This window comes from Malus sylvestris, chromosome 13, assembly GCF_916048215.2.
Source record: "Malus sylvestris chromosome 13, drMalSylv7.2, whole genome shotgun sequence".
Classification (NCBI taxonomy): Eukaryota; Viridiplantae; Streptophyta; class Magnoliopsida; order Rosales; family Rosaceae; genus Malus; species Malus sylvestris.
Window position 1 is genome coordinate 13,915,088 of NC_062272.1, and position 68,941 is coordinate 13,984,028.

A 68,941-nucleotide genomic window follows, 5' to 3' on the forward strand; every position below is an offset into this window, starting at 1 on the left:
ATGGCTCGTTTTAGCCATCTGGCCCTCCAATAAATTAATATTTTAATGAACAATAAAGGGCCATATTTCTTACCATCTCCAATTGAGGGCCAAAGGGCACGTTTTAGCCCTGTCACAAAAAAACCATATCCAACCGAGGGCCAAACATAATTTATTATTTAAAACTACAAAAATTCAAATCCAACGGCTAAGTGACATCAGCTAGTCGTTGGATTTGAATTTTTTTGGACTATAAATAGGGTGGATATTGGGCTATAATTCACACAACTTTGAATTCAATCTATTTCAATTCAATCTCTCTTTTAATTCAAGTTTGCAATGAATTCCAACTTTGGATCCTCTTCGGATTCTAACTGAGGGTCCTCATCCAATTCCAAATTGGAAGAAAAATAGGCGCAGATGAGACAAGAAGATGAGGAGTCTGATGAAGAAGATGAAGCATGGCGTAACGCACAAAACAGAGCAGCAACCATGGCTGCGGCCATGGTGTGTCAGCCAACTGTGTAACAACCTCAATGGGGTAGCTCTGTTGCTGGTCGCTCTTACAAACCACGAAACAGAACGATGACTCGTGCTAATATGATGAACAACTACTTTAACCCCAACTCTATGTACACAGAAGAGGATTTCAAACGTCGCTTCTTGATAATGCATCATGTCTTCGAGTGTGTACTTCGTGATGTCCAGCAGGTCAATCCATACTTTCGACAGAAGCGGGACAAAGCAGGCCGCCCTAGTTTCTCACCTCATCAGAAGGTTACAGTTGTAATCCGAATGATGGCCTATGGCTCCCCAGCTAATTCGATGGATGAAACCCATGATATGTCTGAGTCTACATGCCTTGATACTTTTGAACAATTATGTGTCATAATTGTTCAGGTTTACAAAGATGAGTACCTCTGTGAGCTAAATCAATAAAATCTGGATCGGCTCATTCACAAAGCTGAAGACCGTGGATTTTTGGGCATGATAGGGTCATTAGACTACTTGCATTGGGATTGGAAGAATTGTCCCACTGGATGGAAATGAGGCTTATGCAGAAGGTCGAGAAAGGCAACTATTGTGTTAGAAGCGGTTGCCTCGTATGACACATGGATCTGGCATGCTTTCTTTAGAGTCCTTGGATCCCAAAATGACATGACAGTTCTTGGGCGTTCACCCCTATTCAATAGCTTGAAGGAAGGTAAATCACCTCAACTTGACTACATGAACGGCAGTCGGTACAATATGGGGTATTACTTGGCAGATGACATCTACCCAAAGTGGGCGACACTTGTCCAAGCAATTCCAAACCCTAGGAATAACGTCGAAAAGTTTTTTACCTTACACCAAGAGGCATACCGGAAAGATGTTGAGAGAACTTTTGGTATTCTATAAGCACGGTGGAAGATCATCAGCGAATTGGCAAGATGGTGGAGTTGAGAAAATTTGGACTCCATCATGATGTCTTGCATCATATTACACAATATGATTGTTGAGGATAAGCGAGATGGGTATATTGATGGAGAGTCCGTTGACGATCAAGATGATCCAAATAGGTCAAGAAAGGCTTGTGCAAAAATATATGATAGGCCTAATTTACCTTTCAATTCAAGAACTGGTAGTATATCTATAAATGCGTACATGAGGTGCTATAGAATGATACATTCCCGTGCCACAAACAAGTACCTACGACAAAATCTTGTTGCACATCTTTGGGCCAAAAATAACATGGAGTAGGCGTTGAAGTTTTATATTGTTAAATGTTTTTAAAAATGTTTTTTAAGTTTCATGTTGTTAAATGTTTTTTTTATGTTGTTTAATGTTATTTAATGTTGTTTGATATTGTTTAATGTTGTTTCATGTTACTTAATGTTATGTAATGTTTAATGGTTTAAAAGTTATAAAAGAAAAAAAAGAATTTTTACAATTTTTAAAACAAATTTTGTATTTTAAAAAAAAAAAACTGTAAATAAATAAAATAACAGCTAACTGACGTCAGCAGCTAGCCGTTGCAAATTCAAATTTCTGCCCCGCCCGAGGCCGGCTGTCTGGCTGGTTTGGGCCAGCGGGTTGACCCTTTGGCCCTTTTTTGTTTAGTAGGCCCATGAGCCCTCTACCCTGGCCATCAATTGGAGATCATTTTCGGGCCATTTTCGACCATCTGGCCCCTGGACCCTTTGGTTGGAGATGGCCTTAGTGGTTGGGGAAGACTTTGAAAAAGAAAATGACACTTGCGTAATAAAATTCGATATGTTTAGTAAAGTGTAACTAGCCATTCATGTGCTTTTTTTTTTTTTTTTATTTGGTGTTGGATTGGACGGCAGAAGGAGAAAGTAAGGCCATCTCCAACCGAAATAGGGTGACACACCCCGACCCGGAATGTCCACTAGGACTCCGAATCTAGTCGTGCTGGCCGACACCTGGAAGGTGATGAAGCTATAAAGTGTAGTGATGTGAAAAATGTGCATATAATTAAACCTAAAAGTGCCTAATCAAAAGAGTGCGCTGGTGTGCGGGATTGAACCTATTTCACACGTGACGTCAAAGCATAAGAATAGTACAGTAAATAGGGTAAGAGTTATACCATTGAAGATAACCACTTATACCGAGATTTGGCATGAGTCCTCGTCGATAAGTAAGCTCAGCTACCAAAACCTGGAGAGGCGAAAAATAGAAGGGTGAATGGGCACAAAAACATAGGTTTTCAAAATCCATTTATTTTCGGAACATACTAAGCCCTCATTGTAAAAGATGTATAGCTTCCAGAAAATCATACTACGTATAAGTATGAAATCAAATTCATGCCAATAGTAAAATACAGAAGTATGCCACAGCACAATAAGTCAATAGCAAATAAATGTAGGCATGTGCTCCACAATCTAAGAGAGTATGTCAGTCGAAGTCACCTAATGTGACATGTACGACTGCACCTATTGCTCATCAATCTATGCTAACACATGAGTCGAAGTCACCTAATGTGACCTGTACGATTTGTACAATAGGGCTACTTGGATCCAAGGCGAGCGTGCAATGCGGAGGTGAACATCACATGAAGGACTGACCCCAACCTGGGGCGGGAACACTAACACTGGGTGCATCAATGATGAGCACTACATGAATATACGCATGCCATAATGATTCTATGATTGTAACAATATAATAACTTACTTGAAATTATCTGCGTATCCCGTAGGATTGTTTTAGCATCTCATAATAATGAACATAAATGAGCAAGTAAAATTCATATGAATATGCCATGACAATATGTAAATCTCAACCACATAACAACATTTTTGAAATTAAATAAATCATGGCATAAAATGCTTAAATCGATTTAAAGGCATTTGTGGAAACTATAAGGTGTGTGTGTATATATATATACATACACACAAAAACAAAGTGCCCACTCACAGATACGCAGTAGGAACAAAGCCTCTGAGCCTTATTTGACCTCATACGTCCTTGGAATACGTTTCCCCTATACGTGAAATTATTAATTCAATTAGTTTAATAACACATATACGGAAACTTAAATAAAACCCTCATAGTTTGCTCAAACATAGGTTTAAATATATGAAATCGATATACTCAATGTCATGGACCTACATAAATTGACAGAAAGCCAATCGGAGGCCGGACGCGCCGCCTAAGGCAAAACCCTACGCGCTACCACGTGCGGGGAGAGACTGATGGAGGCCCTAACGGTCGTTAAAAATATTCCGTTAAAGTGCCGCGATATTTCGTTAAATGGTAACGGTGTTACCTGACGCCGTTAGGATGTTCCTTCAGAGTTGACGGAATATTCAGTCGTCTTCTCCGATGGTCCTTTCCGGTCGTTACTGTCTGAACTAGCCGAATATCTGTAAATCTTCGTCGGTTTCTGGGTAAAATTTCAAAGCTTCATAACTTGCTCATTTCTCAACCATTTTTCACAAAATTTAAATGGAAATGAAGCTTATGATGAGTAGAACACGATTGTACCTTTTGGAAGTCCAAAAAGTGGACGAAGGTGGCCTGAAAATGGCTCAAAAGGTTCGGGTTAAACTCTGTCTTCTCCAAACCTTGTGTTTCGAGGTTGTCTTTTCTTCAACCCTTCACTAAAGACCTCAGGGAGTTGAATGGAGGCCCTTTAGACTTCCTAAAAACTTGTAACTTGCTCGTAACTCTTCGAGGAAAATTTGAGCCAAGTCAAACCTTCTGAGTTGGCAAGTCAAAACTCGTCCAAATCATGATCTAGGGGTACGGCTATGTTTGTGGAGGTGAGACGAGTTCGAAGGTGTGGTTTTCAAGCCACGTTTGTGTGTTTTGGTGCATGTTTGAGAGAGTTGTAGAGTGAGAATGTGAAAGAGGGTCTTCGGGGAGAGAGAGAGGTTTGCTCAATTTCTGATTGGTGGAACAAAAATGGAACTTGTTTTCTGATTGGGCGTGAGTGAGAGAGGGAAAAAATTGATTGGTGAAGAAGAAAATTAGGGAAAAAGGAATGGTGTGAAGGATTGGTGGAAAAAATCAAATTGAATAATTTGATTGGTTGTTGAAGATAGAGGGACTGGATCACCAATTAGGGAAGGGATGGATTTTGTACAATTTTTAATGTACAATATCTACATCTTTGATAGTGTTTCCGACATTGTAAATTTGTGCGCGCGTGTACAAAATTACCCGTGATTAATGTACTTTAACGGTGCGTAACTTTTTTGTTACAAATCCGATTCGAGTCTAACATGCTCTCACGCATTCGTAACGACGAGTACTTTTTAAAAATGTTGTTAAATATGGTTACTATGGTTACTTAAATTATTATAGGGTCATACATAATTTATTATTTTAATTGAATTACTATGGTTACTTAAATTAAATTATCTCAATAATTTTCATGTTGTTAAATATTTTTAAAAATGTTGTTTAAGTTTCATGTTGTTAAATCTTTTTTATGTTGTTTCATGTTACTTAATGTTATTTAATGCTGTTTAATGACTTAGGAAGTTATAGGAAAAAAAATTTGTTAAAAAAAAAATCAAATATGACATCAGCATGTGGCCCGGCCCGGGGTTGGCTAGTTGGCCCTTTGGCCTTTTTTGTCCAGTGGGGTCCAAGAGCCATTTGGTCTAGTCCTCGGTTGTAGACGGTTTTCGAGCTATTTTCGACCATCTGGCCCTCTGAACCCTTCAGTTAGAGATAACCTAAGAACCCTAGTACATGAGAAAATCTAGACGAGTGATACTATGTATAGATATGATTATTTTTTCTAATTCATGCAAAATATTATAATACATATAAGGTTACATAAAATCAGTAAGAAATTTAATTCGTGCAAAATATTATAATACATATAGGGTTACATAAAATCAGTAAGAATCTTATACTAATTATAATAAGAAATTATATTTTGATAATACATACAATAATTACGAAGACGATTCCAAATTAATTAAAGACTATTCTAACACTTCTCGTTCGTCACGTGCCTCCGGCGTGTGTGACGTGTGTTCCATCCCATACATATATACTTTCATCATTAATATTTCTAAAACTCTCTCGACCAGTATCTCTCTGATTCTGTAAATCTCTTCCCATAGTTAAGTTGCAGGATTAGCTCCAACCAGTATTAAAGTATCATATCTTTGTAGTTTGGAGGGAAAAATATTTCTGGGTTTGGTTTGAAATTAAGAAACAGAAATGTTGTTGCAGAAGCAGAAACGTTTTGATTGGTTAGTGCAGATGCTAGTTGTTGTGGGATCAGTATTAGTTGTGATTGGAGCTACCAATTTGCGGACTGTGGAAGGCAGGCCTCACCGGATTCTTTTCGATACAGATGTTGATACCGATGATTTATTCGGTCTCTTGTACATCTTGAAGCTTAACAGATCAGAGTTTGAGTTGGAGGTGAGTTCATCATCCAATATCCATGATCATCAATTGTTTTTGTTCATTCATGCTCCAAATTTTTTTGGCCAAAAAGTACTCAAGGCTATAAGTTGGGTTTGTCAAAGCTAAGCTTTCCAAATCTGCAAATGCTTAGAGCTCTCTACACGTCTCTTCGATGTATCCAGAGAATAATTAACTGTATATGTATGCATATATGCATGCATGCATGCAGGCATGCATGTATATATATATATGAATGATATTATATAAGCAATAAAATATATATACATATATAATATTATATTCATTTCTTGCCTTATAAATCTAAGCAAGTGATGATCACCAGCTTAACTAGTCGAACTAATGTTGTTGATTTAATTCATATAATTGGCTTTGAAGATGCAGAACTTGTTTTTTTCTTTTTAATGGCTTTAGCAAAAGTTATAGTTGATTCCATTATGAGTCCTTGAGGACCGAGTCAAATGATTCATATAGTTGAATGGATTCTGTGTTTGAAAATATGTGTAATTAATTAAAAAAATAATATTTTTGGTCAAACGACATGTAACAACTTTTATTATTTCCTTTATGTAAAAGTGAATCACTAAAAATATATTCCTACAGTTTCCACTCCTTGCACCTAAATTAGTGTCTCTTTCTACACAAATCAGAAAAGTTTTTTATTGAACAAAGTAAAAATAAATAAATAAATCATTGTTGTTTCCTGTAACTTTGGTAGTTATAGCACTGTAGATTTGTTTTACCACAGGCAGTGACTGTAAATGCAAATGCTTGGACCAATCCTGGGCATGCTGTGCATCAAATCTATGACATTTTATACATGATGGGGCGTGATGACGTGGCAGTTGGAGTGGGTGGTGAAGGTGGGATCAAAGAAGATGGTACAATTTTGCCAAATGTCGGTGGATATCTTCCAATTATTGAACAGGCATGAACAAATTATATATATCTAAATTCATATATAAATCATAATTATGCTTAATTAATCATGTAAAATTCATGTTTATTGACACCAATTTATATTACTTTTAAAAATAATTAACTTCAGGGGACTACGACAGCAGGAGGATGCAGATATAGACAAGCCATTCCTGTAGGTGCTAGAGGTCGGTTGGATATTGATTCTAATTTTGGCCTCAGAAAATCTTTCCTCCCCCAGGTAAAAATAATGTAAAGACAGTAATTTTAAGCTGTATTTTTCTTATATATTTCTCTGCTTCTTTTTTCTTCACTTTGAGTCTGTCTTGTAGAACTTGTTGCGAAGTGGTGTTACTCCTTGTTTCTTAAACCATTTTTCTTCTTCTGCATATACCTATTTAAAATTATTTTTCTAATATAGAATGAAGTGAATGAGCTAAAAAAATGGCGCTTAACAATCATTTCTCAAAGTTAAATATTTGGCTTGAAATATAGTGACCCAAGTGGCTTCACGTTGAAAATAAAAACAGTTCTACATTTAAGCTAATAGGGAGAAATTCTGATGAGCATTATATTACTGTACTAAATCAACAATATCAACAACATACCGATACTTTATTTATATCACATAAAGACTCTCTGAGGCTCTTAACATACTGATATTTATCGTCAACATATAAAGGATATAGATATATATCAACAACATATAAAGATAGTATCGATATAATATGACTAGTTGATAACAATTATAGTGTTATGGTTATGGAAGAACAGTACTATAGTAATGGTGTTACATGATAGCTTGTCTGACAAATTCATACATGAACAAGTGAAGAACTGTTTCCTTTGTTCATTTTTGGTGTTACATTAATTCTATATTTTGCTCAGGAATTTTTCTTTTTTTCTTTTCTTTTTCGTAAATGAAATTAGGGGAGCAGGAGATATACTCCCTTTCGACAACCTACTGCTCAGCAAGTGATGATTGACAACATATCTGCAGGTCCCATTACTGTATTTCTGATAGGAGCACACACAAACTTTGCCCTTTTCCTTATGAACAATCCACACCTAAAGAAGAATATTGAGCACATTTATGTCATGGGTGGTGGTGTGAGATCGAAAAACCCTACTGGTTGTTGCCCGGAAAATTCTACGTCGTGTGTTCCTCGGCAGTGTGGTGATCCTGGCAATGTCTTCACAGACTACACAAGTAATCCTTATGCTGAGTTCAATTTCCTTGGTGATCCCTTTGCTGCATACCAGGTTGTACTACAGTTCAATATATTTTTTCGGCCGCAAAATCATTGTCAGACGGTGAATTTGGACCTCACATTTTAGCAAATGGCCGTCAACATAACCAATGGTTCAAATTCATAGTCTAACAACATAAACATCTTATGTTGCCGAGCCGTTTGACAAGAGAACATTTATATAGTATGTATAGTAGACGAATTATTGTGATCAGATTCACACATTCGGGCAATAACTAACTTGGTTAATGGTTCAGATTCACACTCTAGTCTAATACTTATGTTGTTTGACACTTTGAGAAGAGAACATTTTCCAGATTTGTAAGTGGTCGCATTTTTTGACAACGAAATTAATATATATTTCAGGTAATACATTCTGGGATTCCAGTCACCCTTGTTCCTCTGGATGCAACAAACACCATTCCCATTAGTCAAAACTTCTTTGAGGCCCTTGAGAAGAGCCAGAACACATATGAGGCACAATATGTCTTCCAGTCCTTGAAAATGGCTTGTGATACTTGGTTTGACAAACAATTCTACACGGTACATCCACGATTATTAGATTTTTCTGTGTTTAACACAATTTGTATCTATTTTTAATGAATCAAATGATCTGATATGATACAATGTGACTATTTTCAGAGCTATTTCATGTGGGATTCATTTACAGCTGGTGTGGCGGTATCAATCATGCGAAACAACTTGAATAACCCTAATGGAGAAAATGAATTTGCGGAAATGGAGTATATGAATATAACTGTGATTACTTCAAATGAACCTTATGGAGTAACTGATGGCTCTAATCCTTGCTTTGATGGCCTCAAAGTTCCAAAGTTCAACTTAGACAAAAATGGTGTGCATAGTGGTCATGTTCAAAAGGGACTAAGAGATCCATTTTGCATTGGGGAGAATGGCAAAGGGAAATGCAGGGTAACTTGCCTTCCAGTTTACAGCTTCCAAAATATAATCTCCTATTCCTCATTTGGCGTATGGGATTGAATTGGATTGGATAAATTCACTAGATTTAATGTTTGTTGAATGAAGAAATGGGTGCCAACTTCTAAGTTTTTGTCCAAGGTAGAAGATAGAGATTAGCCATGAAGGAAACTATCCTTCTGAGACCAATCATTTTGTGAGGATTCGAAGAAATTTGTTATTTTCATGACTAATCCATCTTCTTTATAACTTGGACAAGATTTGGAATTTGGCGTCGATTTCTTCATTCAATCCAATTATAGAAACTAAATGAGGCCTTACAGCATCTCCAAGAGAAACTCTAATTTTTTGTTAGACTAGTAAGTGAATAGTGTCAAAACACTATTTTAACTACTCAGTTTAACTTTTTATCTCAACCAACACTCTCTATTTTAACAGACTTTGAATAATTTATTATTAACAATTCAAACCCAGCCCATTCGTTTTCTAGAAAAACCTTCTCTCTCTTCTTTTTATGCTCCAGGGTCCACCCTTGAGTTTTATTACTTATGTAATATGTAGAAAGTGAATAATTGCTCTCTAAATTTGAAGAGTGACTAGTTATTTTTATATAATAGTGACTCTTTTACAAAATCTCTTAGAGATGAATTTTTTAGTTTGGCTATTTAAAAAAGAGTTTTGGTTTGTTTTACTGCATCTCTTGGAGATGCTTAGTGGTTATAAGTTTAACTAACACAATTCTCATTTAAGGTAAAGTGCAGTGAAGTTTATTGATGATATATCCACGTTCTAAAAAAATGCAGATAACTGCACTAGAGAAAAATTTGCTTGCCTATGTTATAATCTTTATAAACTTGATTTTGTTTTAAAATCTTAAGAGTGTTTAGATTAAGGGTAAGCTATAATTTTCTTTCCTATATTCATTTAATTAACAACAACTCTCATGTTCACATATGATTTTCGTGAAATGGTGATTAACTTCCAATTTCGACACAATCCAACAGGATGGTTATACAGATGAAGTAACAGGATCAGAGGCTGTGTCTGTGCTTGTTGCTACAAAAGCCAAACCAAATCAGGACCCTCAAAGCCCACTTAACAGAGAATTCTTCGTAAGCTTCCTGGAGGTAATTAACCCCAGTAAAAGTTCCTTTTCTCAATCATTTTTTTTTTTTTTTTTGGTTGAAAGTTTTCGACAAAATGTCAACTCTTTTCCAATTGGTTTTGCAGGTTCTGAACAACCCCAAACAGAAAGGGAGATTCAATTTAACTACACAATTTCCATTTTACAAGGAAGTGACATATAAACCAGAATTTGGAAACAAAAAACTTGGTAAACCTGTTGTCTTTGACATGGATATGAGCGCTGGAGACTTTGCAGCTCTCTTCTACCTCCTCAAAGTACCTATTCAAGTGATTAATCTCAAGGTAGTTTTTTGCTTCTTCTCTTTTTGTAACTTAACTAGTTTAGTCGCCAGCAACTACTAATGTTTAAAGCGTGAATAAAGGGGCTTATTTTCGAAAAACCCCCCACTTTTTCGGAACATTATATTGGCCCAAAAAAAACTTAAAAGAGCAGCTTAATTTGTCATTGATTTCCATACTATGAGCAAAACCTGTTTGTGTGTGGTTCCAGGCAATAATAGTGAGCCCAACAGGCTGGGCAAATGCTGCAACAATAGATGTGATTTATGACTTGCTGCATATGATGGGCCGTGATGACATCCCTGTAGGTCTTGGAGATGTATTTGCTACGAACCAGTCTGATCCAATTTTCCCTGCTGTTGGAGGCTGCAAATACCAACAGGCCATCCCTCATGGCAACGGTGGATTGCTGGACTCAGACACTCTCTACGGCCTTGCTCGTGATTTGCCACGAAGCCTACGAAGGTATTACTTTTCGGTCATTCATCAAATATTGTGTCAGTATACATGTCAGTATCTAATGAGGTTAAAAGTGGACCCAAATTTGGGTAGTGAACAGAACTTGGTAAGCGAATTTGGTGAGTGTAGCGATACTCTAGGAAAAATCGTGTGTTTCTTTAGATAGACCGAGACTGAAATCATAAGTACTTTTTACCAGGTATACAACAGAAAATTCTTTAGAACACGGAGCCCCGAAGGATACAGATCACCCTGAGCTCAGACAACCACTGGCATTGGAGGTTTGTGAGACTCTGGTGAAAACACTGGAACCCGGATCCAAGATTACCATATTGACCAATGGACCCTTGACCAATTTAGCTAAGATGATCTCGTCCAAAAAGAACACCGTCTCTTTAATACAGGTAAGTTCCTTGAACTTTGTCATATTTACCATCGTTCTTCCCTTCCCACAATCATCAACACGTGTGCATCAAGATTAGCGGCAGTTATGTAAATAAGTTGAAATTCACCCCAAATCACTATTTATTTGAACAGTGCAATTGATAATCATTCTTTAGACTAAAGTAATTTTATCACGTCAATATTTGCAGCAATGATGCCAATGTTTGCTAATTGCAGGATGTGTATATTGTTGGAGGGCATATCAGCAGCAATGACAAGGACAAAGGAAATGTGTTTACTATTCCTTCCAATGAATATGCGGAGTTCAATATGTTTCTTGACCCTTTGGCTGCAAAGGCAGTGTTTGAGTCCTCACTTAACATCACACTCATTCCCCTCGGCATCCAACGCGAAGTTGGTTCGTTTTCCAAAATCTTAGAACGGATGCGCCGGAAGAAGAAGACACCCGAGGCCCTTTTTGTCCGGCGGTTGCTGTCAAGGCTCTACCGGTTGCAGCAATTGCACCATAGATATCATCACATGGTAACTAAGCTTCTTGTCTAAGACCATATATGCCTGACTCATGCATTGTTTTTCTATATGTCTGTACTGGTTTAATGGGTAATGTTCTTTTGCCGGACTTGTACTGCCAGACTTGCACATTCGGGCAACAATCCACCTGATTAACGGTCTAGATTTACAGTCTGACAACTTACTTTCTCACTTCTCATATGTTATATTCTGCTGCAGCAAACTTTCTTGGGGGAAATTCTTGGTGCAGTTCTCCTAGCTGGTGATTCCCGTCTGAATCAAACCTTCCAAGCGAAGCCCATCAAGGTTTATGCCGAAGGTGTTGAATCCAGAGATGGACAGCTTTTGATTGACGAAAATCAACGGAAACTGGTCAGGGTATTGGACAGTGTAAATCCTCAGGCCTATTACAATCTTTTTGTAGACCGGCTTAGCGATTCAAACCAGTCAGCTATACTGGGTAGTTTTGAAGAACAAGTAAAATTCTGGCGTAAACCGCCGAATCAAACCGAGACCGCAGCGTAAGACGTAGAAATTTGTATGAGTTATATTGTACGAAAAAAAGTAGAGTAGAGCGCCTAGACACTCACTTATCTCGCAACTCTCACCTAGATAGAAAATAGATACTTTAATTTTGCATTTTATTTATTTTAATAACTTGTAAGATAATTATTGAATACTTGAATGAACACTCATTATATATGATTCCCCATGTTTCAATATGTTCTAAAACTTTCTAATCTATATATCATTCTATTTTTCAATTTATGTATCTCAATTTTGCATGTGGTCCAATATCCTAGTGGATAGGGTGTTGGGTTTCTACCCAACATTACAGTTCGAAACTCCCCTCTTCCCTATATTATTGTAATAGTTTCAAATTCTTCCCGTCCCCTTAATAATAATAAAATTAAAATAAAAAAGGTTTATGTATCCCAATACACTTATATATTTTTAAGTATAAATATGCACTTATTTATACTTTATAAAATGAGTTTGCTTAAGCCACTTAGTTCTACGGTTTTGTGATATTCCTTTTCACTGGTAAGTGAGATGTTTTGAATTCGATTCTCGCCAAAAGAGAATTTGAACCACATTATTACTAGCTCATTATGAAGCTTAGCCCATTCCCACACCTTTCCTTAGTATAAATAATATTGTTTGTTAAAAAAAATAAAATAGTTTGCTTAAATCCGTCTAGGTGATAGACCCCATTCCGTCGCTCAACTAGCACCTAGCGTCTTTTAGGACTTTGGTAAAAAACATTGAATACAAAATCGGAAAATGCCATTGGAATTGTTCTTGGCCTTATTTGTGTAACAAGGTAAATTGTTCTTTGATTTATTATACCTGCACAGGGGCTAACCTGCTAGATCATATTTGATAGTAACTACAATATCACCATCTCAAGCCTGCAAACGTTGGAAGTTTTATCCCTTTTTGCGTCAAAGCTCAATTTAACCGCCCGCTACAAGGAGTGATAATTCTCTGCAATGGGGGTCCATCGCTTCTCTTCCTTTCTCACACATCACGCAACATGTGAGAAAAGAAGAAAATGGTGTATATCAATGTGAGAAAGGAAGAGAAACGTTATATCCCGGTTTCACGTAAGTTATAATGCATAACCAAAAAAAACTTAATATGGATATAATCTTCCCTTTTCTTCTTTATTCTGAGAAAACAAACAAGGATAATTTTGTTAAAAGGAACAAATTGTTATTGTCCAGCAGCGGTGATCATTGACCCTTTCTCATAGATTCTCCTTTCCTTAAAGAAAGAATTTGAAGAGAGAAGCACGTTTTACAAGCAAACAAATGGCCAGCAAAGCAGATCAAGATTGACAATTAAAGCTTCAAAGAACCAAATCTTTCACATCTATTTTATAATATGGATTTACTAAACAAGACTGCATGATCATTTGTTTAATCTCTGCTAGCATGGATGACAACTAAGGAGTGATACCCACGGTAGCCATGAAATCCTACTAATAATAGTACAAAGGAAATTATTTCCGCGCGCCCTTTCTCCTAACGTACTTCCCAGCTTGTTTATGTCCTCGATTCACCTCGATTTATTCAATCGCATGGCCAGAAATAAGAAGGGGAGTGCAAGAGAATAAAGAGAGTGTAAAAATCATTTCCCTAATACGAGACCAGCCAACACAAACTTGAGTCATTGCAAAGGTTCCACAAAGCAGAAACTGCAGGCTGGAGATTTCTAATGATCAAAACCCTAGTCCGGTACAAAACTTGGGATCCATTTGCACAGCCGCAGTTCAATCACAACGACCCATGTATATGAACAGGGTAAAGTAATTAATCAATGAAGCATGTCGCCAGATAAAACTGGATGGGAAACACCTTTTCATAAATAAAAAGGTTAAAGGTTCATCAAGAAGTGGCACCAGATGGAAAAACTACTCCTCATAATATTCATACAAGCACAAATTCATTAGTGAAGAGAATTTTCAATCAATTAAGAGAGGTGTTATACAATACTTGTGCGACGAGATCTCTCCAACCACCCCAACCTTCTTGTTTTCTTTTCACAATTGTAGGCTTAGAAATTCAATTCCAACATAGGAATCGACCCACCAGCTGCCATAATTTGTTGCTCCAACTGCAATCATCAACAATATTTAATTTTGGAAAAAAAAAATTAAGTAAATGGAAAAATTATAAGTTATATTAATAAGCAACATCAAGTGTCTATACAATTCTACTCACCGCGAAGAGAGTTTCAAGCTTGCTCTTCACGAGGTAGTACTCATGCTTTACTTGTTGAACACATCTAACACACCTGCTAACAAGAAGTCTTTCAGTTTTCATGGTTCAAGACCTCACAGCTTCGGGAGCTGATTAAGAAAGAATTAAATGAAAAAATAATAGTATAGAGTAAAGTAAAATCACCCTTCAGTGTTCTTTTCCTCGCAGAAATTGCGGAAAGCAATGCAGGCATTTTTAACTCTCTGAGCACCAATACTGTCAACCACAAAAACTCTCATCAAACAACATTCAGCTAAACATGAAGAGCAATTAGCTCTCAAACCTATGTCCCTATATCTAAACTAGATTAAGTTTACGGTAATGAATAATGATCACACCCCCGTTTTCTCCTTCTGTCCTTTCTTCTGTCCCTTGATTCTCTTTCAATTATTCAATCGAAAGGAAGGAGTCCAGAGGGAGAAGAGGGAAGTGCGAAATTCTCTTCCTGAAGTTTAACCTATCCAAGGGTGTATAAATTGGATTTATCTCAGTTTGAAGAAAATGCAAATTGTCCAAGTAGCTACAAAAATAGGGGTTCTAAATCGTAAAACCAGGAGTTCAAACTATGAAATCAACTGAGAAACTAAAAATAAATAACCAACTTTTGCTACTTTATTTCATGTTTTTTTTCATAGTAGGCAAAAAGAGAAGCAACATTTAAGTGTACCTGGAGCTACTACCCTTGAACTGGTGAACGTGGGCATCAACCCTTTTGAAGTCTACAGTTGGTTGTTCTCTGTGCAAACAAAAAAAGGGAAATCATGCACTCCTAAAAAGTATCCATAGCAAAGTATGAGCACCACACAAATCAATCCAGTCCAGTCCAGTCCAATCCAATCCCAGAGACAAAAAGATAGTGAAAAGAAAGATCCTGGATTCTTACAGAGCTCTGGTGAGATCATTGAGAAGCTTCTCAGAATCTTCAAAGAAAAGAGACACCACTTCAACAACAAAATCTGGGTTGCTCTCATCCTGCAGCTGTTGGAGCTGCAAAAACTGACCATCCAGAAACCCCTTCTCTCACCCAACCAATAAAAAAAATTCCAAAATATAAAAACATCAGGAACAAAACAAGCAAAAACAACAAAATCAAAACAACCCCATCTGTGATTTATGCTTAAATTTCACATTTTTTTTCTGTTGCTTCTACCTCCAGGAACAAGGATTTTGTGTAGTCAACCCACTGTCTCTGCATCTGCCCCACCTCCATGTCTTTTCTTTTGTTCCTCTCCACACAGACAGAGTAAGAGAAAGAGAGCCAGCAGAGAAAAGCTTGTGCCTTGAATTGCAGATCTTGAGGAATTATTTCACAAATCAGAGACTATAAAGTTATAAAATTTTGGGAAAGCCAGAAAAAGGGTTTGTGAATTCAATGTGAAAAAACAAAATCCAAAAGCTGCTTGCTTTGGGGTATTTGACCCCCTTTCTGGTTTCTATCTCTATCTGGATGTGTGCTCTGGTTTTTAGTATTTTTCTCATAGAATCACAAACCCCACCAGTTGCCCTCCATTATATATTTAAATTTATTATTATCACACACGTCCTCCCTCTTTCTTTGATTTTCTTGTAATTTTGTTCTTCATTTTTCAAAGTGGTGGATGTGAGAATCCACAGCTGATAATGTCTTTCAAGTCCCACGTTGCTTTTTGCCACATCGTTTTAAAGTATTTGGGTTTTATTAGGTAAATAAACCCTAGGGTTGTTTAAAAAAAATGACCTTAAAATGGAGAAGGATTTGTGTGGATCGAGACTTCACAATGACGATTGATTTATTTCATGTCTAAGTTGTTTTTAGTTGAAAACGATGTGGTTCAGTTCAAATTACGCTTAAAAAGTGTAAACTGAATCAAATTTTTTAAACAGGCCTTAACCCATTTGATCTTTTGGGCTTTAAGAACCTCAGCCCTAGTAAACAAAAATAAAATTGGTTATAATCTTTTAATTGAAAAATGAAATCACGAGATTATAAAGTGTAGGGTGCAACACAGACGAGTTGGAAGGTCAATCGAGTTTAGGATCATTTAGGTTTATTAGGGCTTGAGTTCATTCGAGTTAGATTTGTTTGTGTATAATTTTTGCAGTCAATCGACTTCATCGAGTTTGGCTCTACCAACAGGTCCAATTTTATTCGAATTTTACAAAAAAAAAAAAAAAAAATATTCATTAAGATTTGATTTCCACATCTCATTAAATCTTTTGTTTTCAATTTCAATCATTTATTTTGTATCACTCAATATTACATACTATTTTTAATAAAAAAAATTGCGAGAACAAAAAATATTCAACACAACACTAAGCGGAGGAGGTGAACTTAACCTCACAATGGAGATACAATAATATGATTCAAATTCTCATTTGGCGAGAATTGAACCTAAAACATATTACTTACAAATAAAAATAAATACTAATAAACCATATTACTAAGTGGCAGTATTACATACTATTACAAATAAAAAGTTAGCGGTTGTGCTGGTTGGAAGTAAACAAGAGCCAAATTGTTAAGGATTTTCCCTTGTTTGTTTACCCACTTCGAGCAAAGATAATTATTAGAATAATCCCCAACTAAACAAATGACCATCCCAATATCTCACGTGGCAGAATTATCATTTGCCAAAATGGTTAAGTAGGTTTTGGCAACATCACCTCATCTTCAAGACTTGAAGTTGTTAAATGTACCATCCAAACTTCATGTCATAAGCTCTCCAATAAACCAAAAAAAAAAAAAAAAAAAAGAGCTTTAATGAAAAGGGTTTGGGCCAACAAATATTTAACCAAAAACCATCTCAAAATGTTATTTAACCAAAATGGCTCAAAGTTTAATAAAAAATCATTCAAAACTATTGTCCACAAGTAAAACTTACAAGCCAAACCCGCTACAAATCTACATTTTCGTAAATACGCCTAAATGATTTGATATTGTCCTGATTCTTCACCAACTTCAACCCAGCACGAAACCGCCATAATAACTTCCTGTCTTCTTATCAAATCGAATTCCCCCATTTCAAAAACAACCAAATCAAAGTTGAAAAAATGAAGCATTCATTAGAACAAAGCCGCCTAAACAAGTTCAAAGAAGTTTAATGGCAGAAACTGGCGAAAAAATGTCTGGAAAAAAAAAAGAACAAAAACATAAAACTGTTTCTAGAGAGCCCAAAACATAATACTGTTTCTGGAAAAAAATTCTGACACAGTGTTTGTTTTGTCTGTGCACAAACAAACACTGTATATGGAAAGACAAGAACCAAAATCCAAATACGGTGACTTAAATTTCAGCAACAATGACTTAAATTTAAGAAACAATGACTTAGATTTTAGAAACAGTCTATGTTTTAACCTTTAACTGTTTCTTTTCTTTCAAGCATCAGTTGATTATATTTAAGAAGTAGGATGCTTATTTTACTTTGAATCCAAATACAGTAAATTTCACTATTTATTTTCTAGCTTACATTTAAGAAATAGTGTGTTTATTTCCACTGACGAAGAAAAATTGAAAAACAATACCTCGAATACATTATGAATAATAATGACAATCACATTTCAACGAAATAATACAAAATATAAATTAAATAGCATAAGGGTCTATATTTTTATTTCAAAGAAAAAGAAGAAGGTCTGCAAAACAACGATAAACTCCATTAATGACGAAAATCTAGAACTCAACCTAAAAAAGTTAAGGGTAAAATCACAAATCATAATTTATTATAGTTGAGCCATTTTTAGTTGGACTACTTTAATATGGGCATTGTACTAATCATTAAACAAAAATTATAACATGATTTTTTTATTAAAACAAAAACTTTTCAAGCTCTTTTCATTAGTTTTCTTAAAAAAATAAAGACTTCATGTCATATTTGATGAATGTTTGTTTATTTCTCAAGACTTATAACTTAAGTAATTTAAATTACTCACGCTTGTACCGAAGTTATATTTGATGCACATGATGTCGCTTGCATTTAAAAGAAAAATGATTTGTTTATTTCTTGGTGCAATAAACAATACCCAATATAGGAAAATCTTGAAATTCCACGCACCCAAATCAATTGTGTTTTGTAACAAGAAGGGTCACTTTTTCCCCTCAAAAAGACAAAGTAAGGTGTCTTCCTGTTCTTTTCTTCTTTTTTTCAATAATTGGTAATGAAAATTGTACTATATGGGTGGAAACATATTCTTATATATTCCTATAGATAAAGGGAACATATCCTACTAGTTGTTTAATGCTTCAAAGGATGTAGCTATTTGTGCTCCATTGATATGCTTGGACATTGCAAAACCCAAAAGGTTAGTTGTTCACGTGCGAGAGGGTGACTTTTAGTCGTTAATGCATTGTCCGACGTGCGTTAGCTTCTGGAAACTTGACCACCCCAAGCAATAAGATACGGAATCATTAGCATCACCATCATTCCACAACTAGCAATTAAGCACCTTTCTTTCTTTCCATCCTATTCAAATGTCTTATTACTGGCGCCCAAAATCAGTTTACCAATAAATCTAATATGGAGGCACCAGATAAATGAAGCGTTGAATGTGCAACTAAGAATCCAATAATTAGAACCCAACGGCTACAAATGTTGGTGTACGGTATACACCGGCACATACTAAAAAATTCCGTTTGTTTACAACCTCAATTCTCGAATATTTGAGAACTGGGGATGGGGATGCTGGATCACAAACATCTGATGCATGTGTGTGCCATGCTTTTGCTATGAATTACCAAATCACAGCATGCATCGGAAGCTGCCAAAATGACCTAATGGTAGGACAGACATGCAAAGGATTAAGGACCACCACTCTTACTTGGGGGAGGGGCCTCCCCTTCTGACCTTGTTGGGAATCCAAGTGAGGTCCTTCCAATTTGCAGACATCATGACATGCGACGATTTCAACCCCCAATCAAACACATATAGGAAAGTACATACGTTAATTTGTGTGGCTAACAAAATTACAAGAAAATCAATGCGTGACACCACTAAAATCTGGGCTGCTTGGTCCCAGTGAAAATTCTACTATGATCTGGTGTATACGTGTATCCTATACACTCTTCCCCTTAAATCTAATATATATGTACTATCAAAGAAAACTCTTAAATCTTTCATCACACCATCAGCAGTAAAATAATTGAGAACTTGCATCTCTTTTTCTCATGAAACGCGCAATAACGCACATAAATAGCCATGCGCTTGTGCATATGTCTCAGTTCTCAAACTTCAAGCATATGGAGAGTGACATGGAAGATGTTACAACTAATGATTCCTAACGGAGAAGAGGATAGTCGAACCGTGAAAAATTATAAACATAAACATAGCACAATACTCCAAGCAACCAGCTAGATTATAAACAGTGTGTAATTACTCAAATCATTATTTCAGGTCTCAAGTATATACATGGCCACATTTCTTTTGGTGGGTTTCTATTGCCGAATTTCGTTTCAAAAAGCAAGGGTACAGTTTTAACCAATATAATTAGCAAAGACGGACAGAGTTGCTACCCAAGTAATGGGTCAATTCAGCTATATACGTCTGTAAAGTACTTGTAATAAAAATAAAATTACAATCGACCAAAAAAGTAATGAATGAACACAACAGGAACAGAAAGCCTCCAAAGGATGCTCCACATGGAAATCATGAAGTGAATTCTAACATACCTTACAACTCCTCCTACAGTAGCCAGGAAGCTCAGGAGTTCCAACCATATACTCTTGGTTCTTGGTGCATTCCCCAAGGGCAGCCCATCTCTCACAACTCTCATTCAGATCTCCACAGTCCCCACTGGCATCCAAGTTCTTGTCAAATGAGTCAACATGAATCCACTTTGTTGCTGACCATTTCTCACCTTCAATCACTGGGCAACCGGCATGGAGACTGTTCGGGTCTGGAACAGCATGTGGGGTGAGACTGAAGAAAAGAAGGGCATCTCCACGTTGTGGTTTCACTGAATATTTCCAAGGTGAAGTGAGAAAACAACAGAAAACATCAACTTTTTCAACAATTTCTATATTTTGATAAAAGCTGTATTGATTTATAATTTTATAGAGAGCTTACCTGCAATTCCTTTCTTTGCACACTCAGAGAGACTGTGATCTATTTCTGCAGCCTTACGGCGTAAAGGTATCTGCAGCCAGAGTGGTTTACAAAAATAACTATTAACAACACTAACTAAAAACCTCTTTATATCTACTACCCAACCAAATAACAAAACTACTGACATTTTTTATCTTACTTTCTGCGGCTCGGTATCCTTCTAGTTTTTCATGATTTCTATAATAGACAGTTGTTGAAATAACTATAAGCAATGGCAAGGGTTCTGCTCATTCAAATGCGACATAGAACAAGCCAATGCAGATGAACAAGCATGTCAGTCATGCCAATATTACCAATCCAAGGGCGGCCAGGGAAATCATCAGAATGAAGATTATTTTCTATGTTGGCAGAGAACTACCAAATAGAAATTCTGGTAACACTAATCTGTTCAATGGTGCTCGAGTTAGCTCAATAGAAATTATAGAACGCAGGAGGTGAATAGTTTAGCTAACCTCTGCTTCAGGGAACACGGTTTCACCACCTTTGGCCACATCAGTAAGATACATCAGTACAGTTGCTATGCGGTGTCCACCCCTGGCAATATTGACCTTGTCGACAAAGTAATCGTAGTGTGGTTCATATTTCTGCCCAGGCTCATACCTCAATACTTGTATGTCTTCTCCATTTTCTGAGAGGCGAGAAACACAAATCACATGTAAGCTTGCCCCAAAAACGAACTGGTTTTTTTTTTTTTTTTAATTTCATCACATCAATTTTTCTTTATCAATCCTATATTTTCAATGCTCAGTTTTTTATACTGGAAGAATAGACAACCTCTGAAATCTTACCAACATGGCTCGCCATACATTCGAGTTAGCATTTCCCATGTTCACCGAATTCAGCAGCTATAACAATTTTTCTATCTATACCAAAAGTTATGCTTGTCGTATTTTGATTATCTTCCCTGAATTACACTCAGTTTTCACTTCAATCTTCTTCATCAGAACATCAAAACATCCAATTATAAGCAAAGAGAGAAGAGAAACAGGTCGTGCTGCTAGAATCTAGATATATGGCCCCGTCAATGCAACACATGAGGACCTCAATAAAAGGACAACAATTTTGATCCCTGATTTTCGAATCGACAAGGTATGACTGTGGATATTAATTGTATTATTCAAGGTTAACTACCTGTTGAAGGTGATAAGAAAAGAACAATACAAACAGTATTCTTCTGCAAAGGGTTTACCTTTTGGAAGAAATGTCCATGTTGAAAGCTTGTCCTCAATACCAGCAACAATAGGATCCTACACAATGAATTTAAATCGTCAAAAACATCATACATACATTAATTGCGGCGACTTGCAACCGGATTTGTGACCAATTATTATCTGCGAACAATCGAACATCCACATTTATAATGCAATCAATGCATTTTGGGCTAAAAACATAAAATTGAATGGCAAGTGGCAAATAATTAGAAATGATGAGTAATGGATAGCAAAAAGGCAGACCTTGGCCTTGGGAATGAACATGCCGGAGCTGGTCCGCACCTCGCTGAGCTTGCTCTGACCGGACAAGTTATCGGCGACGGCGGATCTCTTGAGTTCCGATTTCGCCTATTCGCAACAACAAAATCAAACACAATGACAAAAGCGTGAAAGAAAAAAATCAGAATCGAAATGCGCAAAATGGAAAGCTCACGATGGAGATCAAGTGATCGCACTCGGCGTCCGTCAGCAAGCCTTCGTACACGAAAGCTCTGCAATTGATCATTCAATCACATCAATCCACTTCCAATCGCCAAAAACAAAAAAAACAAAAAAAGAAGAAAAAGAAGAAAATTTTAATTTTAGAGAGAGAAGGGGAAGATAGAGACCTAGGGTTCCATGAGATCTGTTTGACTTTGGACGGATTGACGGTGAAGGTGCGGGAAGCAGAGGAGGAGGAGGAGGAGGTGGAGCAGATTGAGAGCAGGAAGAAGAAGAGGAGGAGGAGGAGGTGAAGGCAAACCCTAGTCATCAGAGCTGGGTCAGATTTTCTCAAAATCTCTCCGATGCAGAGAGAATGTGTCAATGTCAAATTGTCAACTGAATTTGTTTGTTGTTTTGGAATAATCCTAATCCTAATCTCAAATCTCAGTGCACTGCGGTGGCTGCTGCTGTTGTTAACTAACCGTGGCGCCAAGTCTTTTTCATCTTGATTTTTACTTCACTGTTACATGTCTTCTACTACTTTTTTGTTTTCGAGATAAAAGTTGAAATTTTATTTCAAAAAATTCAAAAATCGAACTTAGAATCTCTTTTAATCTTGAAAAAATAAGTAACCATTAGATGTAAATGTGTAACAACAGTTAACCGTCGGACAAATAATTAGTCATATTCGGTGTGTTATCTAGCTTAACAAACGAAGTCTATATTCATTGATCAACAATTGTTGCTAAGTAATGATTAGAGTATTTAATTATTTAATTTTATAATTTTATCAAGAATCGTAGCCACGTAGTGATTAGGTTACTTAAATAAATAATTTTATGAGTAAGTAGATGGACCATATTTTCTAATCTCATTTAGGTGGCAAGTCTATTAATTGGTGAAGTTAATAATTAATGTAATGAGTAGATCTTACCTGCCATATATTTTTTTTTATTTACTTGCCATATATATTATAGGACTTTTTGGTTGAAATGATTTAATTTCAGTCTCTAGTTGATGAAATGATCTGGGGCTCGTTTGGATGTGTTTTTAAAATGATTAAAAGCGTTTTTAGAGAAAATGTTATGAGGTTCCAAAAGCACTTTAAGTGCTTTCTACAAGAATCACTAGTTATGTGCTTCTTCCAGGAAGCACTTTAAGTGTTTTTTTAGGATTTATTAGCATTTTTACTAAGGATTGTTTCCAAAAAGATTTTCACCAAAAGCGCTTTGAGTCATTTTAAAAGCACATCCAAACGAGCTCAGTCTCTAGTTTATGAATGATCTAATTTTATATTACGTCATCGATAAATGATTAATATGTAATTGATATTATTTTATATCAGTTTAGTCAAAAATCCTATATTATATAGTTAAATATTTACTTACCAAATAACATAACGGTGTCTGATTGACGTAAAATCCAGCCTACTACGAAGCTCAACCACATTGCAACATCATTTGTTAACGAAATTTGGTACCTCTTAACATTATTGAATTTCCTTTTAGTAAAGGTTACATGTGTAACGATGAGAAGTTGAGAAGAAAGAAAGTTGAATCATTTTCCCAAACACTATTGGCACTATTCAGAAGAAAGGAACTTGAATCAAATTAAACTTGTAAGTTTAACCCTTCATGAGAAATCACCTGCTCACTTCTTCCAGCAGCTGTACATAGATGCTCACAAAGTAATCACCTCTCCCTCTTGCTTTTCTTTCATTCCACAGTCGTTTCGAATTTCGATTACATTCATGGTAACAGATTACAAGTAATTAACAAGGCACGTACATTAACATCTCCATCAACGTCGTCTGCTGTTCCTTCTCTCGTAGGCTGATCGTTTTCTGCTTCCGAAACTGTCTCAAAAGTTTATGCCTCATTAGAACTAGAAGTGCCTAAGATAAACTCCAGTTGTTTATCCCTGTCACTTAAATACTTGGTCGAGTTGTACTCATCTGCATCCAAGAGCTCCTCCGAATAAGTCCTTTGAAGTTTAGACTTGTGATATTTTGTAGCGTACTCCAAACTGGTTTCATCGCCTTCTAAAATTTGGACAATCTGCAGTGGATTTAAAACCAAATCAGAATACGCGACATAAACTTGTTAATTAAGTCATCACTTGTAGGCACTGTAAAATGATAAACTTGTGAGCAGTCATGGTTAGAAATAAAAGACGTGCCTGACTCATTTGTGGTCGATTCATTGAAGACTGGTGTATGCAGAATGAAGCAGTTAGCGCAAGACGTTTCATTTCTTTCAAGTCATAGGCATCGCCGAGGCATGGATCAACTATCTCTTTGATGTTATTCATAGAGAGCAAAGGTTTGGCCTGAAAAGTAATGTTTCAAAATATATACTACTTACTGCCTACAAAAATTAAACAAGAAACAACCGGGTATACTGTATACATAAGAGAACGTACCCACATGACAAGGCTTTTATGTGAGCTATCCAACGCTTGCCTGCCGGTGATGAGCTCTAATAGTAGCACCCCGTAAGCATAGACATCGGTTTTTTCATCTACTATGCCGTGCATGAAAAACTCGGGAGGAAGATATCTGTCATGATTCGGTGTTGAAGATATGTCAAACGATCGAGAGAAAACAAAATTTTAGTACAAAAGCAAAAATCTAAAGATTTTGGATTAACAAACCCAAATGTGCCTTCGAATTTCGATACAACATGGTGAGTCCATGAATCTGGTAGCCATTTTGCAAGCCCAAAATCAGATATCTGGATTCAAATCGGGGTAACAGAGAATTATTAACGCAATGCAGCTTTTCAATAATCCATCATAGCAATTGATCAATGAGAGTGTACCTGAGGCTCAAAATCCTCTGCCAGCAAAATATTAGAAGCCTTAATATCTTTGTGGATAATTCTCCTCTGACACCCCTCATGAAGATACAGAAGGCCCTTAGCCGTACCAAAAGCGACTTTATATCTGATGTCCCAATCCAAATTCTCTCTCGGTCCTAGAAAACACGACACAAAGAAGCAAAATCATTGAGTCACTTATTTGTAAGTTTGAAATAAATTCTCGTGTTTATAAGATTCGCGGTGATAAACAAACCGTAAAGTATAGACGATAGGCTCCCATGGGGAGACAAATGAAGAACAAGATGCATCCCTCCTTCAACCCCATATCCAATCAACTTTGCAATATTGGGATGGTCAACATGAACTATGACACCAAGCTCAGATAAGAAGTCTGCAGTCATTTCTTCTTGAGAACCCCGAGTCAGGCGTTTGATCGCGACAATCTGCCCATCTTCCAATGTTCCCTTGTAAACTTCAGCATAGCCTCCCTCTCCAATCAAATTCTCTTCAAGAAGGACAAACAGCAAAATGTTATCGGCATATAAGACAGTGACAACCTTTCTGAAAGAACGGAATTATCGTGAAATATGACGTATGCAATGTAATTCTATGAAGAAATGTGAGTACACACCGTGGCTGAAGTTGTTGGTTGCGGCTTCCAGCTCCAAGAGTGAGTAATTCTTCCAGGAAGATTTGAAGCGGCAGAAGTCAGCATCGAAAGACCTCAGAGTAGGAGAGTTGATCTGTGGAATAAAGTCTATTTTTTTGCTTTTCCTTCTGGTGAGTTTTGGTTTCTGAGCGCCTTTAGGAGGGAAGGTTGGGAAGGGATATTGGGGTCCTTTTTTCAAAATACGAAAGAAACCGCGCCATTGATAGTTGGCTCTTGGATCGGAGTCTGAAGTAGCAGTGCGGCTGCCTCGTCCATCCGAGTCTGAAGTGCTGGTCATAGGAGAAGATGCTCCGGATCCTAAGCTTCTCGGGCAGTACTCATCCTCAGAAACTCCTCTCGAAGAGAGCTCATGTACTGAGACATCCTCATCCAAGTTGAATGATCTCAAGTCTATATGACAAAAATCCCGACAGAATTAGTACCACATTGCTATATATATGCAATAAAAATTATTAGAAGAATAGGAAAACAAAGTTGTTACCTTGACTTGAAAAAGAGTCGGAGAATCCAGCTCGTGCTCTTCTTGATCCTCCGTGAGCAGAAGGTGTTGTAGCCTGCGCTTCTTGATTTTCTTTGGCCGTTTCGCGGGAACCATTGCTGCCCATACGAAGCTTTGTGTCAGCAAAGAACAGAGAATATGACAAAATCCAACAGCGTTAGAGAGCCTAAAGAGCAAATTCAGCCAAACCAAGATGATGTAGTACTAGTTCCGACCATCCATGTGGGGAGGAAAACGGGAAGAGAAGGGCCACAAAATATGACACATGCATAAAGAAATATCTCAAGGTACGTATATAGAATCAAACAAATCATTTGTGTATGGATTAGACAAGAACCGTTGAAACATCATCTCTTGAGAAACAGGAATATTCAAGCAAAACAAATAAAATCCGAAAACACACAAAAATCCAAAGCGACATTGTAAACCAACAAAACCGTAGTGTAAATGAAAAATGTACCGGCAAAACGATAATGCTTGGATCCTCACATGTAAGAAACAAACCATAGTTGGACACATACACAAAGATATCTCATTTAAAACAAAAAATGATGCAGACATGAGCGTAGTCACATTGGTTAGAACAGATGTGCTAATCTATGCAAGTTAAGTTAGTTTAAAGAAAATTATCGTTTGTATTATAAAAACAACTTCAAGAAAAGTTTCTACACGCAAGTTGCATTTCAATTTGTCTGCAAGGAGGAATGAATCGTATTTTACCCTAATGAATGCAATGTGACAAGTAAATGCAGCCTCCTAGGTCATACGTTCATATTACTAACAGGAAATGAAAATTTTTACCATTGCATGATGAAAGTTTGAAAGATTGACTGCTTACTGCTTAGAGACAAAAGCCGCCAAACCCGAAGCTATGATCTGAAAAGCAGGCACGGAGGTGATTACCATGAAGAAGTTTCTGGTTCAGATTCTGGGGCATCTTCCATGAATTTTCAGAGGCCGCCACAAACCAAAGAGAGCCACTGAAGGTTTCAGAAGCCAAAGGAACGACACACCACACACGCAGAAACCTAGAGAGAGAAAACCAAGAGAGAGAGAGAGAAATGGAAAATAGTGGCTGCCATGATTTTTCCCTCTAAATATTCCTGCATTTCTGGACAATTCAGCCATGCATAAAAATCGGCTTTTATTTGTTATTGGCACAACGTTAGCTTCATAATCCAGTCTATCTGATCTGTCTAAAATATGTAGAAATAGCAACGTGTAAATTTAGCATGTTTGTGAAAGGCTTTGCTTGCAAGCACGTATGGCTATGGAGATTCCCCAACTACTACAGTTACACGTTTTCTGGGTCTTTGCCACGTGGCAAAAATTAACAATCAACGGTCTGAAACGTGGGGGAGTATTCAGCAGACTGCTGTGTGTGGGCTGGACCAAACTTCTCATAAATGTATTTTTTTTTTTTTAAGATATAGAAAGTTTAAAGTGCAAATAAGATTTTTGAAGTACTGTTAACAATTCTGTAAGTTTATTATTCATCTATTGGGGTCGGGTTTGTCCTAATAACCGGCTTAGAATGTGCTTAATTTGACCTCAGCATGAGGTGTCAATGTATTCTCTTACACTCTTATCCCTCATAGTTCATAATGACAAAATAAATCAACTCTTAATAATGTTTTATCCCAAGTGAAATACAAGAAATCACCTCCTAATACCATTATTTTGTCAAAATAGTCTACATAATTATATCAACTCGTCACGTCTGTCATTTGTATGAAAAAAACATGTACTACGTTAATTACCTAAAGTGCAATTTCAAAAGCATTCCTTGTCGTTGTGAACTTGTGAAAAGCCATTCCTTGTCGTTGTGAACTTGTGAATAGCCAATCTTCAGGGAACCAACGGATGGACTCTGATTCAAGTAATATCAAGTTGTTTATGTTTGGTACTGAAGAAAGTCTTTTCCAAGAGTCCGACTTTGTCTCACTTAGTGGTACCATTTTTTGAATTTTTTTACTGTTGTAAAAATATGTTAATTTTTCAAATTACTTAGTGATACGTATTGTTGACACTCAAAATTATAAGGTTAAAAAACTTAAATAAATGATTTTAGGTGGGCTAAGAATTTATGATTGAATGGACTCAAAGATGTAAGTGACTCACCCATCAATGCATTGTGTTGCTCTCAATATATTGATTTCTAGACTATATAGCACTCGGCTAATGCATCCACTCTATTATCTCTTATTCGTCCAACCCACACAACGAAAGTCTCTACCCTTTTATATAAGCCTTTCCCCATAGATACCTCTCAAAACAGCATTTTATGTGCCAACGATTTGTACCAGCCTACTAACAACTTTTCACCCACTCGACCTGGCCTTTGTCAACGAAGTGACGTATTAGTGGTCGAATGGCAAGACTTTTAAGGCCCAGATAGCTCGAGCGTCCTGCTCAAGCCTCGGTTACTTTGCCTTGCCTTGCCGAACATAACCCCGATTGCCTTTATGTCCCATCCTAGGTATTTGTTGTTGCTTGCATGTCATCAAGCAGTCCAAGTAGCACTCGAGTACTTCTATTCTTGGAGACCTATGCCCACATGCCCACGTGTTCAACGCGCCCACGTGTTCTTCTTGGTCAGGAAACCCTTCTCTCGTCCCGATCGGAGTGAGCACGCGGGCCGGTCCTTTCAAGATTCCTTGGGCCTAAGTCCTTGGGTGGGCCTAAATGGGCTCAGCGTTAACGCGTACTATGGAAGAAAAACTGGATATTCACATATAAATTTTTTTTGATGTAAGTAATTCTCACTTTACTTCTCTTAAGTAATGTGAAATTTACACTTTGCTACCTATAGTTTTCTTTTCTTTTCTTTTCTTTTTTTTTTTTTTTGTTTTGTCTCAATTTCATACCTAAACTTTGATTTTTTTTTACACTTTAATATATCTACTAGTCATTCCGTCAACTTCTCTGTTAAGTAGTGATGTGGCTTAATTTTGACCCACCACATTTGCCACGCGGATGAGAGATTCTCTTGTAAATCCAAGCCACCATGTCTAGTGCCAGCTTTTGGCAAAAAGGGTGAGTCAAAGTTATGCCAGTCATCACTTTGAAAAATCAAAGTTTAGGTATGAAAGTGAGACAAAAAAGAAAAAATTAAGAATAACAAAGTACGAATTTCACGATACTTGAGGGTAATAAAGTGAGAATTATCTTTTTTATTTTTATCTTTATTTTCAAGGATGGACTCGGAACAAGAACAAGTTGTTTTCCAACAATGTCGAAGTTACTACTCATACAGTTAAGTAGCGGGAGTTCAAAGAATAGTAAAACCGGTTTAATTCGTATTTAATTTACAGCAAAAAAATAAACAGATTTAAGTGGTAAAACCGGCCTTTAGAAGCCTCGAACCGTCAGTTTAATGGATATTGCGACTGATTAATCCTTCAAAAATAGCATATAGGTCCTTGTTATCTGGCCCAAATATCTCATCTGCCTTCTGTAATGTCTCCTGAAATTTTGCAGAACAGTCGCTCAAACAAGTGTTAATGGACAAAAATCAAATAAAAAGGAACAAACGCCGAGCGAGAGAGCGAGGATGCAAGGAACTCAGGGAAGGAAGCGCATACCTCTTTGGTTTGCTTGTGGCCGTTTAGTTCCTTAACATTTGCCAGGAATGCACCAAACTGCTCGTAAGACAAACGACTCCTGCAGGAGAAAAAGATACAAAACCACACGGTGAGAATGAACTTCCTCAATATTTTCTACAATGCACCAAACCGCTCATCAAACAAGTGACTGCTTAAAAGGTGGCATTCGAGACTCGAGAACCAGTTCCATGCTTTATGACTGCCTCATTTAGTTACAGATAAAATGGGGATGGCAAAGCATCAGGCTTATTCCTTGCACGGTTCATAAGCATTCAGAGTCTCACAGCCAGTTACTTGGAAGTTAGAACTACTAGAAATAGCGGTAGTAAGATGTGAATCATGGCGGTGAATGAATTGTAAACCTGGTTCAATTGATTTAAAGTTCGTAAAACAACCTTAGCGATTTGGGATTGTTCTGTGTTATTACTTTGGAGAAGCAAGCAACCAGACATACCTAGTCAAAATGCACTTTTTCGTCTATTTCAATATTTTTCAGGCGTAAATTTCTGTAACTTGTTCCTTCGCACCAGATTCAAATTCAAAACTTAATTAGTGACTTTACCTGACTTGGCGGAAAAATTCTTTCCCATCCACCCTAGTTCTTCCTGAAACAGAATAAGCGAGAATCAAATAACCATACACGAACAGTGACCAAACTATTTAACATTGTTGCAGGGATACACCATATCCTACCTAAAAACAAAAATTATTTGAACTGTGATTAAACAATTTCTACAGAAGGTTTCTCGAGCTAACCAGATTCAGAGCCGTGATGGCTTGAGGGCACAGATGATCTGTTGTCAAACATGCCTCTTGAGGTGGCGAAGGACATGGAATGTCGCTTTGGAGACCCAGGTTTCGATGTTCTTGTTGGTGATGTGGATGCAGAATAGATAGGAGGAGAACCTGGGGGAGTGAACCGGGGTGTGCTAGTTTGGGATGCTAGCAAGAGGCTGTGTGCTATGCGAGGTCTTGAGGCTGCCATTGCAAAAAGAAAGCGCAAGAAATACAACAAGATTAAATTTGACATGTTAAAAAGTTGTTCACTTAAAGCCTAACTGAAGCCATTTTTTCGAGACCAAGATCCTAATTCAAACAGTACCATCTGTGTCGCGATCCTCGGTAAACGTACTTCCTCCAGAAAACGTGCTTTGGACTGAAGATGACCTCGACGGTGGTAATGTGGAAAATGTGACATCACCTTCTGAAATTACTGTCAAATTATCGCTTCGTTGTACATTGCCAAAGCAGAGAACCAAAAGATATAAAGCATATGGAGTTGGCCAAAAACAAAATATGCAGACGGTAACAAAGGGGACACATGCATTCACAGTCTAATGGTTAATATTTTCCCGCAATTTATAGTCTGACAACATAAACATGTCAGTGTTTTACGACAATGATATGAACAAAACTACGACGAAAAACTGAAAATTAAGATTCCGGGTAGCAAACCTCCATCTCCATCATGTGGTTTTGAAGACGAGTGCTCTTCGGCTTGTACAGTATTAGCAGGCTTAGCAACAACGTCTGAAGCTCCACTCTGCGTCACAAAATCCAATCCAACATATCAAATTAATTAAAATAATTAAAAACAAAAATGTAATTAAATAAAATCGCTTACAGGATTTTCTTCATCCTCTGCAAGTGATCGCATAAGGGTCTTTCTGAACACCTCCAGCTGCGCACGTTAGCAAACCAAGCTTAGTCTAACAGAAAAACGGCGCCGTTTTAACTTCCGCAACCTGAAATTTCAAATTGGTGTTATACCTTCGAGACATCTCTGCTCAGCTTCCTCACAGTGTTAGCGAGTACGGCCTTCTCCTTCACCAATCCCTCCTGCAATTTCGGAACCCAAGTCAACTTTAGTCAACGAATTCACTGAAAACTGAACCGGGTTGAGATTCTTGGGCCGGGTCGGACCTTCTCCTTGTTCGCGAGGGCGAGCTTGTCAGCGGATTCGGAGAGAGAGGCGTCCAGGGACTCCACCTGTGATTGGAGGTCGGCTATGAGCCGGTCCTTCTCGGCCAGCTTCTCGCGCAGAGCGGACGACTCTGATTCCAGGGCCGAGACACGTGTCGAGAGCGCAAGGGACGTGATTTTGCGGGCCACATCGAGCTGCTCGAAAGGATCCGGCGGCAGTACTTCCAACACTTCCTCGGGAAGATCGAAGTTCGAACTCCCCGATTCCTTCGCAAGCATCTCCACTTTTTCTCTCTTTTTCTTTGTTTTCGATTTTTTTTTTCTTCAACTTTTTTGTTTTTTTAATTAGATATTGGTAGATTTTGATTGGAGGATACATGTGGTTTGTGAATGGATAGGATTTTGGGAACAAGATACACGTGTAAAGTTTGAGGACGTTTGTATTTAGCAATATTCTTCTCTACTTGTAAATACGTTTTAAGTACAATCTGCATGGAAGGTTGACATTTTATTATTACTACATTTTACAAATGTTTTTATTCTTGGTACCCATTTTAAACACATCAATGAGTTTTTATCACTAACACAAACTTACACAGTGGTCCAATGGTATTCAGCTCTAATTGTAGGTGGAGGTCTCAATTTCGATTTTCCTAATGGCGAGTTAGATAACTAATTACTCATTGGGTGACTTAACCTAAAATTGCCCCTTTCACTTGAAAGACTGAGTCGTGAATCCTCTTCCAATACAAACTCTTGAGTTTGTTTACTTGGTCAGCAGTTCTGATTGGCTAGCTTTTCTGTTATTATTATTTCATTTTTCAAAGTTGTTGTAATCAGTTTCCACCGTGTGTTTAGGTGATAGTTTGTTATTTTTGAATTTTGAATTATACCTTGTAAATAGGATTTTGAAAGTCCTGATGTAATTTGAAGTTGATTATAAATAGATTGCACCTTACGATGTTGAGGGTATGCAATACAGTAAAGAAAAACCTTGTGCGATATTTACTTTCTTGGAAAACCAGTTTACTGGAAACCTAGTTCTCTATAAATCCTAGTTCTTTATGGTACTCAGAGCCTTATAAGTCCAACGACAGAAGATCCAATTTTTTTTTCTGCCCATAATGTCTTCCAACAACAACAACGCTGATGTGAGTGATACTCACCAAAATCCCCCACCTGCATTTCCTGCTGCCAACATGGCTTCTTCCATGACTACTGTTGTCAAGATTAAGCTGGATATGATTAACTATCCCCTGTGGTTAGCTCAGATCCTTTCAATCCTGAAGAGTCGTGATCTTATGGGTTACGTCGATGGTTCCGTTGTTTGCCCTCCCAAACACCTTGTTGGGAGCAACTCTGTTAATCCCGCCTATAACACGTGGATGCAGTAAGACCAAATGATCCTCAGCTGGATCAATGGCTCTCTCACTGGCTCAGTTCTTGCTACTGTGGCAAGCAAACGGGCCGCTCGTGTAACATAGGAAGCACTAGAGCAAAGGTATGCGTCCTCGTCCCAAAATCGAATTATTTTCCTCCGCAATGAACTACTCCAAAGTAAGAAAAGTGAGTTATCTGTTGCTGATAATCTTGATAAGATGAATGCGATTGTTGACAATTCGGCTTTAGCTGGTAAGCATGTGGACAATGATGAACTTGTCCAAATCATTTTGAACAACCTTGGTCCTGCGTTTGAAATGATTGTCAATGCTGCTCAGGCACGTGATACACCTATCACGTACCCAACTCTTGAAGCTCTTCTCTTGATTATAGAGAGAATGATGGTGGAACAAATTGTCCCACTAGTTGAATTAGCCCTAGTGAATGCTTTTGTAGTAGCGAGAGGATGTGGTGGACGTTCTCGTGGTACTAGACGCGGTGGTTTTCTGTCCAATCATGGAGGTGTCAATCTACGAGTCTCTGGTTCTCGTAACAACAACTACCAGCGTGCTCCTGGTGGTAATGGTGATCGATTTGGGTGTGGAAGCAGTCGTATTACCTGCCAAATATATGGAAAGGAAGGGCATCTAGCCTTTGATTGTTACCAACGCACGAATGTTGCATATGAATGTCGTATTCCAGCCAAGCGTCTGAGTGTAATGGCCTCTTCACTGATCATTTTGAATCGCCAAAACAATGGCTATTGGTTGCTCGATACAGGAGCAAATCATCACTCCTGATATTCAGAACTTGGTAAATCCCAAATAGTACAATGGTAATGAAAACATTGAAGGTGTAGATAATGACACTGGCCTTTCTATTACTCACTCTGGTTTGAATCAAATAAATACTACTTCTTGCTCGTTTAACCTTAATAATATTTTGCATTGTCCATCGGCTTCAACAAACATAATATCTGTTTATAGATTTATGCTAGATAACCATTGTTAACTTCTAATTTTTCCATACCATTTTGTTGTTAAGGACCTCAAGACCCAGAGGACGTTTTTCCAAGGGAGGTGTGAGAATAGCTTATACCCATTTCAAAGTGGTGGTGGAATATCCAAGCATTGTTTGTTTGCATTCGTAGGAGTTCATGTCTCGGCACAAAAATGGCACTCTCGTTTAGGCCATCCTCCCGTTCAAATAATCAAGTTTTTAATTTTGAATAATCAAGTGCCAGTTCATGGCACCAATGATGTAAAATTTTGTCAGTTCATGGCACCAATGAATAATCAAGTACCTCTGAGTCTATTTCTAAATTTCCATTAGAACTTTTACATTCCGATGTTTTGTGTTCTCCTGTGGTTTCAGTTGAAGGATATAAATATTATTTGCTTTTTGTGGATGATTTTTCACGATATTCATGGATTTTTCCCCTTAAGCAAAAATCTCAAGTCTTTGAAGTGTTTGTCACGTTTAAATAGAAAGTGGAAAATATGTTTAATTGTACTATTAAAACTCTTCAATGTGACGAGGGAGGAGAATATAAGAGTCATGCTTTTACTCAATTTCTTGCACTACATGGAATTTCTCAATGATTTTCGTGCCCTAAACACCCTGAACAAAACGGTCTCGCTGAACAAAAACATCGTCATATTGTTGAAACAGGTTTAGTCATGTTGTCTCATGCTCATGTCCTTAATAAACTTTGGTTCGATGCATTTCAAACAACCACTTATATTATAAGTAGACTTCCAACTCCTGTTCTCTCAAATATTTCACCATTTGAAAAATTGTTTCAAAGGAAGCCTAACTATAAGATGTTTAAAGTGTTTGGCAGTTGTTGTTTTCCATGGTTGAGATCGTATGCTAATAATAAACTTGAGTCCAAATCAAAGTCTTGTGTGTTTTTAGGATATTCACTTAACCATTAAGGATATAAATGCTTGGATTTATCCACAATACGAGTTTATTTGTCTCGCCATGTCCTATTCGATGAGGACTCTTTTCCTTTCTAGAAACTCACACCTATCGAGGGTTGTGTGGATAAACTTGAGTCCAAATCAAAGTCTTGTGTGTTTTTAGGATATTCACTTAACCATTAAGGATATAAATGCTTGGATTTATACACAATACGAGTTTATTTGTCTTGTCATGTCCTATTTGATGATGACTCTTTTCCTTTCTAGGAACTCACACCTATCAAGGGTTTTGCGGATAAAACAAGTTCGATCTCTTCACATGATTTGTTTTTTAGTATCCCATCTTCTTAACCTGCTTCCCCTGAGATCATTACCCTCATTAAATCCGTGCCAAATCCCATAGTTCCACAAACAAATCATGTTGTACATGAAATCCTAGGACAGTCTGCCATAGTGTCTTCCAATCCTACGACCAATAGACCATCTCTAGAATCCCTAAATGAGAAAGAGGTAGTGTCGTCCATCCAACAAAATGAACTAGTAAGTGCATCAACTAGTTCCTTTGCTGCACAAACTCCAATTCATCCCATGACAACTCGCAGCAGAGCCGATGTTCAAAAACCCAATCCTAAGTATGCATTACATATGACTACTAATAAAAAAATGCTTGAACCTACTTGTTTTAGTCAAGCAGTGAAGCATCAGGAATAGAGGGATGCAATGGTGAAAGAGTTCAATGCCTTACAGAGATGTGGAACCTGGAGGTTGGTGCCTTATTATTTTTCCATGAACTTGTTTCCTAATAAATGGGTTTACAAGATCAAACAATGTGTTGATGGCTCAATTGAACGTTATAAGGCAAGGTTAATAGCTAATGGTTTTCACCAACAGCAAGGGATTGACTACAATGAAACGTTCAGTCAAGTTGTCAAACGTAGTACCATTCGGTTCGTTCTTAGTCTTGTAGTTTTGAATAACTGGTTAATCCGTCAATTGGATGTTCAGAAAGCGTTTTTGCATGGCTATCTTGCAGAGAATGTTTACATGAGGCAGCCAGTGGGTTTTATTGATCAACAGTTTCCCAATCATGTATGCAAGTTGCAGAAGAGTTTATATGGTTTGAAACAAGCACCTTGTGCTTGGTTCCAACTGTTTTCAGATTTTTTTCTAGGGTTCCAGGAGTCGAGATGTGATTATTCTTTATTTGTGTTTAATCATTGTGGAGTCTACTTGATTTTATTAATCTATGTGGACGATATATTGATAACAGGAAACAGTCCAGTTCAAATGAAGAATTTAATCACGAAGCTTGGCACCTTGTTTTCTATGAAGGATTTGGGGCCCCTACATTATTTTTTTGGGAGTTGAAGTTACTTATTTTAAGAATCATATGCATCTCAATCAAACAAAATATGCTCTTGATTTGTTAAAGAAAACCAAGTTCACTGATGTAAAGCCTATTTCAACTCTAGTACCTTCTGGACATAAGTTGAGTGCTCATGATGGAGACCCTCATCCTGATCCACAAATGTATAGGAGTGTTATGGGTGTTTTGCAGTATTTGACGATCACGCGTCTTGACTTGTTTTATGTCGTTAACCAGGTTTGCCAATTCATGCATTCACCAAAGAACACTCACTAGACAGCTGTAAAACACATACTGACGTATTTGAAGGCCACTTATGATCATGGGTTGGTGTATAAGCCTGGTAGTATGCAACTTAGTGCTTTTTCTGATGCGGATTATGCTGGAGATCCAGATACAAGGAATTCTACAAGTGTTTTCTGTATTTATTTGGGGTCTAATTTGGTTTCACAGAGTTCGAAGAAGCAAAAGACATTGTCTCGTTCTAGTACTGAGGCTAAGTATAGATAATTAGTGTATACAGCTGCAGAGTTATCATGGTTGCGATCCTTATTCAAAGATTTGCAACTATGGCTTGCTCAGCCAAAGATATGGTGTGACAATACTTCTTTGATTTCCTTGGCTTCCAATCCTGTTTTTCACTCACTCACAAAACATTTGGAGGTAGATTACCATTATGTCAGGGAAAAAATGGTTCGTGGTGAACTTTTTGTGAATTACATATGTTCGCAATACCAAATTGCAAATTTATTTACTAAAGGGTTGTCCTCTGCACGTTTCAAACTACTTGTGTCCAAGCTTCCAGTCGTTCCTCGGTTTGTTAGCTTGCGGGGGGCTGAAAGACTGAGTCGTGAATCCTTTTCCAATACAAACTCTTGAGGTTTTTTACTTGGTCAGCAATTCTGATTGGCTAGCTTTTCTGTTATTATTATTATTATTATTTCATTTTTCAAAGTTGTTGTAATCAGTTTCCATTGTGTGTTCAGGTGATAGTTTGTTATTTTTGAATTTTGAATTATACCTTGTAAATAGGATTTTGAAAGTCCTGATGTAATTTGAAGTTGATTATAAATAGATTGCACCCTACGTTGTTGAAGGTATGCAATACAGTGAAGAAAAACCTTGTGCGATATTTACTTTCCTGGAAAACCAGTTTACTGGAAACCCAGTTCTCTACAAATCCTAGTTCTTTATCACTACCCAATATTATTGTATCACAAAGCAAAAGAATTGGCCGGACAATTCAAGACCGCGAATGTCACTACGATTGTGAATACAACCAAGGAGATAGGCATTTTTAGCTACACTAGGAATGGTTATATCCCACAAATAAACACCATCTAAAACAAACAAAATTAGTTTTTATTAAACGATATTATCCACATTAAGGGGGTGGGGAAGTGAGCCAAGCTTCACAATAGGCTAACAATAATATGGTTTAAAATTTTCTTTGGTGAGAATTGAACTTAAAATCTCTCACTTATAAGTGAAGTGAAATACCACTAGATCATAATACTAATTGGCAACTAAAATCAATTAGAGCATCATGTTATCAGCAATAGTTTGCTTCTCTTAAAAACAAGGTGTTGCAAAATAGGGATATTTCTTCAATACTACTTAACATTTAATGATAAGATATGAAAAATTAATTCTTGAGGTTGAAAATAGAATCTTTAAACAGTTGTGAAACTCAAATCTAACAATTAAAAGCTCGTTTGGAAACGTTTCTAAAATGACTCAAATCACTTTTGATGAAAGTGTTTTTGGGTCCAAAAGCACTTGAAGTGCAAGAAGCACCAGTTCTGTGCTTTTTGCAAGAAGCACTTTAAGTGCTTTTCTAGGATTCACTTGTATTTTTAATGAGGACTAGTTCCAAACACACTCTATTTAAAAACACATTCAATCATATTAAGAGCAGTTCTAAGTATAAGCGAACCCCAAAACACCAGTAACAAAGCCACACCAAAACTAAACTAAAAGAATTTTCAAGATGTAGAGCATCGACCCACAATGCAATCAATCACTAACTTTGTGACAAACAAATACAATAGCATATATATCCCCCGTCTCATTAAGGTAGGGTCACGAGGGTACGTAGCTAAGATCGGGAATAACTTGGCATCCTCGAGTTGCTGCTATGTCTTTTTGTGTGGTTGGAAACTGCAACTTGTTACGTTGAATACAGGCCAACCAAATTCACTTGATTATTGTGGTGTGGTTGGAAATTGCAATTTTCATAACCCCATAAAGTCGACATGTCGGCATGTCGGTTTTCTACTGGCCTTGAAGGCTTTACAAGAAATCATTTTGATGAGGAAACCTTCTATATTGATATATACCAAACGAATACTGAAGAAATTGGACTTCTTGCTTAAGTAGAAAGGAGTGCCCAATTGGACATGGCCAGCCATTTGCAGCATGTTCTTCACCTTCATTAAACTCTTATTAATACACATCCACAAAATAATCATGGTTGTGATGAAATATTTTATGAAAGTCGGGTGGAGAAGCACTTTCGTAGCACGAGTACACTATCAATGTGACATTTTGGGTCAATAATATAATTATGTTTATCTATATCGTGGTATCACTATATAAAACATTAGGGTTGATGTGTTTGCTTAGTCACATAGTGACCACAGAAGGACAAAAACCACCCCCAAGGTGACATAATTTGCTCAACAAGTTTGGTCAACTATTGAACTCTCATGGAGGAAAGCCACCAGACCAAGTGGTAGACAGCAGTTTCATTCCTCAGGGGTGACCCAAACATCTCTACAAGCATTAGAAAATGAACATTATTTTAAATCTTACATTATTCTTCAGGTAAAACTTTAACTTTACCTGAGATAAATAAACAAAAAAATAAAATATAAACAAAGCTTTAGCTTTAGTGATATATCAAATTTGGGAGGATGGTTTCCACCACAACTTCCCAACCAGGAAAATGTATGAATATTGGAGACTTCAGAAAAGGAGTAGGATTGCTTCCTTGCAATTCACTTCTTTATGAAAAGAAAAGAGTATTCAACTCCAAAGCTATAAAGTTTCCTTTTTTTTCTTTCATTTTCCTCATTGTTTTTATTGGATGAATAATTATTAGACTAGAAAAATGCAAGGTTAGGACACTTACGACAGACTGAATCGTTTATTCTTGTATAAGTGATTGTGAGTTGTTGATGCATACGAAATCTACGTGCATATATAAATAACTTTCAATCACCCATGATAACGCACACAAATCAATAACTTACAGTCACTCATGCATGCAAATTAGCCTTGCATTTTTCACCATTTACATTACATGTGATTATTTCGAGCACTGCAAGGGGAACAAATTCATGAGCTCCCTCTTTGTGACAATGCATGCTTAAACTTACCAATTGGAAGGGGGAAAAGAAAAAGGCATATAAAACCAATAGAAAATAAAGTCATGAGAAAAAGCTTGATGGGATGGTAAAGAAAAAGGCATATAAACTAATCTATATATAAAGAGAAAATAAAAGATGAATAGTGTTTTTGGTGTCACTAAGTTTTAACAAAAATATTTGAACAAAAATACCCTCAAGACAAAAAACTTCAAAAACATTCCAAAATAATGTATCAAATAAAGCGCATTTTCATCATTTTAACAATGTTTTTAATAATTAATTTTTCGTGCCTTTTTTTAATTAGTGCCTCACAATAAGTTAGCAAAGATGTGATTCAATTTCTCTATTTTTAAACACGTTCAAAACATCTTAAGAGGCGTGTAATGTCAGTTATAAAAAAGGTCTTTCGCACGCGAATAATAATGTGATTAAATTAGTTGTCAAATGAATTTTTTTTAACAAATGATATTATCTAAACTAAGAGGGAGGAGGTGGGCTTAGCCTCATAATGAGTTAGCAATAATGTGATTCAATCAGTTGTTTATTAAATATTATTTTTCCTATTTTTAAATACGTTCAAAACATCTTAAGAGGCATGTAATATTGGTTATAAAAAATGTCTTTCGCACGCAGATAATAATGTGATTAAATTAGTTGTCAAATGATTATTTTTTTTAACAAACGATATAATTTACACTAAGGAGAAGCGGGTGGGTTTGGCCTTACAATGAGCTAACAATAATATAATTCAATCAATTGTTTATTAAATATTATTTTCTCAATTCTTAATGTAAATTTTATAGAGACCAATTTTATTATATGAATTCAGCTGCTTTAATTGATTTATGAGAGGTTTCTTCTAGCATGATCTAAGATTATTCATTTCTTTCAAATATTTGACTTTTCTTTTGTCAATTTACACATATAAATATATTTAAAATGTATAAGTCGTATGTAGCACGTCTTAATTAAAAAAAATACATTTTGCAGCGCGTAATTGCCAGTAAATAAAGTCATGAGAAAAAGCATGATGGGATGGTAAAAAGTTTCAGAATCCAGTAATGGAATTAGATATTGCAGATAGAGACGTGGGATCAGTGGGATGCTGGCACGAAACAAAACTGTGAAAATAGAAAGTAAAGGGCACTGAATCAAAGCTCAATAATCTTGAAAAAAAAAATGACATCACAATTTCTATGGTGATTTTATATTTTTAGTTATGATAAATATACGATATTATTTATATTAAGGGAGAAAATGATAAGTTTAATCTCATAATGATCTATTAATAATGTAGTTATTTGTCTTTAGCAAAAATCAACCTCTCATTTAGAGGTGAAGATGAATATTATAATACAGTAGTACTAAGTGGTTAAAGTTGTATAGTGAGGATCAAATTAATTTTATAAGTTTAGGGAAATTATTACTTAATCGAGGTGTAGTTAAAAAATATTATTTATTGATTTATTTTTCCTTAATGAATATTGTATTTCCTAAATAGAATTCCTTGGATGAAAGTGTTATTTAATTTTTCATGCTCATTGACTATTATAACTATATGGAGACGTGTTTCGATAAGATAGGACAAAAAAATTATAACTTTATTACAATATGAAATTTATTCCAATACATAACTAGCCCAAGTTGAGATCAAATTTTTTATTTTTAAATAACTTTAAGGTTGCTGTTCCATTATAAACTATTTTGGTCTTTCTGTGAAAAATGTCACATCCCGGCCCGGGGCAGATCACTTCCTGGGCCCGCTCCACTACCGTAGCATGATATTGTCCGTTTTGGGCTTACCATTCCCTCACGGTTTTGTTTTTAGGAACTCACGAGCAATTTCCCAGTGGGTCACCCATCATGGGAGTGCTCTGGCCTCCCTCTCGCTTAATTTCGGAGTTCCTACAAAACCCGAAGCCAGTGAGCTCCCAAAAGGCCTCGTGCTAGGTAGGGATGAAAATATACATTTAAGGATCACTCCCCTGGGCGATGTAGAATGTTACAATGTGATATCGGAGTTGTAAGTTCATAAAATAGAATGTTAACCGTCACTTGGTTTTGACAATTGACGGAGATCCGACTGTTGGATGGTAAGGAAATTTTAGGATGTTGTTCTAAAGATATATTGTGGACCTCTGGAAGTTATGGATTAGAAATTTGAGTTGCAGATCTTCCGGATCGAACTACGTAGTGACGTGTTTTATATAAGTTATATATTCTATCGATATAATTTCTGAGGTTGATTTGATGATTGTTCTAGGCACCGATCGTTATGACGCCTTGATGTGTTGTGCTAGGGAGTTGTAGGGCGAACTCTAGGTGAGTGGGCAGTATTTTATGTATTTACCTATATACTATTGATTTTTCCCAGAAATTGAATTTAAATGAAAGTATGTTTTTAAAATGCAATGCATGCATATTGTGAATTATATGAATTAGTAATTGATGCATATATATATATATATATATATATATATATATATATATATATGTGAATTGGTGCTGTGGACGCACAAGTGAGTATTAAGTGAGTTTTATGTTATTCATGTGAATCATTGATGATGTGAATTGTGTTGAGAGCTCATAACCTGCACCCTAGTGTTAGTGCTTATATTATTCACCCCGCACCACACGCTCACCTTGGATCCAAGTAGGTGCATGTCGTACAGACCATTAGAGGGTTCCGACATGTCGTACAGACCATGAGAGGTGGTTCCGACTTGTAGGTGATTTTAGATTATTATACAGCTGTTGATGAGAGAAGCACTAGAGCGTATTCTTACACCATTCTTATCGTACAAACTACTTCAGGTAGTTCCGATTTATGTGCAGAGTAGCACCGTACAGGTCACTGTGGTGACTCCGGTTGGATTGGATATCGAGCTTTAGAATTAACCGTACAGGACCAACTGCAGGGTCTCCGGTTGATTCATTATGTTACCTGTTATATTGATGCATCTTTATTCTATTATTGACGCTTATAGCATGACATACTTTCTGGTTTTGATAAAGATTTGTGAATTGAGATATTTGAAGATTTATATGCATATTATATACTATTTTTCTGGGAAAGTATACAGGTTTTACAGCGAGGGGTTAGAAATGTTATTAACTGAAATATTTTCGAAAAGCTTTGTTTTACTGACCCACTCAATCTTGTTTTGCGCCCTTCCAGGTTCTAATTAGCAGTGTTGGTGGCTCACGAGGATTCCCACGGTGTTTTGACAGAATTCACAAAAGTAGGACTCACCCTCGGGTGTTACATCTTAGTAATTGTATCTTTAAAGCTTCCGGACTGTGTAAATGGTTACGTCACTTTCACGTGACGGCCAGCATGCCCTCCTTCGGGACGGGGTGTGTCAAAAAATCTCCTTTAATTTGAGAAAATTACTAGTTCAAGGGGAGGAGATTTATTTGACAAAAATATCCTCAATTTAATGGAGATTTCTCACATAATGACCAAAATGATTAACGGTAGACAATTTTAGGGACTATTGTATCGATTTAAAATCTCAGAGACCAAAATAAAAAGTTATGGTAACCTTAAAAACTATTTTTGATAAAAAAAAAACCATAATTTTTTAGATAATACGTGTGGAATATAAACGATGGCAAACAAGCTTAATAATGAAAATATTCGAAGTACTTTTGCCGTCAGAAGACTAAATTCTAAATTTTTTATTTGTAGAATTATTTATAAACATAAATAATCAGAATTAGCTTATGCGCCCAATGATCACACTACAAGAGTAATAATTTATAAACACAACATGCCAATATCCCCAAGAGTCCAAGCCAAGACATTTTTATATTTCCCTCCACACAATATCATTTTGTTTTTATTTTGTTACAAAGTAATAAAAGAATTAACATTTCCCTCACCAACTTTGCCCATGTACTTGACGCCGTTACAGATGACGGATACCAGACCGAGGACCTCAACGACTCCGTTAAAACAGACTTGAAGTAGGCCCGACTGGTGCGAAAGACCCAGTCAGCTTCGGACGGATAGCCTTTGGAAAATCAAAACGTGGCGGGCCCCCCACGCGGCAAGTAGCGAAGGCGGGTAGAAACGTCATTTCCCTCCGGTCCTCATCTATAAAACCCTCATTTCTCCACAACACACATAAAACGGATTTGCAGAAAAAAATATTTCAGAGCTATAAAAAGAGTCAAAGACCTCCTCCTTCCCCCCCCCCCCCCCCCCCCCCCCCCCCCATGTGAGGAAGAAGAGGAGGCCATAAAAATTTAAAAAAACAAAAATTTTTATAGAATTTTATTGGTTTTTTTTGGTATTTTTAGGTGATTATTTGGATTTTAGGGTTTGATAGTATGGGGACTGAGATCTTACGGCCTCAGGATTGTCTCATCGAAAGGATCAGAGTCCGTCCGGCGTCGTTTTCGCGCCGGAAGAGCTACTACCATGGGAACCCCATCGCTAACCAGAATTACGTTTCTAACCCTAGATCTAGAAAGCCGGCGGTGCGATCCGAATCCAGGAGGATCCAGTTGCAGGCTCAGCCGGCGGATGCGGCGCCGGTCGCGAAGAGGTCCAGCTCCCACGACGAACTTCGGGGCTTCAAGATGGAGAAAGTCACGATCTTGCGGCGCGGAGAGTCGCTGGACTCGAAGATGAATGAAAAGGGTGGTTTGGCCGGGACCGGGACTGCGGGGCTCCGGCCCGGGCCGGAGATGGTGCAGAAGCAGGTTCGGATCGTGGATCTGAGGTCTCCGGTGGGCGGTAAGACCGACATGTACGCCGGATCGGCGTTCGCGGTGTCGCCGGAGCCGAGCTCGCTCCCGTTGCCGTCGTTTTCGAGGAAGAAGCAGGTGTCGAAGGTCGTCGTCGACGACTTAGCGACTCGAGACCTGAGGCGGTTGCTCCGGCTCGATTGAAAATGGAAAACCCGGATCCGAGGACCCAAAGAAGAGGATCCTCAATGGATCCGATCTGATACGGTTCTGTCCTTTGTTGTCTGCTCGGTTTCGAGGTCGAATCTCTCCGTGAATATTTTAACGGCGGTTGATCTGGGATTCCGGGAAAATACGGGGGTGAATTAGTAAATTACCTACTGTTTGCGGGTACTTGGTGACTTATGACCTTTTTGTCGGAAGGGAAATATTGTGGGGTTGTTATGGTAAATTAAAAGTTAGAATGGGGTGAAAATGGAAGATAAAAGAATACAAATTGGGAAATTTGGGGGTTGATTTGTAATATGTGGGGGTAAATTAGTAGTGGAGTGTAATTATGTGATTTGTGGGTTGGCTCTGTTGGGAAATTGTGAGGTGGGTTTTTATGTATGATAATGTATTGTTGTAAAGGAAGTTAAGATTTGGGCAGAAGATTACTCTTAATTTTATGCTTTTTTGTATTTTTAGTTTTATTTCCACTTAGCTGTGAGATTTGTAATTTGAAGGGAAAATATTTTTATTTATTTCATCTATTAAATAATTAAAGAGTGAAATATCGATTTAGTCTATGAATTATCATCTTAGTGAAAATTAGTCTTCGAATTATTTTTTTCGTAAAATAAGTCTTTAAATTCATTAAAATTGCTAATTTCATTCCTATTATTAAATTAAAAACTACTTTATATAATTTTTCGTCAACTTAAGTTACTTACATGCATTAGAGTGTAAATGTCATTCTTTTCTCGCCTATAAGTTCTTAACATTTCATATAGGTTGCGAATCTAATGTTTAATTTAGCCTCCAAACTTAAATCCATACACTATTTTTTTATGTAAAATTTCCAATTTACCATTCAATGTGTATCACATGCAAGTAACGTGATTTAAATTGACAAAAAATTGAATATAATAGCTTTACATATAATATTTAGGGATGTAGTTGGCAAATTTTTGTAATTCAAAGATTGATTTTTCTGGAAAAAAAAAATAAAAAAAGTTTAGGAATCTAAAAAAAAATATTATGAGTAGTAATGGACACGCTCATGATGGGTGGAAAATGGATTTATTTTGAGAGTGCTCAAAATAATGAGGAAGATTTAATATCTATAAAGCAAAATTTGTACACACTTTAATCAGCCATTGAAATCATTGTAGGACACACTTTTGTTCAACAGGATGTGATATCTACACTTTTTTTTTAACTTCTTACATACTTTTTATTAATTTATGTCTTTTGATCTTCTTTAATTCATTTGATCCGACGGTTTGAAATTGAAAAGATATGTGAGAAGTAAAAAAGAGTGTGGATAGCACACCAATGTTCAATGAGAGAGGACTATGATGGTGGCCAATTCATTCTATGGAAGGCTCTCACATTCATGAGAGTCATGAATGAGAAATGATAAACACATTTATTTTAGTCTCTCACATATCTTGTTTTATCATGTCTCTTGTTTTCGTTCAGTTTATTCAATTCGAATGTGTGTGAAAAGCTAAAGAGTAAAAATCACATCTCGTCGTGAATATGATATAAAAATAAAAATCAAACTAAAATACCTGGAAGTCAATATCTTTTTATTTAAGGATGGAAGATTAGATTCCATAAACTTCTTTGATACTGGGTGAATGATCTAACATTACCAACAATGCATATGTAAAATGTGTAATATTCTCGTTCCTAACATATTTAGCAACTATGTATCAAATCATCAAGGATGAATGTTCATCTCATACTTGGATAATCATGCATCGTTCTCATTCATGTCCTTTACCATTCCGAGTAAGAAAACATGCCCTAGATGGAGGCCCGATGATTCTTATAGGTCAAAATGATCCGGCCCGAATAGTCGAAGCCTTAAAGAGTTTTGAACGCGTCAAGGCTCTTGTGGCATGCATTGTGCTATACTAATGGGTAGAGGATATAATCTTGTAAAACAAGTAAATAGCAAAAACATAATGTTAAAGGTGCATGTTGAATGTAGCTTAAATAACTTTAGAATCAGTACAGAGGGTTTTCAGAGTTCAAATAAAACAATTACTGGGATCCAAGAAAAAGAAAACACAAATGAAAGGTCAAGGTGGTGGCAAGGTTACTCAGCCAGTCATTAGATTAGATTAACATTCAACAAGAATTTTCCGCCGAAAGAGAGAAATACGAAAATGAAAGAAGAACAAAAATGTCAAGTTCTATAATGGAACAAAGAAGGAAGGGTCGCGTCGATTGCCTCGATTTCTTTCTCCATTTGGAATGGAGGGGAAGGCGGCAATGCGAGCAACATCTCCAAAGTATCAGAATCTGAAGTCAGGCTCCACTGGCATTGCCCAAGAAAACTTCGCGAGGAGTGACTTGTTGAAGATCTGTATCATTGGGAAAATGTCAAGCATACAGGAGCTTGAACAAAGAACGAACCGGTGTCTTATCAAAATGGAAAGTAATCTATTCGTCGGCTGAATTACTGTGGATAATAACATTCATTTCAAGAACAAACTCACGAGAAGACCTTACCTTCTCGATTGGAACTTCATGCCGCTTGCACCAAGCAACGGTGATCCTCGGGTCAAGATAGTTGATTTTAGACGTTCCCAATGCCACTGTTTTCAGATCCTCTTTAGTTCTCATATCCAGTTCCATTTTTTCAATCTTTGCATTTGTTTGAGCTATCTTCCTCTCCAACCTGTGTCAATCCATAAATTACTACCAAAGGCAATATCCGGAGATGATCGAAACTTGGTCCAAATAAGCAAACAAGTAAACTTACGCTTCCGGGGTCAAATTTTTCTTTTGCTTTCCATCAGCATCTTTCAGTGGGGGCTTTCCTTTTTTGGCCCTGTCCAAATCTATTTTCAGATCTTTCACGATGCCCTACAACCCAAAAAGAGAATTAGTTCCACGGGAAGAAATAGACATGCATTTCAAGACCATCAGTCTACAAACCCACTCAGACAAAGAGGTTTCTGGTCTCAACTTCTGTCATACTTTTTAGCAACGTGATAGAGAAAGGGTGGTTGGTCTAACACTCTAACTCCCAGATCATTAATCAAGACTTTTTCCCAAGGCGCAAGTTACACCATCCCCCTACTTTTTACTTTCACTTTACAAATGCCGCCATCTAACATTTCAGTCAAGTTCCAGATAAGGTCATTACCTGAAGGTCATCAATCTTTTCTGTTAACTTGGACATTTGTGCACTGTGAGTCTTTGAGACAGTCCGCTGATGATTACAAATGATGGCAACCTGCAATGAAATGCCAAATATTGTAGATGCCACTGAGTCAAAAGGAACAGTACTATTAACTCAGCACAATTTCTCAAGGGATTAACTGCTACACCTCTTTGTTTGCATGCTGATAAACGACGAGTTTCTCTGAAAGATCTCCGTCTTTGGTTTTCTTGTTCAACTGCCATCAGGCAAAGGAAAGGAAAAATAAGAAGAATCATCGTCAGGAAACTGAAAAAGGGAGAGAGGCAAGATAACAAGAAAAGGGAACCGCACAAGAATAACTTAACCAGAAAATTGGTAGAAGTCAAAAGCAAAGAAATTCCTTAATATCCCTGTTAATGCTGTATAACATACAAATGAGGTCCACAATCTAAGTAACTAGGATTCAGGATACGACGAAGAAGGTGCCTCATCTTGACGGTACTGAATATTTCACAATAACAGTGTCATCATATATATAAATGATTTTTAGCCAACAAATCATCACAATACCCCATTTACTCTTTATATGCCTTGTGGAATCATGTAAAACTATTTTTTTTTTTGTTAGTGATGCTTTAAAAAAGTCAAATCAAATTTCCAAAATGCTTATGCGATGAAATAAGTTTAGGAAGGTTCCCTCAGCTTTTACCAAATCACAATTTGCATACTGCACCCAATTCACGAAATTTTGTATATCACTCTGTTTCAATAATGCACGCATGTAGATCAACTTATATTTTCTTTGACAGCAAACAGAAGTGAATTTTCTAAAATTTCCCCAAACCATGCCATCAAGCATAATATCATCTCTGCATTACAGGTTGTATATGTAAGAACAATAATTTTTCTAATCTGCACGAAATCTCAGATGATTAAGAATTTCTCACATCCTGAGGTGAGAGACTCAGAATTTTCTTCTGAATCACAAAAAGCTTAATTTTCATATTATAGAGGATATAAAATATATAAGAGCAATACAAGGTTCAAAGACATTGAAGGCAAGCATCAACTTACTATGTCATCCAATGTGATAGATGCATTGTAGGTACGGAACACTTTTGCTGTAAGGCCATCCATCACATTCTTTAGATGAGCATTCAATCTACTGGTATCCAACATGTCAAAGAGATCATCACTGCCACGTTTCCCTGAAGCAAATTGAAAAAGAAAGTTGAGCGCATTGACGGGCTTCAAACAGCTAAAAAACAAAAAAAAACAAATGCAATAACAAAATTAGAAAGCCACCTACTCACCAGACTGGAACTGTATAATTGCCTTGTAAACAGGAGTCTCAACTTCAACAGTATTTTCATATCTGATTGAGTCTTTACCAAGGAAGTTAAACTGAAATTATAAAAAAAGATTGACCGGTGATTTACTAGTGGTAAATACACTGAAAACTACCATACAATGATTTTAAATTTCTAAATAAGCATTGCCATTACCTCCAACGAGTTAGGGGGAATTGCTTTTACATTCTCTACTTTTAAAGTGCAGCAACCAACAGTATCGGCTTCATCATCATCCTGTAGGAGAACGACCATTAAAATTCAAGCATACAAAAATTCTGTCCACTTCTTTGTGGACAAATGGTTTGAAACTATGATTCTCATGCTTGCTCTAACTAAAGAGATCCTATTACTGTACATATCACTCTGTTAATACCGAAATGTAAATGTCCATGCCCTCGCTAATGTTTGCTCACTTGTCCGTGTAAACAACCTTGTTCAGTAAAAACGGCATAACAAAGTAAGGCCAAAAGCTTCTATGTACAGCTGAAGTAAGTTCACACACTATACCTTCTCATTACCCGCCCTGAGAGCAAGTTTATCAATGAGATAGGTAGCAACTGCTATCTGCCGCTTAGTTACATCTTTACTAGTAAAATCCTTGGTGTATGAAGCCCTGATTTTTCCTATATGGTCCTGCACTCAAAATTAGCAGGGTTTCGTCAATTTGATGACAAGCATTTACTCTGTTATCCAAAAATAAAATAAACTACTAAAAGCTCAAGGGCATATCTCCATCTAAGCACCTTCAATCTCCGTGCTTTTTCGTATTTCTGCATGTCACTTAAACCCTTCAAGTTACTACTAGGTGCCAGAAACACGTATTTGAATTCCCTTGGATTAATTGGATCGTTCCAGAAAGCTAACCATGTGACCGTATTGTCATGCCTTACTTCTTTCCAGCTGTAACACATGTTAATTTAAATAAAAATTGGTTAATGGAAAGCACCCAAAAAAATTATAGTTAGAAAACATCATCCTTTTGAACATCTGAAATTGGAGATCATGAAGGACAAACCTTTCACCAGGGATGGGACACTCTGGAATTGGGGCATTCTTTCCTATATTAATTGTAACATCACTTGGACAAATCCGTCTTTTCAGCTTTCCCGACTGATACCACACACAGCAAGCATTAACAGCAACATATGCAAAGAAATTTCAAAAATCAGTGTAAACAATTGAACAGATAGCCACTACATATCAAACTATCTTGTCGTGGACAACTCTGAAATACGTATCACAAAGAAAATAATATCAAACCTTTGGATGCTCTCCACGACCTCGGAATAACCCAGGTGGTTCAACTCTGAAGTTTCCAACCTGTATTAATATTGCAACCACACGAATCACTCAGGTAAACTTTTTGTGTAATGATAAAAGGCAAAGAATAGAGATATGCTACTCTCTTCTAATTACAATGACACGTCATATCTACCATATTCACAACCATCAGAAGGGAACCATATATTTTGTAGCTATAATACAGATGGTTTAACCAGATTGAAACCTAGGTTACAGGGGAAAAACAAGCAATGCTAGAGATAACCTTTTCTTGGTTACCATCAACGCGAGCCCACATATACTTCTCCTCTTGTTTTAGTTTCTCCTCCTTCAAGGCCTTCTTCTCCTGCATCAACAGAAATGCCTTAACAAGTTTGAAAAAGGAGGCATAGGGAAAATCTTCTGCAGAGCACATAACATAAGATGACCTATGAATTTTTACTTAAATATACGAACCATTGACATTATATATGAAGCTGTGGTTGACAATTGATGTACAATAAGTGATACTTAAAGAATCTTTCATATGGAAACCACTGAGTATCAGGAAAGGAAAGCACTGGTAATTCTCGTTATCTCATCTTGACTTATCATAATATTGTGGCTCTTTATGACAACAGACTTTAAGCCCATCGCAAACATGCTTGGAAAAGAAGCAATTGAACAAAGACTGTCAATCCTATCTTGTGAAATGTGATATAGATTAGCATATCATCTATCAATAAACATGTAACTAGTTAATTTACATGGGGTTGAAAATCCCTACTGCTACTTAAAAATTCCTTGACAGCATCTTTATTAAGGAAGCTTTCAGGAAGCGGCTGGGAGTTTTAACTCCATGGCATGCCTTGTCTCGTCCTCATCTACAAGTCCTAACATGCCAGAACTATATTGTTAATTAAAACAAAAACCGAGTGCTGAATACAGCTGTGAAGTCTGTCAAAACAACTTACCCTCAGCTCCACATTGTTGCTTATTACAAAAACTAGCTCCGACATGTTGAAAAATAAATCCAACAGTAAAACCAATAAAAGAATACAAAATAATGTTTTCGTTTGTAATAAACTCAAAAGGTTAACTTTATGTAATTAAACTATAGAGTCACCAACTTACTTCTGTACTCATTTGTTTCTTCTTTTCCTTTTCATTCTGATACCAGTCATATATTGGGGTAAAATCACAAGCATCCAATTTCTGAATTACATGGTTCTTCCCAAGCAACTTATGCCAATCAGCCCAGAAATTTTTTCTGAAAGTTTCTTTTTGCACATAATCTGTATCTTTCATCACTGCATACATTGTTGCAACCTGCACTTATAAACTTCTAAGTGTAAGTATAGTCACTTAACAAAACTATGAGGAAAGTAATCTAAATTAAAAAGAACACTTAATTCATTAAGATTGTGGAATATTCGAAGCAGACCTCCTCTTGTTCAGGAATCAAGGTGACTGGCTTCCCATTATAAAGCATCTTTATCCCATGAGGCTTGTATGGAGGTGGGAAAATGACACCATTGTGTTCTAAAGTTGTCCATTTTGTCTGCCCATCATTAGAGCTCGGTGGCTTCGTGGTCGATTTAGAATACTTTGTAAATTTTGATGCCTTTTGGCTCTTCTTGATCGTTTTCTTGATTGAGAATGAACCAACTTTGGTTACGGTTTGCTTTGTCAGAGATGATTTACTATCCGATGCAACTTTCTTACTCCTCTGGGAAATTGGAATGAAGTCATCATCATCATCTTCTTCCTTTGGTTCTTGTTTGGCCGCTACCGGCTTATTCTTTACAGATGTAGAAGAATCTGAAACTTTTAGCCTTTTAGCTGATGAGTTCTCAGAAGGATTGGCCTTATCCAGAGGCCTCTTACTAGAGACCACAGATGGAGCTTTGCCTTTATCTGTTGTGCTGGAACCGTTCTTCTGAACTTTTGAAACAACGAGCTTCCTTTCTTTAGAATCATAAGGGTGACTGCCTGATGTTCCCACCTTGGACTTTGGTGCAATCCTTGATGATAAAGGTTTATCATCATCTGAATCTTCAGAAGGTTTCACTTTCCCCAGTCTGGCACCTATCGGTTTTTCATCTTCAGAATCACTATTTCCTTGAGCAGGATGCTCAATAGAATTAATTTCCTTCTTAATTGTGGTAGACTTATTCTGTTCTGATAACCGTTTAGAATGACCATCTAATGTAGTCGACGGTGGTGATTTGGGTACTGGTGATGCCCTAGATGAAGTTGAAGCTTTTGAATTTGACACTGCTGATGCCCCAGCAGATGAAGTTGAAGCTTTTGGGCTTGTTAGCGGAGATTTTACTGGTGGTGATTTGGTTGATGGAACCATCTTACCTTTTTGAACACTCGAGTTTAGACCATTTGAAGAACGGTGTTCAGATACCTGCTTCCCTGGTTGTCCAACTTGCCTCTGAGCTGGTATTTTCTTTGCTTCGGCGTTTAATTGATTGGGTTTAGATTTCGTGGTGCACCGTTTGAAAACTAAAGGTTCATCATCCTCGTCTTCATATACATTCGGTTTAGTAGAAGTCTGAACAGCCATTATCCAACAATGTACTCTGTTGGCATGTAAATCACCTAAATTTGTGCAAAACATAACTTATCTTTCAAGATGGGCACAATACCCCAACAATTAAATCGAAACCCCAAATCTGAGGCTAAATCATTATCTACCGACAGCGAAAGAAATATTCTCATTGTAATGATCAAATCCAATTAATGATGACACCAGAACATAAACTAGTCATGATGATATTTTCAGATTCTCTGCTACTTGAATTTGTTTCACTATTGATATTCCAGTTAAAACTTCAGCATTTAATCAATTACCCAGAAATTTAAAGTGATAAATACTACAAAATAAATACAAAATACACAGCCAAGAAACTGAAAAAACTTAGCTGACCTAATTCCTATAGTTCTAGGGCAGCCTAAACAATGAAGAAAAGGGGGAAAAAACCCTAAAAAAAAATTATAACTTGCCAAGAAATGAATTACGAAGTGAAGAAATATTGGAGGGAATCTAATAGAACAAACCCTAAACATACAATCACCATGATCGTAAGAGGAATCAGAGAGGATATTCATATGCATATGATGACATGCAGAGAAATCAAACCCTAATGGGGCAAAAATCAATAGAAAGAGACTAAGGCGTACTTGTTCGTCAAAGAATAATTGGGTTTGCAGCTTCTGATCTCTTAGTTGAGCTGATTGGGGGATTGATATGTGGGAAAAGATGGCCACCGCAGTCACCGTTTTGGGTTAGAGAGAGAGAGAGAGAGAGAGAGAGAGAGAGCTTCAGTTTGTGATATCTGATTTCTGGAATGTAGGTGAAGGAAAATTGGCTTCGGCTTTTGGGCCTCAGGGGGCAGGCTTTTACAGAGGTGTGGAAAAACAGATAATTGAAAAACTGGCCCCAATTTTTCTTCTTCTTTGGATTTTGGCCCCTTGGTGCCACGTCGTCGTCGGGCTTTATCCATTCTCTAACATCTAAGGGCCTGTTTGGTTCGCGGATTAGAGTTATCTATAAGGCTTGTTTGGTTTGTAGATTAGACTTCTTTATTTCCTCGTTTGGTGTAATTCTTATTGGAAAAGTTGTATGTGGTACATGAGTAAATTTGAGTAGGTGAATTTCGGCTCTTGCCACGTTGTCGAGCTTTATTCATTCTCAAAAGTTCGACACATAAAGTGTTAGGGTTTGTTTGGTTGGTGGTTTAGAGTCATCAATTCCCTTATTTGGTTTAATTCATATATATTGAGAAGTAATACTTGGTACATTAGTATGAAATGCAACGTCTTAGGGTTTGTTTGGTTCATGAATTAGGGTCGCTCATTCCCATATTTACCAATCATTATTAGGAAAGAAATATTTGGCGCATCGCAGTGTCTTAATGGGAAGGTAACATGAAAATTGTATTTTCTCGGATTGTAATTTTGTATCCATTTATGGGAGATGTTGCCTTGTCACCAATGCATGCACCGACAACGCACATGATTTTCTTTAATGAAATGAAATATTCACATTTTATTGATTGGAAATGCTGAATATAACCATAAGATATGAGCATTATGAAACATTTTAAGCTCTAGGAACATGTTTATTTACTTGAAATGTGAACTTTCTTGCTTTTCATGTGTTTATTTAGGGTAGTGAAATTATTCTTGTTCCCAAAACTGATACATTGTAAATAATTATTCAACTTAATTAATGTTCGAAAGGAAAAATCCCGCTTTTGAGTAGGAAAAAAGACACATAAAAACCAAATAGAAAATAGAGAGTATGTTGTGTGTAGAAAGAGATCGTATAGGTTCAAATAAAGTTTTTCGATAAATAATATAAAATATGCTGGTGCACAAAACTGGAGGGGTATTAGAACAATGTAAATCTGACCGTGAATCTGTAAGAAAGTAAAGAACACAAGATGTATCATGGTTCACCCTAATGTTTGGGCTACGGCCACACTGATGTTGATATTGTTTCACTCTGAATGGTGAATATACAAGAAGGCTAGAGGCAGTGTGCTCTCTGGCCTATTTTCTGTGTGATCTCTTCCCATGGCCTCAATCTTGACCTCCCCTAATGAGGAGAGTGAGGAGTCTTTTTATAGAATAAGGGTTCCTCACTTATTACATATTTACCCCTTCATTTATTACATAATTACATTTGAGTCCCCCGAGTATTTATACGAGGTCTAAATACGGAGGCCCTAAGTATAGTACAAACAAAATAATTAAGCTTGGTTGTAGTGATGGCAGCAGGGCAGGCATGATTAGGGGGTGCCATCTCTATCCCCACATCCATCAATTATTTTTAACTCATAACCGCATCTATAACCATTCTTTTAAAGGAAAACTAATGAAAAGTCCAAAAAAACTTCTTTTTTAACGAAAAACCATTTTTAAAGGTATAGTGAATAGTGTCAGTAAAAGGTAAAAATGTGGTTTTTCGTTAAAAATGAATAGTACCGAAAGTGTTTTGTTAAAACTCCCTTCTTTTAAACGGTAATTTCACATCCTCACCTCCATGAGGGATGATCCTCCAAAGTCGCACCCACCAACCTGACTGTCATGAAAAATTTATCTCTACAATTTGATTATGCAACACAAGTTAATCAGTAATCAACTAGTAATAACAAGGAAATAAGAAACACTATAAGACAAATAAAGAGGACTCCCAAACCCATCCCATAGTAGATTATTGTCCGCCATGACCACCCCATTAGGGTTGAGTATCCGCAGATACCTAAACGCATAAGGCATTTTGTCATCCATACTTGGTTGAGTCATGAAACCTAAACCCTCGTTTTGGAGTTAGGCCATATATGGGCATTTAAATATTTACCTAAATTGTAACCATTCAATGTACATTTTGATAAAATTTATAAGCCCATTCAGGTCTGCCTCTATTTCGAAAGAATAGCCTAATCTGATACAATGACAGATATTCAAAGATACGGGTCATTAGACTGAGGCATTTTGTGATAAAATTCAACACCTAGCAATAAGTGGTTAAGTTGGCAAAATGTCGATGTGGTTAAGAGTGGGCTAGTGATCATTCTCTCTGAATATCTAACACATTTGGTTTGGCTTTTTAGCCAAAATGGTCTCTGAGATTTATATAACTCCTCACTTTGGTCCCTGAGATTTGAAATCAATATAAGTGATCATTGAGTTTGTTCACTATCAATCATTTTGGTCATTCGTTGAAAAATCTTCATTAAATAAGGATAAAATGACAAAAATACCCTCAATTTTTGTTAAATCATTTTGGCCCATTGTTTATTAAATTGAGGGTATTTTTGTCATTTGGTCCTTATTTACATTAATTTTTCAAGAAATGACCAAAAAGATTGATGGTGGACAAATTCAGGGACCACTTATATTGATTTCAAATCTCATGGACCAAGGTAATGAGTTATGCAAATCTTAAGGATCATTTTGGCTAAAAAGCCTTTTGGTTTTAGTTTTGTTGGTTTTACCCTTGTTATTTACTTTCATTATCAAGTTTGGTAAAATGTTCAATTCCAATCAAGTTAACTCAATGTTCACACGTCAGTTAGCAGGGGCGGAGCCACCAAGGGACTAGGGTAGTCCCCGGCCCATCCTGACTTAATCTGAGGTGTGAACCTCATGGAAGAAGATGAAACAAACGACGTCGTTAAACTGTTTTGATTTTAAATCTTTTCGGTTGTCTAATGAAACGATAAGTTTGGCAGGGGAGTTTTAAAAGAGAGGTGCAATTTTAAATGGAAAAAGCAATCCCACTTCTGGTTCGATTCTCTCACCTAACAGTAATATACACCCTATAATTTTCTAAAGCAACCCACCTTCTTTATGTGCAGACCTCTCCCCCTTTTCCTTCTTTTTCTACTTCTTTGTATTTTCTTTAGCCTTCCACAACCTACCTCTTACTTGGTTGTCTGGGTTTTTACATTTTTTTTCTTCTTAGTATTGAATTTAAGAGATTTTTTTTCAGTTTTGTGAGGATTACACAAATTACATATGTCAACATGTTTATATATATATATATATACACACACACACACACACACACATATTTGTGAAAGGCCCCTCCTCATTCAAAATTCTGGCTCCGCCACTGTCAGTTAGTACTACGGTCGAATGATATTTTTTTTCACTTATAAGTGTGGAGTATTAGATTCGAATCTTGTGAATGGCAAGTTTGAAATCAATTTATTCCTTCACTTATTACTATAAATATATCATTGTATAAGAAAACAAAACTCGACCTTCACATGTCTCACGCATGTGTAGAAATGTTATAGTCTTTTGTGTGTCCAATCTCACGTGACGTTGAACATACGTGGCTTGTTCTCACATTCCTAATTCAACATTAAACTCTTAGTTTGATAAATTGAGCATCTGACGCAAAATTAATTTATCGTAAGCACATCTGTTAAAATACACCTTAGCAGTAGTAACCCATCTGATCAAGAAAAAGGTAAAAAAAAGTTGTAGCCCATAAGGCCCCAATAGAATGGCCAGTTAAGTAAAAGTAGCGCACATATTATTATAATGGTTAATTTTTGGGTAGCAAATTAAGAATGCTTATGGTGTCACGTCATAACGCATGTTTTATTCATGATTGCATTTTTACGCATCATCCTCAAGTGATAGTAATATTCATGTACATTTATTATCGTTTGATGAGTTTAATTTTGAAATCTATGTCTATCTATTATACAAATCTCGAAATTTAAATTCATCCAACAATGATTAATAGGGGCTGAGCATCACCATGACTAAAGGGTGGTGAGAAAAAAATATTTCCTTTACGTACTATTATTTCGCCCATGTTATAACATATGGACTAGTTATAGTAAGCAATGGTATTATGGTGCGTTTGTTGCACCAGACTATGTCGGACTGGACTAGCTTCAGGGATTAAGTTGGACTGGCTTAGATTAGACTAAAGTAGACTAACTTAGTGAAGCGTTTGGTGCAGTATCGGATTAAAAAACATAATAATTAATAAATTATAATATTATAATATTTAATATATATATCTAATAATATTTTATTATGAATTCAACCTTTTTATTTTCTTCTTAAAATTCTGAACACTCTTCTACCTTTCTCTAGAGAGTACTTTCTTCCTCTTCGGTTCTGTCGCCATTATTTCCCTTCCTCCCATCTTTTTTCCTACGAAACGCTTCAAAGTTCAAATCCATTTTTCCTGCAAAACACTTCAAAATAATTTTTTCTGCAAAATCGTCCCCAAAGCAACTCTCTCCTCCCTCACCGTCTCTCCATCTCTTTTTGTCCCCAAAGCTACTCCTCTGGGAAAAAGAAAAATTGTTTGGGAATTTTCTATTGAGATTGTTATTGTTATTGTCTTTCTTCTTTTTTTTTTTTTTTTCAATTTTTGGCTGCTGGTTTTTGAAATTTAGGTTGTGGGTGGGGTTGGGTTTCGGATCCAAGCATGGGTGGGCAAACAGAGTTGCCCAGAAGCATGCTTGTAGATTTGCAATGCATACTTCGTACGCAGTTTTGGAAACAGGACTAGCAATCCCATGGTTTTTTAGGGGATTCGCTAAGATTGGCTAATCCCATGGTTAGTCAAGGCGAGTGGATGTTAGTGCCATTAAAAAAAGTCCCAATAGGTAACAAACAAGGGATTGGACTAACCTTTAGTCCAGTCTAGTCCAGTGAGAGTTAGCGAGGGCAAACAAACGTCCCATTATAATACAGGCGTAATTAAAGTCCATAGTGACGAGTCCATATTATACTATATATTTTACCCTAATCTTCATATTAATTTATTGGTTATTTTGTGAGATTTTGATACTTTGGATTATATTTTCAATGTAGAATATTCGACTTCCTCTTGAGTAAAAAGTGATCAAACAAATTTTGGAATGATTCCAATTGGAGGATGTTCGTGAGCCTTTCAAGATGATTATATCAAAGTTTCAGATTTTTCTACCAAGCTGTTTGACTGTGGCTAAGAAAAGAAGGCCAGTGCGCAGCTTTCCTAGATTGATGTTTCTAGACGTTTTGGGTATTTTTGGAGGTCAATATGACATATTTTGAGGAAAATTCCTCTTGAGGATTTGTTTTGGATGACTTAAGCTTTCAAAGGAGACATTTTGAGGTCAAATTGGAGTTAATCTAGTCAGTCAAAAGTTTGATTTTCTCTACAGTCTGAATTTCAGTTCAAATAGGAAATCTTTTATTTTTTAGTTATCTTATTCTATTATGTTTCCTAGTTTTTAGATGACATTTTCTAGGTAGGATTTTATTTTGTAGTAGTATAAATAAGGCTTTTTAGCCATTAGGGGAACACATGCATTATTTTGGAGAATTTCAAACTTTTTACCTACAAGGTGTTTTCTATTCATGTTCTTAATAATCTTTTCTTTTATGGTTGTTCGTAACTAATTTCCGTTTGCTAGGGCGATGCCTTGAGCTTTAGCATGAATATGTAGTCTTTATTTAATTGCTTACGATGTTATGCATGCATACTTTAAATTATTAATCATTGTATTTAAACTGTCTCTATATCTTAATGCTTAGCTACCGTTATGATGTTTAGATAAATAATCGGATGCAATTCAGTCAGAATGCCACCAGAGGATTGAGTATTGCTTCTTATGATTGATAGTTGTAAGTTCACCTAGGGTGAATGCCACGTCTTAGGCGTTGCATGGTTTTTCAAAGGGTTTTCACAAATTGTAATTAGTCATGGATGTTTATATTTGATCTGAATGCCATAGACGTATTACATGTTTGATATATGTTCTAACTTGAATGCCACAAGTAGAATATACATTAGGAAAACCTAACCTTCAGAGTTGCATAGGTAATTCATAAGTAATTAGTAAATATACATATGATTGTTAAGCTCAAAACCTTTTCTTTTGATCTGATTTCTTTTTAATTGGTTACTAGTTGTTTTTCCTAGATTACTTTTATTAAATTCGTTTTTATTATATTTAAATGAAAAAACAACCATTTCTTATCATTGTTTTCAAATAATTAACAAAGATTTTGGTTTTGCAGATGGAATCCTATCACATAGCTTGCAATCAAGTTGTTACTTGTTTTTCTTGTACAAGCAATAGTGTTAGGAGGGGGAGTGGGGCCAATTGAATCTAGGTTATCAAGTACATAAATAAATGCTCTTAATCACGTAAGTTACAAATTTTCATTGTAAGCATTTTTAGTTGGGTAATTTTACTCTTATTATATTTTTCATACTACATTTATACCATTTCTCTAATAGAGGATGTTCCACCAGTACATTTGAGTTTCATCTCTATTCAAGAGATAACACAAATATAGTGTAAAAAAATGATAAGATGATATCAGAGAGATTTGCAGCCATTGTGGAAAATTTCGTTTTTCCCACGATTAGAGTTCTTTTTAGTTTTGCTGATCTCTCACTCCAAAATATATGCATGGAGTTTACAAGTCGAAACCTAATTTTCCTTGCAATGTCAGATTGTTCAAGACTAGTAGATATATATGTCATGGTTGTTCAACATTTTTCATTGGTAATAGATATATATACACACATCACTCCACGGTGTCCACATGAGTGGGCAAGAACGCTAAAGTCATCTAAGTGCAGGTAAGTGATCGTCATCGTCAGTTATATATTCTTGTGAGTTATGTTTTCATGTTCACTAACAGTTATTCACGAACAAACTAGCAAAAGACTCACGTACGTAAGACTAATATTTGTAGCATAACTCAATCTTCTAGTCAACTAACACTGCCAATTTTTTTGAATTGTTCTTCATTTCTACAGTTGATTAGAGAGCTGATGAAAGATCATTTGCATGACCTAATAACCAAGTAACTAGTCAAATGAAGGGCATAATTGGCATGCGAACTATTAGTATTATATTGATTTATATCTTTGACACGCTTGATTATATATACAACATAATTTAATTGAGTTGTGCATAGCTAGAATGCGTGCTCTTGATATTATATTGGTTTATATTTTTGACACGCTTGATTATGTATTTATCAGTGTTCTAACAAGCGGTTTAGGCGCTAATTGTCTGTCAACCGCTGCAATTTGCCTATAATCGGATCCAAAAACGGATAGCTAATTAGACGGTAGTTGGGCGGAGTTAGCGGGATTAAGTGGCGCTAGACGGGGATAGGCGGAGTTGTGTGGGGGTAGGCGGGTTTATGTGGAAATCGAAATCTACTTAAAAAAAAAAAAAGAGTTGCAGAGCAGCAGCAACTTGTTGAAGAAGACAAAGCCTTCTTCTTCTTGAAGTTTCCCTTACCTAAACGACGTCGTTTGCAAAAGATGTCGATTAATTTTGCTAACTTTTCATTTGTATACCTTTGGTTTTCTAAACTGACTGTAAAGAGTCCAGACCCCACCATTTTATTCTTTTTCTAATCTTTCTAAACCCACCTTTCTTTTGTCATTTGATTACCCATTTTCCCTTCTTTTTTTCTTCATGACCTCGACTTTCTTTTTGTTGTTTATTTATCCATTTATCTTTTTATAAAAATTGTTTATTTATCCTTGTAACTTTTATTTTCCTTCTTTCTTCTGTTTTCTATTTTAAGACTCCACCATATTTACTTTAAATTAAACTCTCACATTATATAAATACTAGGTTAAACTTTCACTCAAGTGACTGTAAGAGTCGTCCACGACCGTGTGATTTATTCTTTATTCAATTTAAAAGAGATTTTGAATTCAAATCTTGCATACTACTATCTCTGACTGTTGGATTAAGAAAAAAAGAAAAAGTCCAACGTCAAATTCCACTTGCTAAATTATCCAACATGACATATCCTAATGGAGACCAAATCTACTTTTGACCACAAAATCCCATGTATGGACCCAAATCGTATTTAGGGTTATACGCTCCACATAGACACAGGACAGAAATCCCCCAGCCTCCTCCCCCACCCCCAAAACCCCCCAACACACACACACCTATATATATATTGAATCATGGCGTGCTACACGCGACTTATACGTTTTAAATGTATATATATGTGTAAATTGACAAAAGTAAAGTCAAATATTTGAAGCTAAGCCCACCCCCTCCCCCTTAGTGTAGATAATATCGTTTGTTAGAAGAAAAAAAAAAACACAATTATTTGACAATTAATTTAATCTTATTATTATAACGTGTTTAAAAATAGAAAAAAAATTATTTAATAAACAATTGATTGAATCACATTAATGCTAGCCCATTGTGAGGCTAAACTCACCCCCCACCCTTAGTGTAAATAATATTGTTTGTTAAAAAAAATCATTTGACAACTAATTTAATCAGATTATTATCTGAGTGCAAAAGACATTTTTTTTATAACCGGCATTACACACCTCTTAAAATGTTTTGAAAGTGTTTTAAAATAGAGAAATTGAATCATATTATTACTAACCTATTGTGAGGTACTAATTTAAAAAAAAAAAAACAGCACAAAAAAACTAATTAAAATGACTAAGACATTTTTTGAATCATGGTCTGCTACGCGCGACTTACATGTTTTAAATGTATTTATATGCGTAAATTGACAAAAGGAAAATCAAATATTTGAAGTAAATGAATAATCTTAGATCATGCTAGAAGAAACTCCTCATAAACCAATTAAGGTAACGGAATTCATATAATAAAATCGATCTCTATAGAATTTACATTAAGAATTGAGAAAATAATATTTAATAAACAATTGATTGAATCACATTACTGCTAGTCCATTATGAGGCTAAGACCACCTTCTCCCCCTTAAACAATCATTTGACAACTAATTTAATCACATTATTAGTGAAAAGCCTTTTTTATAACCGGCATTACACGTCTCTTAAGATGCTTTGAACGTGCTTAAAAATAGAGAAAATAATATTTTATAAACTAATATTGAATCGCATTATTGCTAGCCTATTATGAGACTAAGCCTATCCCCTCCCCTTTAGTGTAGATAATATCGTTTGTTAAAAAAAAAACAATCATTTGACAACTAATTTAATGTAATTTAATCACATTATTTGCCGCGTGCGAAAGACCTTTTTTATAACTGACATTACACGACTCTTAAGATGTTTAAATGTTTTAAAAAATAGAGAAAATAATATTTAATAAACAATTAATTGAATCACATTATTACTAGTCCATTGTGAGGCTAAGTCCACTCCATCCCCTTAGTGTAGATAATATCGTTTGTTAAAAAATAACAATCATTTGACAACTAATTTAATCACATTATTATCCGTGTGCGAAATACTATTTTTTATAACTGGCATTACATGCCTCTTAAGATGTTTTGAACGTGTTTAAAATAAAGAAAATAATATTTAATAAACAACTGATTGAATCACATTATTGCTAGCCTATTGTGAGACTAAACCCACCCTCATCCCCTTAGTGTAGATAATATTGTTTGTTAAAAAAAAATCATTTGACAACTAATTTAATCACATTATTATCCGCGTGCGAATGATCTTTTTTATAATTGGCGTTACACGCCTCTTAAGATGTTTCGAACGTGTTTAAAAATAGAGTAATTGAATCACATTATTGCTAGCCTATTGTGAGATACTAATTAAAAAAAACACAAAAAATGTTAATTATTAAAAAAGTACTGTTAAAATGACGAAAATGCCTCTGCCTTATTTGATGCGTTATTTTGGGATGCCTTTGAAGTTTTTTGTCTTGGGGGCATTTTTGTCCAAATTTTTTTTGTTGAAGCTTGGTGAAACCATAATCACTATTCACTTTTCCATTGGCTTTATATGTAGAAGACTGTGTTATTTCCTTAAATATATATATAAGTATTATTTGATGTTTATTTATATAATATATAGTAAAATTTAATTAAATCCGCCTTGTCCGCGTAGACGCTAGGCCTTAGTCTGCCGCCCGACTAGCGCCTAACATTTTTTAGAACCTTGGTACTTATCAGTTTACATTTATCACATTTTTTATATCACGTTTGTACTATTTCTCTAATAGAGGTATGACCAGCCAACATATCTTAATCTCATCGTTATTAGAGAGGTGATACAAATGTGGTATAAAAAATATGGTAAAAATAACATTTTTGATTTAATGGAGTCTCGTAAAACAAACGATTTGAACCCATGCATTAGAATCCAAATATTAATTGTTGGGTAAGTTTGGGAGACTAATTTTTTTAGACCAAATTTTATAAACTATATTGACACACCCCGACCCGGAATGTCCACTTGGACTTCGAATCAAGTTGTGATGGCCTACACCTGGAATGTGACGAAGCCATAAAGTGTAGTGATATGGAAAATGTGAATAAATTTAAACCTAAATGTGCTTAAATATAAAAGTGTGCTGGTGAGCGGGAATTAACTCATTTTACACGTGATGATAGTGAAGTACAGTAAGGTAGGATAAGGATTATACCATCATAGGTAGCCACCTATACTGGGATTTGCCAAGAATCCTCGTCGATACAAAAGCTCAGCTACTAAAACCTAAAGGGGCGAAAACAAGGGTGAGTGGGCCTGAAAATAAAGTTTTATAAAAAAACATTTTTGAAAACATTGTAACTCATCCCCGTAACATAAGTATAGTTTCCAAAATATACTTACTACGTATAGTATAAAAATACTTACTGTAGCCTGCAAAATCTCAAGAATTCATTACGGCAAAATATCTTGTAACTAAGGGCAGGACATCCAAAATCACAAAATCTCAACAGTAATATAAGTAAAATCATGTGCTTATCAATCTATGCTAGCACACAAGTCGGAGTCGCCTAATGCGACTTGTACAACTGAACTAATGTTCATCAATCTATGTTAGCACACGAGTCGGAGTCGCCTAATGCGACCTGTACGATAAGACTGGATGAAATCATAATATATGCTCTAGTGCTACAATCCCGTGAAGACTGGAGCTATTCGAAATCACTACGAGTCAGAGTTTTTCACCAAACTTCAACTAAATTTCTTCTGATTTTGGGTGGAAATGGTAAATGGGAGGTTGTGGAAGAGGTTACAGGTGGTGGAGTAACATGGTTTGCCGGAAACACTGACGAAAACCGTCAAAGAAGACGAGCAAAACCAGGTCGGGTCGGCAAAGAGAAACGGCCCGTAAATCCTGTACCATCTATCTCCCTCCTTTCCCCTCCTTTCTTTTGTTTTTGATTCGCCAGCCTTCTCTATCTTCTCTCCCGATTCGGCCAACATCCTCTTCTTTCTCTCATCCGATTGGACAGCAGCCCCCTTATTCCTCTCATTTCTCCCTTATTTCCTTCGTCCGTTCTTCTTCTTTCCCTCATTTTTCTATCAACTAATATTAAAATAATAATATAATAATTATGAGAAATATATAAAATAATAAATAGTAATCTTTATAAAGTACTTTTTGGATTTGTAGTTCCATAAAATTTTAACCGTAGCTCCGATTTCGAATCCGTTTGCTCCTACGTGTTCGTATCGTTGAGTACTTCAAAAATACGCTAAAAAAATATTTTGTACGTCTCACTATACATTGTTCAACGAAAGTCAACATCCTCGCCTCTATGGCATTTTCGTAAATTCACATTTTTAAAATTTATAAAATCGTAGAATTAGGGACGGGTTGTCACAATCTACCCACCTTAAAAAAATTTCGTCCGCAAAATTTGAAATCATTTGCTATACAAAATAGTGAAAAGATAGCAGAAAAATAAATATGTAGAGAAGATATCAAATTAGAGCGGTTGCATAAAAGAAAATGTCATTCCATCCCGATCGAAGTGCAGTGATTCCTCTTTCATGCCCCTAAACTCATACTTTCCTTCTCTTTCATTACAATACCAAAATATAATACTTTTATAAAAAAATATAAGGTCAAAAATAGATATAAAAAACATAACGTCAAAATACGTATGTAGTGAAGTAAAGTTAAAATAATTCTACTAAAATAAAAAACCGAACGTAGAAAGATTTCACCTACGCACTTGTAGTGTAACGTACTCCGATAATAAGTGTGTAGTATCTTTGGGTCAAGCCCAAACAATAAATAACTAATTAAATAATCAAATAAAATTGCTAACGTAAAAGGACCTACTTGTCTACTTGCTTAACAACACAACGAATAAGTTATTGATATTACAGTCTGCAGCCTGTAATATCGACAACTCACTATTGTCTTGATAAGCAAGTAATAAATTTCCTAAGGTACAATATTACCATCATGCCCCCCATTGGGAAATACACATACATCGTCTAAACAAAGCCTTGATTGTGCTCATGCACTAACCTCACGGATAATATCAACAATATTAATAAATTTTCTATATCGTAATCTCGATCATTCAAATACATGTTCGCAATACTCATCTGTCAAACATGTTCTGTGTGTGAAATCTCTATACCAAGGCTCAAACAATACCATAGCCAAATCAGAAATCTAACCGCAATTACACGTAAATCTAACAAAGGTAAGTGTCTACCATGACTGGCTAAAACTGTAAAACATTCAAAAGCAATATGTCCTCTAAAGTCCGGATAGTTCATTCAGACTAGTCGTTAATCTGAGAGTGAAACGTGGTATTAGACCAAAAACTTAGTATGCATGGCCTTCAAGAAGACTTCCCTAAACCTGAAAATGAAACACATATCACTGTGAGGTATAGGGCTGGGCACGGGCCGGGCCGGGCCCATTTTTGAAGGGACCGGACCGGACCCGGAATTAAAGGAGACGGGGCGGGCCGGGGCGGGCATTACAATTCTGAAATTAGGAACCGGACCTTACCCGGCCCGGTTGAAACGGACCGGTTCGGTCCGGGTACACGGGTCCATTTTTTTTTTCCTGTTTAAAAATGTTTGCTGCACTTCAAACTGCACAGATTCAAACTGCACAGATTGCAGTTTGAAAAAACTGCACAGATTGCAGTTTTTCACAAACTGCACAAACTGCACAGATTGCAGTTTTTCACAACACTACCTCAATATTTATGGGACTACGTCAACTCATTACTAAAAATTTGAATCATTCATAACTTTGCACATTTTAAACATAATAAAAAGGATCTAAATCAATGAAACGAATTTAGGCTACATAATCACGATACATAAATCGGTGTGTGTAAATCATTCCCCTCTCTTTATCATGAGTAATACAATTTTTAGGCAAATTGCAATCAACTTGTCTCTGTTTTTTCTTTGTTTAAATAGGTGTGTAAATCATACCACCGATGGCTACCTCTTCTTTTATGTTGGAGCTCTCAAATACAAGTGATACATAAAAGTTTTCACACAATAGGCAGAGTCAAGTTAATAAGTTGCAGCCTGGAATAAATTTGAATAGAGATAGCACAAACTAATATACTACTTGAAACGATGAATGATGAATACATGCCGTATGATACATGAAACATCGATGCTATCTGTTAAATACATTACAGAATAATATACATACCTAGATACGAAAACATATATTGAAATTCAATAGTGTCCCCCAAATTGTTAGCAACAGGTATGTACAACATATCTCATTAAGCAAACTAATCCAAACTATCCACAAAAGCTAACTGTCACCACGCCACCACACCACCACCTACGCCTGTCTGTCCACTCCCAAGTCCTACTCATATGAGAAACATGAGGCCGAGTGCAACCACACATGCTACTGTGTGAACTACATACAACTACATGCTTCCCAGTATTCTCGACACCAACTCTATTCAATCTGCTATGTAGAAACGCAGCAACTTCAATGGTTTCACACCTTTTCCTAGCACAAATAAATCAAAAGACTAAAACTTGAATTTTCTATTGACTCTAGTTAATCTCAATTTTAAAAGGAAATCAGGTGCAGTAACCTACAGAAACCTCAATTCCTTCTTCAGATTGGGAAGGGAAATGAAATCCCGTCGAGCAATTCTCCAACATTTTTAGGGGTTTCTAAACGAGTTTGTACAAGAGAAGAAACTAGCTCTTTCACTCCGTACTGTACAAGAGAGCCGAGAGATTTTTTTTTATTGCACTGAAATTGAATTGCAAAGCCAATTATTACGGATTCCTTTAACCTCATTTCATCAATCACAGGAGAAAATTCACAAAACATTGAGCAGCACAGGGAAGAGTTCAAATATCTATAATATCGTAAGCATTTCCTCTCTTTCTGAAAAAAAAAATCAAAAGAGGAATATTTTTTATAGCTCAATCATCGATCTACAAATTCTACAAATTCTAACTTAAAACCCCTAAAAATCCCTACACCAAAAATTCACATTAATAGTAAAACTGTAAAACCTAATTCAAAATTACCTAAATTTTAGAGGGATGATGGTTGGTACTTGCCTTGGTACTGGTAGTAGCAGTGTCCTCGACGGTGGTGATAGGGTGATGATGGTGGTTGCGACGGCGGAGGTGGTGATGGGGGGTGATGATGTTGGTCGGAGTTAAGGTGAGCACTGTGAGTCGAAGTCGCGACAACGCTGTGAGAGTGGTGAGGTGAGCACTGTGAATCGGAGTTGAGGGAAGGGATAGGGAGAGGGATTCGAGGAAGAGGGATAGGGAGAGGGACTCAGGGAGAGGGAGTCAAGGGAGAGTTTGAAAATCCGAGAGACTGTGAGGCTGCTGAGGGAGGCTGAGGATGCTTCTGGAACTCGGGACCGGGGAAGGTTTGGCTAGGGTTGAAATTGAACTGACGGTTGAGATTGGATGGAAAGATGATATTAAATCTCTTCCGTCCAATCTAATACAAACGGGCCGGTCCGGGTACCCGCGGATCCTATAATTTTGGAACCGGCCCGCCCCTAAAACTTCAATTACCCGGCCCGCCCCGCCCCGTTCTATTTTTCCAAAACTAAGAACCGGCCCGTACCCGCCCCGTACCCGTATTACCCGCCCCTACCCGCGGGTCCAGGACCCGTTTGCCCAGCCCTAGTGAGGTATAGTAGTGACCTGCACCCATATAGCCAAACTTTGTAGCCTACAATGCCATAGTGAAAAGATTCACA

At 36.5% G+C, this 68,941-nt stretch overlaps 8 protein-coding genes and 1 long non-coding RNA gene across 15 annotated transcripts; 3 read left to right on the plus strand and 6 right to left on the minus strand.

Annotated features, from left to right (window-relative positions):
* Positions 1–5,524: 5,524 nt before the first annotated feature.
* Positions 5,525–12,493, plus strand: LOC126595612 (nucleoside hydrolase 3-like). 3 transcript variants are annotated; one of them, XM_050261891.1, is made up of 12 exons: positions 5,525–5,865; positions 6,617–6,796; positions 6,917–7,027; positions 7,717–8,049; positions 8,403–8,579; positions 8,679–8,966; positions 9,977–10,099; positions 10,203–10,400; positions 10,609–10,862; positions 11,056–11,260; positions 11,478–11,783; positions 11,991–12,493. In XM_050261891.1, the coding sequence occupies exons 1-12, from the start codon at positions 5,659–5,661 to the stop codon at positions 12,294–12,296; spliced, it is 2,688 nt and encodes an 895-aa protein (XP_050117848.1). In that variant the 5' UTR covers positions 5,525–5,658; the 3' UTR covers positions 12,297–12,493. The 3 variants fall into 3 exon arrangements, with proteins under 3 accessions (XP_050117848.1, XP_050117849.1, XP_050117850.1); XM_050261892.1 differs by having other exon boundaries at positions 5,728–5,865; positions 6,601–6,796; XM_050261893.1 differs by lacking the exons at positions 5,525–5,865; positions 6,617–6,796 and having other exon boundaries at positions 6,914–7,027; positions 7,787–8,049.
* Positions 12,494–14,117: 1,624 nt separating this feature from the next.
* Positions 14,118–16,145, minus strand: LOC126596488 (histidine-containing phosphotransfer protein 1-like). The gene is made up of 7 exons (XM_050263090.1): positions 15,933–16,145; positions 15,687–15,829; positions 15,420–15,550; positions 15,204–15,272; positions 14,681–14,752; positions 14,498–14,570; positions 14,118–14,390 (listed from the first exon to the last, which is right to left on the minus strand). Exons 2-7 carry the CDS (start codon positions 15,744–15,746, stop codon positions 14,331–14,333), a joined length of 465 nt encoding a protein of 154 aa, XP_050119047.1. The 5' UTR covers positions 15,747–15,829; positions 15,933–16,145; the 3' UTR covers positions 14,118–14,330.
* A 3,830-nt stretch (positions 16,146–19,975) lies between these two features.
* On the minus strand, positions 19,976–22,720 carry LOC126596487 (probable prolyl 4-hydroxylase 4). The gene is made up of 7 exons (XM_050263089.1): positions 22,433–22,720; positions 22,258–22,315; positions 22,068–22,172; positions 21,803–21,860; positions 21,066–21,241; positions 20,575–20,644; positions 19,976–20,464 (listed from the first exon to the last, which is right to left on the minus strand). Exons 1-7 carry the CDS (start codon positions 22,573–22,575, stop codon positions 20,169–20,171), a joined length of 906 nt encoding a protein of 301 aa, XP_050119046.1. The 5' UTR covers positions 22,576–22,720; the 3' UTR covers positions 19,976–20,168.
* Positions 22,721–23,807: 1,087 nt separating this feature from the next.
* Positions 23,808–27,328, minus strand: LOC126596486 (receptor-like cytosolic serine/threonine-protein kinase RBK2). Of its 2 annotated transcripts, none has more exons than XM_050263086.1 (9): positions 27,074–27,328; positions 26,218–26,333; positions 25,698–26,126; positions 25,320–25,571; positions 25,067–25,221; positions 24,900–24,979; positions 24,669–24,804; positions 24,426–24,575; positions 23,808–24,304 (listed from the first exon to the last, which is right to left on the minus strand). In XM_050263086.1, the coding sequence occupies exons 1-9, from the start codon at positions 27,139–27,141 to the stop codon at positions 24,116–24,118; spliced, it is 1,575 nt and encodes a 524-aa protein (XP_050119043.1). In that variant the 5' UTR covers positions 27,142–27,328; the 3' UTR covers positions 23,808–24,115. The 2 variants fall into 2 exon arrangements, with proteins under 2 accessions (XP_050119043.1, XP_050119044.1); XM_050263087.1 differs by having other exon boundaries at positions 27,037–27,112.
* Positions 27,329–29,388: 2,060 nt separating this feature from the next.
* On the minus strand, positions 29,389–32,105 carry LOC126597177 (uncharacterized protein At4g15545). Of its 4 annotated transcripts, none has more exons than XM_050263948.1 (9): positions 31,764–32,104; positions 31,611–31,679; positions 31,465–31,521; positions 31,296–31,383; positions 30,943–31,041; positions 30,597–30,818; positions 30,403–30,445; positions 29,820–29,898; positions 29,389–29,701 (listed from the first exon to the last, which is right to left on the minus strand). In XM_050263948.1, exons 1-9 carry the CDS (start codon positions 32,040–32,042, stop codon positions 29,609–29,611), a joined length of 1,029 nt encoding a protein of 342 aa, XP_050119905.1. In that variant the 5' UTR covers positions 32,043–32,104; the 3' UTR covers positions 29,389–29,608. The 4 variants fall into 4 exon arrangements, 3 of the variants coding, with proteins under 3 accessions (XP_050119905.1, XP_050119903.1, XP_050119904.1); XM_050263946.1 differs by having other exon boundaries at positions 30,943–31,053; XM_050263947.1 differs by having other exon boundaries at positions 30,943–31,044; positions 31,764–32,103.
* A 3,712-nt stretch (positions 32,106–35,817) lies between these two features.
* Positions 35,818–36,944, plus strand: LOC126595266 (uncharacterized mitochondrial protein AtMg00810-like). The gene is made up of 4 exons (XM_050261621.1): positions 35,818–35,832; positions 36,074–36,157; positions 36,501–36,671; positions 36,744–36,944. Exons 1-4 carry the CDS (start codon positions 35,818–35,820, stop codon positions 36,942–36,944), a joined length of 471 nt encoding a protein of 156 aa, XP_050117578.1.
* A 7,001-nt stretch (positions 36,945–43,945) lies between these two features.
* Positions 43,946–45,292, plus strand: LOC126596119 (uncharacterized). The gene has a single exon (XM_050262596.1). The coding sequence runs from the start codon at positions 44,141–44,143 to the stop codon at positions 44,702–44,704; it is 564 nt and encodes a 187-aa protein (XP_050118553.1). The 5' UTR covers positions 43,946–44,140; the 3' UTR covers positions 44,705–45,292.
* A 1,380-nt stretch (positions 45,293–46,672) lies between these two features.
* LOC126596118 (DNA topoisomerase 1 alpha-like) lies at positions 46,673–53,858 on the minus strand. The gene is made up of 16 exons (XM_050262595.1): positions 53,666–53,858; positions 51,918–53,083; positions 51,608–51,802; positions 50,760–50,840; positions 50,474–50,533; positions 50,229–50,323; positions 49,957–50,113; positions 49,721–49,846; positions 49,367–49,447; positions 49,175–49,265; positions 48,936–49,069; positions 48,049–48,117; positions 47,865–47,954; positions 47,478–47,581; positions 47,225–47,393; positions 46,673–47,076 (listed from the first exon to the last, which is right to left on the minus strand). Exons 2-16 carry the CDS (start codon positions 53,046–53,048, stop codon positions 47,008–47,010), a joined length of 2,652 nt encoding a protein of 883 aa, XP_050118552.1. The 5' UTR covers positions 53,049–53,083; positions 53,666–53,858; the 3' UTR covers positions 46,673–47,007.
* A 13,392-nt stretch (positions 53,859–67,250) lies between these two features.
* On the minus strand, positions 67,251–68,741 carry LOC126597019 (uncharacterized). Its single transcript, XR_007614108.1, has 2 exons — positions 68,247–68,741; positions 67,251–68,100 (listed from the first exon to the last, which is right to left on the minus strand). It is a non-coding gene; the product is annotated as an uncharacterized LOC126597019 (long non-coding RNA).
* Positions 68,742–68,941: the final 200 nt, after the last annotated feature.

What these genes read in the sequence shown, in the direction of transcription:
- LOC126595612 (XM_050261891.1), top strand. Translation starts at nt 5,659, where the DNA reads ATGTTGTTGCAGAAGCAGAAACGTTTTGATTGGTTAGTGCAGATGCTA. An exon ending in TTGACAAACAATTCTACACG is followed by an intron (nt 8,580 to 8,678) that starts GTACATCCACGA and finishes GACTATTTTCAG; the next exon opens with AGCTATTTCATGTGGGATTC. An exon ending in ATGGCAAAGGGAAATGCAGG is followed by an intron (nt 8,967 to 9,976) that starts GTAACTTGCCTT and finishes ACAATCCAACAG; the next exon opens with GATGGTTATACAGATGAAGT.
- LOC126596488 (XM_050263090.1), bottom strand. Translation starts at nt 15,746, where the DNA reads ATGGAGGTGGGGCAGATGCAGAGACAGTGGGTTGACTACACAAAATCC. An exon ending in TTCAAGGGTAGTAGCTCCAG is followed by an intron (nt 14,753 to 15,203) that starts GTACACTTAAAT and finishes TGTGGTTGACAG; the next exon opens with TATTGGTGCTCAGAGAGTTA. An exon ending in AGCTTGAAACTCTCTTCGCG is followed by an intron (nt 14,391 to 14,497) that starts GTGAGTAGAATT and finishes TGATGATTGCAG; the next exon opens with TTGGAGCAACAAATTATGGC.
- LOC126596487 (XM_050263089.1), bottom strand. Translation starts at nt 22,575, where the DNA reads ATGACTAGGGTTTGCCTTCACCTCCTCCTCCTCCTCTTCTTCTTCCTG. An exon ending in ATGGACATTTCTTCCAAAAG is followed by an intron (nt 21,242 to 21,802) that starts GTAAACCCTTTG and finishes CTCGCCTCTCAG; the next exon opens with AAAATGGAGAAGACATACAA. An exon ending in TGCAAAGAAAGGAATTGCAG is followed by an intron (nt 20,465 to 20,574) that starts GTAAGCTCTCTA and finishes GGAAATATTCAG; the next exon opens with TGAAACCACAACGTGGAGAT.
- LOC126596486 (XM_050263086.1), bottom strand. Translation starts at nt 27,141, where the DNA reads ATGGTAATCACCTCCGTGCCTGCTTTTCAGATCATAGCTTCGGGTTTG. An exon ending in CGACTCTTTTTCAAGTCAAG is followed by an intron (nt 26,127 to 26,217) that starts GTAACAACTTTG and finishes TTTGTCATATAG; the next exon opens with ACTTGAGATCATTCAACTTG. An exon ending in CCTATCGTCTATACTTTACG is followed by an intron (nt 25,222 to 25,319) that starts GTTTGTTTATCA and finishes CGTGTTTTCTAG; the next exon opens with GACCGAGAGAGAATTTGGAT.
- LOC126597177 (XM_050263946.1), bottom strand. Translation starts at nt 32,042, where the DNA reads ATGCTTGCGAAGGAATCGGGGAGTTCGAACTTCGATCTTCCCGAGGAA. An exon ending in ACCACATGATGGAGATGGAG is followed by an intron (nt 31,054 to 31,295) that starts GTTTGCTACCCG and finishes ATAATTTGACAG; the next exon opens with TAATTTCAGAAGGTGATGTC. An exon ending in CGAGGATCGCGACACAGATG is followed by an intron (nt 30,819 to 30,942) that starts GTACTGTTTGAA and finishes TTGCAATGGCAG; the next exon opens with CCTCAAGACCTCGCATAGCA.
- LOC126595266 (XM_050261621.1), top strand. An exon ending in ATCAACAGTTTCCCAATCAT is followed by an intron (nt 36,158 to 36,500) that starts GTATGCAAGTTG and finishes GATTTGTTAAAG; the next exon opens with AAAACCAAGTTCACTGATGT. An exon ending in TGTTTTATGTCGTTAACCAG is followed by an intron (nt 36,672 to 36,743) that starts GTTTGCCAATTC and finishes ACGTATTTGAAG; the next exon opens with GCCACTTATGATCATGGGTT.
- LOC126596119 (XM_050262596.1), top strand. Translation starts at nt 44,141, where the DNA reads ATGGGGACTGAGATCTTACGGCCTCAGGATTGTCTCATCGAAAGGATC.
- LOC126596118 (XM_050262595.1), bottom strand. Translation starts at nt 53,048, where the DNA reads ATGGCTGTTCAGACTTCTACTAAACCGAATGTATATGAAGACGAGGAT. An exon ending in AAAAAGCACGGAGATTGAAG is followed by an intron (nt 49,847 to 49,956) that starts GTGCTTAGATGG and finishes TTTTGAGTGCAG; the next exon opens with GACCATATAGGAAAAATCAG. An exon ending in AAAAGATTGATGACCTTCAG is followed by an intron (nt 47,582 to 47,864) that starts GTAATGACCTTA and finishes TTTGGGTTGTAG; the next exon opens with GGCATCGTGAAAGATCTGAA.